Source organism: Castor canadensis, chromosome 11 (assembly GCF_047511655.1).
Source record: "Castor canadensis chromosome 11, mCasCan1.hap1v2, whole genome shotgun sequence".
Classification (NCBI taxonomy): Eukaryota; Metazoa; Chordata; class Mammalia; order Rodentia; family Castoridae; genus Castor; species Castor canadensis.
In genome coordinates, this window is record NC_133396.1 from 5,383,053 (window position 1) to 5,445,193 (window position 62,141).

The 62,141-nt window shown below is 49.0% G+C and overlaps 4 protein-coding genes, 2 long non-coding RNA genes and 2 other non-coding genes across 15 annotated transcripts; 4 read left to right on the forward strand and 4 right to left on the reverse strand.

Annotated features, from left to right (window-relative positions):
* Positions 1-5,461: 5,461 nt before the first annotated feature.
* Positions 5,462-6,179, forward strand: LOC141414033 (uncharacterized). The gene is made up of 2 exons (XR_012439137.1): positions 5,462-5,638; positions 5,890-6,179. It is a non-coding gene; the product is annotated as an uncharacterized lncRNA (long non-coding RNA).
* Positions 6,180-12,062: 5,883 nt separating this feature from the next.
* On the forward strand, positions 12,063-28,603 carry St6galnac2 (ST6 N-acetylgalactosaminide alpha-2,6-sialyltransferase 2). 4 transcript variants are annotated; one of them, XM_074045061.1, is made up of 9 exons: positions 12,063-12,557; positions 15,773-15,833; positions 20,163-20,255; positions 20,943-21,111; positions 21,531-21,669; positions 23,189-23,292; positions 25,507-25,590; positions 26,939-27,038; positions 27,843-28,603. In XM_074045061.1, the coding sequence occupies exons 1-9, from the start codon at positions 12,072-12,074 to the stop codon at positions 28,008-28,010; spliced, it is 1,404 nt and encodes a 467-aa protein (XP_073901162.1). In that variant the 5' UTR covers positions 12,063-12,071; the 3' UTR covers positions 28,011-28,603. The 4 variants fall into 4 exon arrangements, with proteins under 4 accessions (XP_073901162.1, XP_073901160.1, XP_073901164.1 ...); XM_074045062.1 differs by having other exon boundaries at positions 12,332-12,557; positions 20,081-20,255; XM_074045059.1 differs by lacking the exon at positions 15,773-15,833 and having other exon boundaries at positions 20,081-20,255.
* On the forward strand, positions 23,324-25,506 carry LOC109685594 (testis-specific serine/proline-rich protein). The gene has a single exon (XM_020162500.2). It carries the CDS (start codon positions 24,526-24,528, stop codon positions 25,504-25,506), a length of 981 nt encoding a protein of 326 aa, XP_020018089.2. The 5' UTR covers positions 23,324-24,525.
* Positions 28,604-29,199: 596 nt separating the features above from the next.
* LOC109685595 (uncharacterized) lies at positions 29,200-34,465 on the reverse strand. Of its 4 annotated transcripts, XR_012438424.1 has the most exons (7): positions 34,389-34,465; positions 33,724-33,854; positions 33,207-33,307; positions 31,578-31,707; positions 31,402-31,460; positions 30,734-30,920; positions 29,805-30,180 (listed from the first exon to the last, which is right to left on the reverse strand). It is a non-coding gene; the product is annotated as an uncharacterized lncRNA (long non-coding RNA). The 4 variants fall into 4 exon arrangements; XR_012438423.1 differs by having other exon boundaries at positions 29,200-30,180; positions 30,734-31,460; XR_002212328.2 differs by lacking the exon at positions 31,402-31,460.
* Positions 31,287-31,359, reverse strand: LOC141414416 (small nucleolar RNA R38). The gene has a single exon (XR_012439446.1). It is a non-coding gene; the product is annotated as a small nucleolar RNA R38 (small nucleolar RNA).
* On the reverse strand, positions 33,382-33,459 carry LOC141414415 (small nucleolar RNA R38). Its single transcript, XR_012439445.1, has one exon. It is a non-coding gene; the product is annotated as a small nucleolar RNA R38 (small nucleolar RNA).
* A 23-nt stretch (positions 34,466-34,488) lies between the features above and the next one.
* On the forward strand, positions 34,489-60,608 carry Cygb (cytoglobin). Of its 2 annotated transcripts, none has more exons than XM_074045064.1 (4): positions 34,489-34,595; positions 56,417-56,648; positions 56,989-57,152; positions 59,418-60,608. In XM_074045064.1, exons 1-4 carry the CDS (start codon positions 34,504-34,506, stop codon positions 59,449-59,451), a joined length of 522 nt encoding a protein of 173 aa, XP_073901165.1. In that variant the 5' UTR covers positions 34,489-34,503; the 3' UTR covers positions 59,452-60,608. The 2 variants fall into 2 exon arrangements, with proteins under 2 accessions (XP_073901165.1, XP_020018091.1); XM_020162502.2 differs by lacking the exon at positions 34,489-34,595 and adding an exon at positions 51,636-51,867.
* Positions 40,376-51,252, reverse strand: Prcd (photoreceptor disc component). Its single transcript, XM_020162501.2, has 5 exons — positions 48,788-51,252; positions 48,463-48,528; positions 46,449-46,529; positions 45,998-46,090; positions 40,376-41,126 (listed from the first exon to the last, which is right to left on the reverse strand). Exons 1-3 carry the CDS (start codon positions 48,859-48,861, stop codon positions 46,508-46,510), a joined length of 162 nt encoding a protein of 53 aa, XP_020018090.1. The 5' UTR covers positions 48,862-51,252; the 3' UTR covers positions 40,376-41,126; positions 45,998-46,090; positions 46,449-46,507.
* Positions 60,609-62,141: the final 1,533 nt, after the last annotated feature.

The following is a 62,141-nucleotide window of genomic DNA, read 5'->3' on the forward strand; positions in this document are numbered from 1 at the left end:
AAATAAGGTCTGGTGGAGTGGCTCAAGGTGTAGGCCTTGAGTTCAAGTCCCAGTATCAAAAAAAAAAAAAGAATTTCCATAAAATCAGTGTCTAAGAGTGATTAAAATTTGAAGTTTTCCTGACTCATAAGCTTTTGATTCTTAGAGTAAGATCTTAAAAAACAACCAGAAAGAAGAGGCCAAGATGCTGGATATAAGAGGTTGTGCAGGAAAGGAGTTGGAAATCTGTGTCAGGACCCCCTGGAGTCTCCTGATTAATGTGTGCAAATGTAGGGCAAGACTGCACACAGCCAAGCAAAGGAAAATCACCAGAAGAGGAATGACTGCTAGGATCTGGGGACACAAGGTCCCCAAATCATGGGCAGCAGATCTGGAGTACTAGACATGTTAAAGCAAGTCCATGAGGCAGAAGGAAATGACACCAGGTGGAAGCTTAGATCTACAAGAAGAAAATAGAATTCTGGAAATGAAAAGTGTGTGGGCAAATACACAGTATTTTTCTCACATTTCTCAATGTTTTCCAAAGATAATTGACTGTTTACAGCAAAATTAACACCAATGTATTTGGGATGTTTAACATGTAGAAGTAAAATGTGCAATAATATTAACACAAAGTCTGAGAAGGAGAGATGGAAGTGTACAATTTTTATATTGTATAAAAATGGGGGCTAGGCATGGTGGCTCATGCCTATAATTCTAGCTACTTGGGAGGCAGAGTTGGGGAGGATCATGATTTGAGGCCAGACTGTGCAAAAAGTTTATGAGATTCTGTCTCACCCAATAGCTGAGTGTGGTGGTATGCACCTGTCACCCCAGCTACATGGGAGGCATAAATAGGAGCATCACAGTCCAGACCAGCCATGGCAAAAATGTGAAGCTCTAGTCAAAAAATTACTAAAGCAAAAAGGGCTGGGGGTGGCTCAAATGGTAGACCACTAGCTTAGCATGCATAAGTCCCTGAGTTCAGACCTCAGTACAAGCCCCAGGACTGAAAAAAAAAAATTGGGCAAGTGATTAGTTACAGGAGTGGTCAGTTGACTGAAAGGTCAGCAGGGAGTGGAGTTTAGGTTACACAGGTGTGTGCAATTATCAGAATGCATTGAACTGCATGGTAAGACTTGTGTATTTCAGTGTCTATGAATTTTCCCTTCATTTTAAAATATGGAAGGCAGCTATACTCACCACTACACCACCAACACCACACTCCTCAAACTTAAAATATGGGATAGAAAAAAGCAATCAATGGAATTCACACTAACACAAGAAAAAGAGAATATTAATGTTTATCTCAATACAGAACAATGCCTTTGGCACAATTAAATACTCATCCGTGATTTTTAAAATTTTCAGCAAACTAGAACTAGAGGGGAGTTTCTTGAATCTGATTTAAAAAAAAAAAAGCTACCAAAACATTAAATTACTAGGCACAATGGCACATGCCTATAATCCCAGCACTCAGGAGGGAGAAGAAGATAGGGAGTTTGAGGCCAGCCTGGGCTACATAGCAAGAGCCCGTCTCAAAAAATTAACTTAATAAAGTCAGCAGCAAATATCATTCAGAATGACAGAATCTTAAAACCATTCCTCTAGAAATTGGAAAAAAGAAAAGATGCCAGCTACTACCACTACTACTCAACATTAAATTGTTTCCTAGCCACTGCAATAAGGCAGGAAAAAAGATATAAAATTAATAAAGATTGGAAAGTCTTTGTTGTCTTATTGAAATGGATGCACATATGGAAATCAAAATAACCTATAAACTATTATGACTTTTTTTAGCCAAGCATGGTGGTATACGCCTAGAGCCCTAGCTACTCAGGAGGCTGAGGCAGGAGGATTGCTTGAGTCTGGAGTTTGAAGCCAACCTGGGCCTCATAGCAAGATCTCATCTCAAAATACACATATTATAATTTTTCAAGGTTGGGGATCAAACCCAGGGCCTTGAGCATGCTAAACTATTACAATTAACAAGTAAGTGAATTTAGCAAGATGCTGAACACTAAGTCAATTAAACAAAATTGTGTTTCCATAGGCCAGAAACTAATAAATAAGAAAAAAATTTTAATATGGTATGTTGCTCACACTGGTCTGGAACTCATGGGATCGAGTGACCTTCCACCTCAGTTTTCCAAGTGGCTGGGACTATAGGCACTCATCATTACACCTATCTTAAGAAATGAAATTGTAGTCGTTCATGGTAGTACATACCTGTAATTCCAGCACTTGGAAGGCTGAGGCAGGAGGATGGCAAGTTCGAGGCCAGCCTGAGCTACACATCAAGACCTTGTCAAGAAGAAGGAGAAGGAAGAGGAGGAGGAGGAGGAGAAGAAGAAGAATTGGAAGAGGAAGAGAGAGGGGAAGAGAGAGGGAGAGGGGAAGAGAGAGGGAGAGGGGAAGAGAGAAAGAGGGGAAGAGAGGGGGAGAGAGGAAGAGAGGGGGAGAGGGGGAGGAGGAGAAAACTAAAATTTAAAAACATTGTTTACAATCATTTCAAAATGCACCAAACATCGAGTAGTAAATCTAAGGGAAAACGGGCACAACTCCATACTGATAACTATAAAACATTGAGAAATTAAAGAACCCAAATACATGGGAGCTATATCCATAGTGTCCAATATAGCTAAAAGCCTCCAGCACACAGGAGGCAGAGGCAGGTTTGCAAGTTCCAGGCCAGCCTGGACTATATAGTGAGACCCTGTCTCAAGACAGAAAAGATACCACATTTACCCAAATTAATCTATAGATTTAATATGACCACAACTGACCACAATCAAATCCCAACAGATTGTTTTTTAGAGATCAGCAAGCTGGTTCTAAAATACAGGTGGAAATACAAAAGGCCAAGAATAGCCAAGGCAATATTGAAGCCACACCACAAAAGTGACCCCTTCCACTGCCAGGTTCACAGACGTTTGTGTGGCTGCAGTAATTAAAGCACTGCAGTATTGGCACAAGGACAGACTGACCAAGGACAGACTGACAAAAGGAGCAGAATCCAGACAAGATGAAAAAAAGTGCAAATTGTCTCCAGCAGAACTACCCTAAAAGAATAACCGAATAGCCGGTTGCCAGTGGCTCACGCCTGTAATCCTAGCTACTCAGGAGGCAGAGATCAGGAGGATCGGGGTTCAAAGCCAGCCCAGGCAAATAGTCCTTGAGACCCTACCTCAAAAAAACCCATCATAAAAAAGGGCTGATGGAGTGGCTCAAGGTGTAGGCCCTGAGTTCAAATCCCAATATTGCAAAAAGAAAAAAAAGAGTTACTCTCAAAAACACCATAGATAAATCAAAATGGAATGCTAAAAAATAAAACAACCCACAGGAAGGCAGAAAAAAGGTGACAATAGGGTCAGTGGAGGGTGGGGAGCAAAAAACATCAAGCCAGGCAAACAGGGATGCAAAAGCTGGAGCATGGGTATAAGACCAACTTGCACACATGGGACTACAAGGAGGCAGATGATGCTTTTACAGACAGTATAAGGAGGGACTGTTACAAGAGCAGGGTCTAGGGTCATGACCTTGAAGGAGAGACAGCAGAACTGGGCTTCTTCTCCAACTAGACCTAAGAACAAAGTTCAGCCTTTCTGTCTTTCAAAACCAGTAATTCCCAGCCACTGTCCTCCTGCTATTTCCTCTTCCTGAGAGTCAACTATTTTTAAATCTTCCTCTGAGCCTTTAGATACTTACCAAAACTTCTAAATTACAGTCTGGCATTGGTAGTTCCCTCTGCTTTACGTTTTAGGCACAGCTACTGACATCTTACATGGAAGATGAGGACTTGGCTCCTTACCTTACCACTGCCCGGCCACACATGAGCATTTCCTGCCTCCAAACTTAATCATGTCATACTTTTGGTTAGTCTAGAATTCTTGGTTAGTTTAGAATTCGGTGTTCGCATTCTTACACTTAAGTAAATGCTATCCACAGTGGGGCCATGGAGGAGACTATAATTACTTTTCCTCTCTTGTACAATTTTGCCTCCTCTGACATGGACGCTTGTTCTATTTTGGGATTTGCTTTGTTTTCTATGGAGTCGTCAGTAAATCCATTCCAAATAGCTAAATAGCTCGTGCAAGCTGTGAATCACACCAAGGATTTTATCAGTTTCATTATTTTGAAGAAGAAATTCTGCTCTGGGTTTGTGACCTCCTGCAATCTTGACCTCCTTGACTGGCCCATGTTTCTACTGCCACCCTGGTGACACTGCTCTGTTGAATCTACATTCTCTAACTCACATCTTCTTCATACTTTACTATCTTATTTTGGTTGAGCAGGTTCTCTGGCAACCTCCTTTTGAAAAGAAGTATGAGAGAAGAAAAATTTTGAAGACAGTCAGTCTACAAAGACCCATTCCTCCATTGCATTGATAGTCTGGTGAGGTGCAGAATTCTAGGTTGGAAGGTTTTCCTTCTTAGTTCACATAGCATCGCACCATTATTTTTTATCCTTGACTTTGAGAAACCTAAAGCCATTCTTGAATTTTTCATATGACCTATGTTTCTCCTCTCTAGAATATGGTAGAATCTTGTCTGGGTATTGGAGACCCTCTCACTCTAGAAACTCATGTCTTTTGATTCTAGAAGATTTTATGGAATTATTTTCACTTATGATTTGTACCCTGTTTTTGTTTTTGTTTTGTTTCTCTCTCTCTCTCTCTCTCTCTCTCTCTCTCTCTCTCTGTCTCTCTCTCTGGTTCTTCTCTGTTATTTTGTTTTGTTTTTTTCAGTTCTGGGGTTTGAATTCAGGGTTTACACCTTGAGCCACTCCACCAGCCCTTTTTTGTGATGGATTTTTTCAAGATAGGGTCTCGTGAACTATTTGCCCAGGCTGGCTTTGAACCGTGATCCTCCTGATCTCTGCCTCCTGAGTAGCTAGGATTACAGGCTTGAGTCACCAGTGCCCAGCTAAAAAAAAATTCTTGTTTATGGATCTGATAAAATCTAGATCTCAGCTAGGTACCAGTGGCTCACACTTGTAATCCTAGCTATTTAGTATGCTGAGACTGGGAGGATCGAGGTTCTAAGCCAGTCCAGGCAAATAGTTTGCAAGACCCTATCTCGAAAAATTGTCCAGGCTGGCCTGTACAAAAAGTGAGACTTTATCTCCAAAATAACCAGAACAAAAAAGAGCTGAAGGCATAGCTCAAGCAGTAGAGTAACTGCCTAGCAAATGCAAAGCCCTGAGTTTAAACACCAGAACCACGAATAATAATAATAGCCATAATAACAACAAATCTAGATTTGTAATATTTTTAAGCCCAAGCCCTTTGGGCACTGCAGCTCTTTTCAATTTTTGCTTATGCACTATTCCTTCTTTGTAGATAATTAAGCTGAAGAAACCTGGGAATAAAGTTTGGAAAAATGTAATAAAGTTCTTTGCCTAGTTGGAAAAAAAAAAAAAAAAAGTGTGGTCTGGTGGGAGATGATTAGATCCTGGGGCACCACACAAGGCTGTGTTGCAAGGGTGGATCCACTCCACAGGCAAGGAGTTGATATGAAGCAAGCCAGGCCTCCTCTGGGCCCTTGCTTCCTGCCTAATGTGATCTTCACTCAAGCTCCCACCATTGTGGTGCTCTGTGCCAGGAGGCCCATGCCTGAGCCAAGTTCTGTCAGTACCATGTTCTTGAACCTCCAGAACTGTGAGCGATAAATCTCTTTACTTATGAGTTACCTGGCCTTGGGTTTTTTTTGTTATTGTTGGTTTTTGGTTTTTTTTTTTTTTTGGTAGCACTGGGGTTTGAACTCAGGGCCTTACACTTACTAGATAGGCACTTTACCACTTGATCCACTCCTCCAGCCCCTTGGGTATTTTTTAATAGCATAAAAGAATAAGACACCAGGGAGGTTCCTACTAATCCTTATTTAGTTCACCCTCTCATCTTATTTCCAGAGGTGGAAGATGTTAACAATTCTCAACTGTTCTGAAGGCTGTGCAGAATGAACTGGTTTGGCTCTTGACTTTTCTCACTGGTAATTGAGTATTCAGCTATCTCGGATGTTAAATCAGTTAAACCTCAGAGCCATGTTGAAGTTGTCTACCAGCCTGTCCTCCCTAACCTTCTTGGTTAGTGCCTTAAAAAAAAAAAATCTCTATATTACCCTTTTAGCTGGACTTCAGGAAAGAACATAACTAAATGCATGTATTTGATCTGCCCTCATTATATAGAAGTCTAAGAGGAATGCTTTGTCAGGTGTATTTATTTCATGATGTTCTTTTAAAAGTTGAACATAAGCCTTCTTGGTCAAAAAGTGTAATAGAATATTGTCATGTGGTTTCAGTGCCCATGCTTGTATTTATGGGTATTTAGCCACCTCCTACACTGACACGTGGTAAATAACTGCTAATGGAGTCAGCAGGGTTCTCTATAGACACAGATGCAAAACTGAGAAGCTACTGTCTGTGGTGGGGCTCACTGAAAGTTAAGCAGGAGAGAGACAGTCAGATCTGCATTTCGTGTAAAGCTCTCTGGGAGCTTAGCAAGTGATGGATCTGGAAGAACAAGATGGAAGGCAGGGGGTTGGGGGTAAAGCTCAAGTGGTAGAGTGCCTGCCTAGCAAGTGCAAGGCCCTGACTTCAACCCTAATACTGTGGAGGGAGGGAAGGAGAGAGGGAAAGAGGGAGGGGAAGGAAGAAGGAAGGAAGGAAGGAAGGAAGGAAGGAAGGAAGGAAGGAAGGAAGGAAGGAAGGAAGGAAGGAAGGAAAAAGAAAAAGAAAACAGGGAGGTAAGTTAGAAGAAGACTGTAATCCAACTGAACATGGACACCAGGAGTTGGGTACTTGAATTCCAAACTAATAAAAAAAAAATGACTGTGACCTGTTTTAATATAATCATCATAAATAGAAAAAGAATAAATCACTATGATTTATTTTGAAATAGTAATGATCACAATATATGAAATATTCCGGCAGCACAATTGAGATTAATGAGGAAATAGCTTTCAGTTTCATACTTTTAACATTTTTGTTTCCTATTGTAACCAAGTCCAATTGCAACTGTGCAAAATTTATCAGTTACACTGTGTGATACAAATAGGCAAATCAATTATCTATTGTCAAGATTAATTTCTCATTTATGCAAAAATACTGTGTGATACAAATAGGCAAATCAAGTATCTATTGTTAAAATTAATTTCTCATTTATGCAAAAATAATGTTTTTAAGTTGCATTTTCTCAAAGTTGGAAAAAAATCTTCCCATTAATAGGTCTATAGAAAAGATAGAAAAAAGGAACTTCTTCAGTCCTGAAAGGCATTAGGCTCTAATTGTGTGACTCACAAGTGTTCATCCATCTTCTGACTAATTCAGAATGTCCCGACTTGTTCAAAATGTAGTCATCAGATGTATTTTGTCTATGTAAGCTTGGTTTCAGCTCAGCTCACATTCAGTGCATAAATTTGCCTCTTTATAAATTCTTGACACACAACTGCAACAATTTTTATCATTTTCCTTTTTTTCATAAAATCATTAATCATCTAAAAATGACTTTGATTGAAATGACAAAACCAATTTCTGATACACAATGAGAACATTTAATAAGTTTTGATTAGGAACTTGATTGAAATTCAAGCCATTTCACATGCTGAGAAATAAATTGATTTAGTAAAGATGCATTTTTGCAAAGTTGCCTACACGTGAAGTTCTGATCTCTTTGCTTTGCGAAACCGTAATCCAATCTGTAGTCCAACTCTATGACATTCATAATACTTTTAACAATTTTAATTATGTAAAGATAACTTTATCATTCTAAAACTATCTGAGCTTATTTCAGATGTAGAAAAAAAGAACAAAAATTCATGTTTCATTATGGAAAATTTCAAACTTATAATAGTAGAAGGAATAGTGTAAAGAACTTCGCTACGCAGCTCAGTTATAGTTACTCAAAGCCAACTTTGCTTCATCTGTATTTTACACATCTACAAAAGACTTGATTATTGTATCATATTGCTTTATCTCTAAATATTTCACTAATATATTACTAATGGATAGGAACTCTTTAAAAGAATAACCCCAATGATCCTAGCTGGTGCAGATGACTCACACCTGTAATCCTAGCTACTCAGGAGCAGAGAAGAGGAGGGATGGGTTCAAGGCCAGCCTGGGCCAATAGTTCCAGAGACCCTATCTTGAAAATACCCAACACAAAAAAGGGCTGGTAGAGTGGCTCAAGTGGTAGAGCACCTGCTTAGGTGCCATGAAGGCCTGAATTCAAATCCCAATACCACCAAAAAAAAAACCCAAAAGGTTTGCAATGTGCCTTTGAAGAGGCGATTAGGAGCCCCTTCTTCTTCCTCTCTTTGAGTCCTGGCCACGATGTGAATAGCTTTGCGCCATCAAGTGCTTCTACCACGACGTGCTGCCTCCCTCAGCCCCCAAACCATGGAGCTAGCTGGCCATGGACCGAAACTTCCAAAACTGCAAGCCAAAAGAAGCCTTTCTTCTCATTGATAGTCTCAGGTATTTTGTTTCAGTCACAGAAGACTGATGGATACATCCAAATATCCAGTTCATATTGCAAATTTCCCTAAAAATTCAAATTTTAAGATAACAAATCAAGAGCAAAGAAAACATTAAATTAAAAACCATTGCAAGTGTGGGTTTGGAGACCTAAGGCAGATGAGTAAGTAGCCCATTCCCATGGAGAGCAATATCATTCCTGCATCCTGAGAGGGAGTTGTAAACTGCATTTCTGCATCCTAAAGAAAGATACAGGGTCTGCTAGACCTTGGGCTGATGAGCAAAATGCTCCCAAGATTGTTCCCCTCCCCCAATAAAGGTGCAAACCAAACCAGTTCACCTGAGAAAGCCCGTGAAACGCACAGCCAATGAGAAAACCCCCCAACCCAGAGTTAGAACGTCCATAAAATCCCCAGCCTTCACCTGAGCAGCGAGCTACTGGTTTCCAGGCTCCGCTGCACTGCTCTAGCTGTAGCCTTTCCTTTCTCTCTAATAAATCCCACCTCCTATACCGGCTTTGGCTCCTCACAGCTGCCCCACGAGCCAGTTTGCTGGCCTGTGAAGGCAAGGACCCTCGACCCCGGCCCACAACACTTCAAACTGACACGTAACGCAAGGGACCAATTTCAAGCCTAAGGAACTCTACAGATACACTCTCTGGTGAAACTGATGAGAAGACAGCCATTTAAAGCCTCAGGAAACCATCCTTAGGACAAGCAGCAAGTGAAGAAACACCTATTCAAGAAAGTCTACTGAAGTTGCAGAATCTATTTAAACCAAACACCAACTTTGAACTTGCCCCTCTCTCCACGCTCCCAGCTCATTGAGACAAAAACTCCATACCAGTTTGATCGGTGCAGCCAACAACAGCAGGCTCCTCTCCTCCCCCATCACAGGACTTTCTTCCTGAGAGGGCAGGACACTGCTGTTTCTCACAGTGCCCCAGCTACCTGTTGCTGAGGCCAAGGTAATTTTAGGGCATGGGTGGCCAGGAAGTAAGGCCTCTCCTTGGCGCCAGAATCCTGGGGCTCCTAAGGCAGTGACTCCATCCCACCAGAGGCAAACCAAGAAGACCAGAACTAAGGCTTCCTCTCCACCCACTGCTCCAACCCAAAAATAAGAATCTCGTTCAGAGAGGAGCAGCACGCCACTGTCCACACTCCAACCCCAGAATCCTAACTCAGAAAACTGGCCTGGAGAGAGAAGGGGCTATAAGCTGATAGGTCATAACCTCTTCCCAAAGATGACTTCTTTTTCAGAGGGTAAAGTTCAGTCTGAAGGCGCACTCAAAAACAGTGGGGGAGCACCTACCTAGCAAGTGTGAGGTCCTGAGTTCAAGCCCCTGTACCACAAAACAAACAAAAACAGTGGGGGTCACCATAACAAATAATTGGAACAAGTTTGGTAGATTCAGTGAAAACAGGAAAAAAGTACCAGCTCTTTCATATAATTAGGTGACCCTAGTGGTCCCCAGTAGCCCCCCTGTCCCACCCATCCCCTGCTGCAGTGAGCTGAAGGCTAAGGGGCAGTTCTTCTGAATAGGTGAGCAGGCCTAGTGCCTCAGCTTCAGGCTGCCATCTCCAATGCCAACCCAGCTGTCAGCTGCTCAAGGACACAGACAAGCAACCATGACAGAGGCCTTTCCACAGCTGAATCTGTGGACCCACTGACAATACTGTTCTAGAAACTAAGAGATAGGGCCAGTATCCATGCCACTCACCCTGGTGGGCAGACAGCCCCCTCAGGACCCCACCCAGGAGACAGGAACACATTTCCACAGGCCCAGCGTCCTGAGAGGTGGGAACAAAGGGCTCTTTGTCTTCTCTCTCCCACCTTCCTGCACAGCAGGAAGCTCCTTTGACCCATGTCCTGCCTCTGTCCTGAACCCACTCCCTGCCTTTCTCAATGTCTTGTCCCTGGATCGGGTGCTTAGAAACCAGTGCCACTGCTGAGCTCCCTCTGTGCTCTTGGGACCTCTCAGCCACCCCAGAGAGCAGCTTTTGAGGTGATCCTTAGGGGTGAAGTCACAAAAAGCAGGCCAACATCTGGCCCCAGTCCTGTGTCCAGCCCCCAGCCGGTGCCCCACCCCCACCCTTGTATTACCCAACAATTGCTCCCTGGTGTTGCCACTGGTCATGAGAACTGAGGGTGGGTTCTGAGACATGGGTGGGACTGGGATCTTGGGTGTCACCGGGTGGACATAAGCCTCCCATACCAATGAGCTCCCCATCCCATACCCTCAATCCTCCCCTTCCCAGTCCCATTCTAACCAAGCTGTCACCCCTCCCAGCCAGCCGCCCAACTCTAACTCTGGAGGCGTGACCCCTTCCCCTCCTGCCACCAATATCAGCCACGTATTCACAAGTGACAGCACAAAGGAGAGTGAGGGCAAAGCTGTATTAGAGGAAGACAATAGGGGCTGGAGGTGTGGCTCAAGTGGTAGAGCACCCGCCTGCCAAGTGAGAAGCCCTGAGTTCAAACCCCAGTACTGCCAAAAAGAGTAAGAAAATGACTCCAAGTAGCTTTTACAACAAAATTGTGTCCTTTCAACAAATGCCACTGAAGCAACTGGATATCCACAGACAAAATGAATGAGCCCCACCCTATACCTTACAGCATATACAAAAATTTAATTCAAAATGGCCCACAGACTTATATGTAAAATGTAATTCTGTAAAGCTTTTAGAGGGAAAAAAAAAAAAAACAGGAGAAAAATCTTTGGGACCTAGGACCAAAAGAGTCTTTAGACTTGACACTGAAAATACAAATCGATAAAAAAAAAAAAAACTTTTTAATGAGCTGGGCATGTGGCTCTTATCTGTAATCCCAGGCACTCAGGAGATAGAGATCAGGAGGACTGCAGCTCAAGGCCAGCCCAGACAAAAAGTGAGACCCCCATCTTAGCAATCAGGCAGGTATGGTGGAATACTTGTACTCTCAGCTATTAGGGAGGCAAAGTCATGGTCCAGGCCAGCCTGCAAAAAGGGCTGGAGATTGTGCTCTAGTGGTAGAGCTGTCAAGGCCCTGAGTTCAAACCCCTACATGACTGCCAAAAAAGGAAAGGAAGGGAGGAGAAAGAAAGAAAAGGAGAGAGGAGAGAGGAGAGAGAGAGAGAGAGAGAGAGAGAGAGAGAGAGAGAGAGAGAGAGAGAGAGAGAGAGAGAGAGAGAGAGAGAGAGAGAGAGAGAGAGAGAGAGAGAGAGAGAGAGAGAGAGAGAGAGAGAGAGAGAGAGAGAGAGAGAGAGAGAGAGAGAGAGAGAGAGAAGGAAGGAAAGAAAAGAAAAATTGATAAATTGGGCTCATCACATTAAAAGCTTTTACTCTGGAAAGATTTTACTAAGCTACACAGACAGGGAGCCAACACTGGCAAATCACGCATTTGACAGAAACTAGTCTGTAGAATAAAGAACTCTCAAAACTTAAATTTAGCAGGAAAACAGGCAAAAGGCACAAACGAACTGTCCATATGGAAATGAGCAGAGGAGACGTTGGACGTCCCGAGCAGTGAGAGAAGTGAACATTACAGCCACAACGGGGGGATCACTACCCCACGGCGACGCCACCAAAATACTGCTGAGGATGTGCAGAACATGGATCGCTCCTGTGTGGGTGGTGGGAATGAAAATGGCACAGCCCGCCCTTGACCGTGTGGGGAAAGCGCACTGCTCAACCCCAGGCCAGTGGCGGGCGTCCCGAGTGGTGACAATGGCTGGAGCAAAGTCCCCGGAGGGGCGCGCGCAGCTGCGGGCAGGGGGGCCGTGTTGCGGTCCCCGAGGGTGCGGAGATCTCCAGTGGCCTGGCCGGGACAGAGGTGGAGGGGTGGAGGGGTTGCAGGACGGGGAGGCGCTATGGCGGCACCGGGTGGGCAGGGCGGGGCAGGGCAGAGCAGGGCGGCCGCCTGCACGAGTCTTGACCGATCCACCCGGGCCTCTTTCCTCGGTTCCGGGCAGCGGACTGGGCGCCCACGGGCCGGGGCTGCATGGGGTTCCCGCGCGGCCGGCTCCTCTGGCTGCTGCTCCTGCTTGCAGCAGCCTGCTCCGGGATCCTCTTCGTCCTGCACATCTCGGCGGAGGAGCGGTCCCCGGGGTCCCGGTCCGGGGCCAGGTAGGGGCTGCGGGACGCGCGGGGCACAGGGAGGGCGCCCCGTCCACTCATCCCGCCCTCCGCGCGGACCCCAATGCGGTGACTCGCAGGGGGGTCCAGGCTCTTGGTCCCTAGCGTTACTCTCGAGCCTTCCGGGGATCCCACGACCTCTGCCCGGGCTTCTTGAGGGACCTGAGCGCTGCGCACCGGCGACATCCCCCCCACCGCCGCCCTCCCATCTTGGTTAATTCCCTCCGGGCATGGTTAGAAACACTCCATTGTCGAAATTTGGCTGGGTCTCCTGAGTCTAATTTAAAATAAAAATACATAAACAGTTCCTTTTGTCTAGGGAACTCAGAATTTTTCGCACAGGGAACTCACATTTTTGGGGCACAGGGCCGCAAGTCCCCAGGTTTCCAGTTTTATCAGAATCCTCAGGCAGGATGTGGTGAAGCTGGCCAGTTAGTTGCCTTTCCCGCGCGCTCTGGTCGCGGCCCTACCACACCCGGCTCCCTTTTCTCTGGGCCTGTTTGCTCAACAGTTTTGTGTGTGTGTGTTTTTATTTATTTTTTTTTTAAATAAGCACGGCCTGCATTTATTTACTTTTTAAAATAAGCACGGCCCGGGCGCGACTAGGCGAAGAGGAGGACTCTTTCTGGGTCTATCCGAGATCCCCCTCCCTGCGCCTGCTTGTCCTGGACACCTTCCTTTTGTGTCCTACCAGGAAAAACCTGAGAGTCTGCCTGTGGCAGGTGACGCTTTTGCAGTTACTGCAGAAGCCTCAAAACACTTTAGTTTTACTTCTGGCAGGTGGGTCACACCGAACCCCGAGTCTGGGGCCGGGAGAGCAACCACAGTCCCATATAAAAGCCTCTGCGCCCAGCCGTTCCCTTCCTAGAGCTTTTGCACCTGCGCATTCCTCAGCTACCCTTGCTCCAGGCACAGAGAGATAACAACAAAATTATTAACTACTGTCAGGAGATAAGGTCAAAGGTCACGCCCAAGTTGCAAACTAATAGGAAACATGATCGCAAGTGACTGAGTCCAGTCCTCTTAGAATGAAGGGAGCCCTCTAACCCCCAAACTACTAACATCCTTTAAAAGCACCTAATCCCCCTTAAATCTATGAAGCTTATTGTACCTCCTTTAGATCTCAGCAAAGCTTTTTTCCTTTCTCTTTTAAATTTAAGATCTTTCTTCTTTTCAAAATCATGTAGGACCCAAGAACCTGTCCGTTTCCTTGTTGTTCCTTGGAGATGTTTGTGTTGTAACTTAAATCCCAAGGGCAGGTCAGGACTCAGCCTCCCTGGAGGTAAATATTTAGTCCAGGAGAGAAGCAAGGATGAGAGGTGGATGGCCAGGATAGGAGGGTGGGGCCTTCTTGTACAGGGAGCCGGGGGACCGTCCAGGAGGAAGAGTGGCTGGGTCAGGGTCTGTGGAGCCCAAGGAGGGGGGCTTTTATTAGGAATCCAGTTGGGCTTCATGGAAGAATCTGGTTCACCAGGATTCTCATGTCTGTCTTCCAGACATGAGGATTTCTAAATTTGTTTTCTAAAAATATTTTCATAGAGGAAGAAGTATCAACTTGGGGCTCCCGGTATCATCCAAGGTCAACATTATTTTGTGAAAGAAAGGACTCTGTTAGTTAGAATCTGATCTCAGTTGAATGTATGTAATTTTATGAAAAATGCATTCCGTCATGCTTATTTCTCCTCAGACTTCCAAAAGGGACATGGGTAGGTAGCCGCCTTCTGGACCCCCTGTCCAGGCACCCCAGGCAGGTAGCTGGAAGCACTTGGACTCCTGAGAAGGAGGGATGCTGAGGAGAAGCATCAGGCTGAAGGTGCAGGGTGGGGGTTCAGGGCAGCAAACTGAATTAGACAGGAGTCCCATTTATAGTCACCCCAGCTACTCCCCTCCCCCTGCAGTCTGGTCTCAAGTCTGCCCTGTTTAGCAGTTCTTCCAGCTGGTTGTCAAGGCAGGTGCACATTGCAATCACCTGGTTGGGGGTGGGGTAGAGAGGTGGGATTGGAAAAAATCAGAATTTCCCAGGGGGTGGAGGTGGGGGGTGTTTTTGGGGTGGCGGTGTGGGGTGGAGGTGGGGGGGATGGTGTTTGTGGGGTGGAGGTGGGGGTGGTGCTTCTCAAGCTCCCAGGGTTCTCATGGGCTGCCTAGGCAGAGCAAACCCTCTTAGCTCCTCAGGGGTCATCTTGGCTCATAAGGAGGAGTTGTAGGATTATGTGGGTAACAGGTGGCCAGTTGAGGGGGCAAAGGGAGAAGGGATCATCCCTGCTCTTTCTGGGCTGTCACTCCACGGTCTTCAGGAAACCTGGAAAAGGGAGGCAAGTCACAGGCCTGAGTGGCGCCTACAAGAGACCTTTGTTACCTTCAAAGTGCCAGTCCCAAATCCTCCCCACCTGCTCCCTTGTGGCTACTGGGGTAATGGCAAGGGAGGAGCAGCCTGATCACCGTTTTGAATGGGCTAGGGCCTCTATTCTTTCCTTCATGTTGTCCCTCTACCCTGCTGCAGGGGCCACCTCGTACCTGGAAAGTCCCCTAAGCTCCCTTCAGAAGGGACACTAATAGGCTGGCACATGGCCCTTTGCCTTCCTCCTGTAGGTAACAGTAGCTACATTTAGAGGGCACTTTTCATATGCTATCACCTAGACAGCCTGTAGGGCCCTCCCAGCAATCAGATGGGCCCAATTACACCCATCATCCCTGTTGTGCCCGTGCAGACTGAGAATGTTCAGCCAGCGAGTGGTAGACACAGGATGCAAACCCCGGAGTCAGGACTCTGAGCCATGCCCTTCAACAGGACACTGCTGGAGCAGTGGCCATGCTCCATCTGAGGGGCAGGGGATTCCATCGTTTCAGACCTAATGCCTGCCTCTGGGGCTTTGGTAGGGGAACTGCCCCAAACAATCACAATTCCAGATGCTGGCAATCTTTCCTATTTTGTATTTTCATATTTTAAGCACCATGACTCTTTTCCTAAAAACTTCACATTTCTGCCACTCGCTGAAGAATTTCCTTAATTTCTGGGTTTGAACACAACTATGCTCAAACAATATTTTGTGTGCCTCAAGAGGGAGATGTAGCAAGAATAACAGCATGGACACCTTTCAGATCCTGACACTTTGTTAGCCCCAGAGCTAAGGAAATGAGTTCAGAAGCTTCCAAGGGGTCAGTTGGACAGAGCCAGCCCCTGCTTTACTTCTGCTTTCTCCCTACAGGGGCATTCTGTCACCCACAGCCTTCTTTCAGTTGAAGACATTGAATTCTCAGACCAGAAAGGTACAGTGGTTAGCCACCCCGTGGCAGTTTTGAGCATTCTCATGTCAGTGGAGGAGGAGGGGAAGCACAAACCTGAGCATCCATCCACTAAGAGCATCTCAGACCCAACCACTGGAGTTTCCTGTAACCAAACAGCAGAGAAGAAAGAAAGAAAGAACTTCTGGGGTGTAGCCAGTTGAAAAGTTCTTGGGGATCTTAAAAATTGTATCTGAAAAAGTCAGGTGGTTTTTCACTCTACTCCTGGAAATATCTACTTACTATGAATCACATTTAAACTGCTGACCGTGGAGGAGACTCCAAGCTCTAGGAAGATGCTCCATGTTTACCCGAAGATCTGAAAACTTTCAGGTCCCTGGTCTATAACCCTAAGTAATAGCCACTGTCAAATACAGGTGCCGATGTGCCACACAGCACCCTACCTGTGTTCTCCCACCTCAGCCTCATAGCATCCCTAGGTAGCAGCTCTTCTAGATGAGCAAACTGAAACACAGAGCAGTTAGGTGCCTTGCTCAGGCTCACTCGGGTGGTAAAAGGTGGCCCTGGGATATGAGCCCTGATCTAACCACAGAGCCTAGCTGTGCACCACAGTGGGATCCAGCCTCCCTGCCCCCTCACCCACCCTGCTCTGGGACTGCAGTTGAACTGGGTGACCTGTGTCTTTATGGATTAATACAGGCTTAAGAGTTGTTTTCAGTTCCAAAGAGACTGAACTGGGATATGTTGGCTGCGGTCTCAGAGACTCAAGGAAAAAAAATTTCTCAGAATACAAGAGCTTAATGACAACCACAGGGTCCAATGATGGCAGGTGGGGGTGGGTATCCAACATTACAGACAGAACCTGATGGACACTTGACCAGCTGGCTGAAGGGAAACCTCACAAATCTTTCGAGTGCTCAGACCAGGTCATCTTTGAGCTTCCCAAAGTCTTTTCTGCCTGAAGTTACTTGATGCTAATTGACATATATATCTCTACGTGGTTTGAAGCAAAGGTCCGAGGTGGCTTTTGAACACCAAATAGATGCTCCAGAAAAACTCAGTCCTAATGTACTAGGTACCATGAGACGAGAGGCAGATAGACCTAGGATTTCACAGAGAACAACTTCTTAGGGGACTTACTGATGAAGTGTGGTCCTGAGCAGCATCAACCCCAGTTGAATCCCCGCAATTTGGACCAGAAAGAGGAGTTTACTTATGGGGTAGGACAAAAATGACTTCGTCCTGGCCAGAATGTACCTGGTTTTTGTTTGTTTTAGTAGGACTGGGCTCAGAGCTTCATGCTTGCAAAGCAGACACTCTACCTCTTGACCCACACCTGCAATTCATTTTGCTCTGCTTATTTTGGAGGTGTGATCTTGCAAACCATTTGTCTGGGCTGGCCCTCAAACCATAATCCACTTGATCTCAGCCTCCTGAGTAGCTAGGATTACAGGCATGAGCCATCAGCAGTTGGCTTGTACCTGGTTTATCTAAGATAATATACAAGGACTGGAGGCATGGCTCAAGTGGCAAAGCACAAAGCCCTAAGTTCAAACCCCAGTACCACCAAAAAAAAAAAAAATATATATATATATATATATATATAGTTTTAAGATAATATCCAAGAGTCAAGTGCATCCCTGGAGCCAGGGTCCAGCTGTAAAGCTGCACAGATGACCTAATGGTTTTGTCTAGTATAGTTTGCTGGGAAGCTATGCAGGAAAAACAAGCTAGGGTTACTCAAGAGTAAGCCCAATGGTTATGACTCATGATGGCTGCAGTCATGTCAAGCTGAATCCACACTAAAAGGCAAAAATAGAAAACAATGAGGAAAAGCATAAAGAAAAAGCAAGGGTAGGAAAACAAAGTCAGATAAGGATATGAAAAGTGTGCCACAAGGTGGAAGAGACGAGCCATGTATCTAGCTCTGAGCTTTCTGGTGGCCGGAGCTAAGAAGTAAACCGTACCACCATGTCCATGAAATAAAAGCAAGCCAGCCTTTCTGAATTTCCAGACCTAACATGGTTTTTTGTTTGTTTGTTTTCCTGAAGACTCATAAAGAGGGCGCTGAAAGCCAAGCACCTGTGGCTCACACCAATAATCCGAGCTACTGGGGAGGATGTCATTGGGAGGATCATAGTTCAAGGCCACCATTGGCAAATAGTTTGAGGGACCCCCAATCTCCAAAATAATCAGAGCAAAATGAACTGGAGGTGTAGCTCAAGCAGAGTGCCTGCTTTGCAATCACAAAGCCCTGAGTTCAAACCCCAGTCCCACCAAAAATAAATAAATAAGCAAAGAGGGCCTCGAAAAACATCCACTGGACAAAATTAAATAGTGAAGTTGTTGGTGACAAAACTAGGGAAATGAAGGAAATCACACCGAATTGAAACGACCCATGTAGGAACATGCAGAGAGCATACCTGTGTACACCTGAGATACCCATCAGGATCACACGTGGTGTGGGCTCATCCACCCTTGCCTGGCATTGCAACGCCCCTTCTGATTTCAAACAACTCTCCTCCCACCATTTCACAATAGTTCACAAGCTGCTGCCCTTCAGATACATGCTTCCACAAGCAAACCTCAAGTCTTGTTTAAGAAAAGTGCCTTAACCATGGAACAGGCTTCTGTCTTTCTCAGGTCTCTCTCTTTGGTTTTATGCATCACCCACCACATTTTTTAGTGTTGTACCATCCCCCCATGAGCCCCGTGGTCTTGGCTGCACAGTTCTGTATATGGTGGTGAATTACAGATATTCGTATTGTAGCAGAAATGACTGTACAGCAGTTTCCCGTCCTCCTTGGATCAAACCAACAGCTTAACAAAGGGCCTTGTTCAGAAGCAACAGTAGCTGCCCTCAGGCCAAGGCTGTGTGAGATTCTACATTGTGAGGAAGCACTAGGTTAGGCTGGGGCCTGTTGAGAACCTTGCTCTCCCTCTAGGCCCCTGAGTGCAGAGGTGCTATCAGTGTTTCCTGTCACTGAGGGAACCAATGACCACAGGTGGGGTGGCTTAAAACAACAGAAATTGATTCTCCAATTGTTCTGGAGTCCAGGTGTCTAAGATCAAAGTGTCAGCTGAGCCACACTCACCCTGAGGTCTCTAAGGAAGCCTCCCTTGCCCTGACCCAACTTCTGGTGGCTCCAGGTTGTTCCTTGGCTTGTAGTTGCATCACTCCAGTCCCTGCCTCCATCATCACATGGCCTCCTTCTCAGGAGAGAAATCACTGGATTTAGGGCCAACCTAAACCCATATAACTTCATCTTGAGTACATCTGCAAAGACCCTATTCCCAGATGAAGTTCACTGTGGTAGTTTTTCCATTGGCGTGACAAATATCTGAGAAAACAACTTAAAAGGAGGGAAGATTTCTTTTCACTCATAATTTCAGAGGGGTCAGACCATGGTCACATGACTCCATTTTTTCTGGGCCTGAGATGAGGGAGAGCATCATAGCAGAGAGAATGTGGGGGAGCAGAGGGTGGGGGTGGAGATTGAGAGAGAGAGAGAGAGAGACTGAGGAGAGCACCCAGGACAAGATATACCCCCAAGAACCTGTCCCCATTGACTTACTTCCTCCTGTTAGGCCTTACCTCCAGAAGTTTCCACCACCTTCCAATAATGCCATCAAATTCTGAGTCCATCTATGGATTAGCTCATTGACAAAGGCAGAGCGCTCATCGTCCAATCACCTCTCAATGATTAAATCACTGGCTGGGGACCAAGATTTTAACACATAAGTCTTTGTATCCAAACCACAACAGTCACACTCTAAAGTCCTCCCTAGATCAACATGGGTAAGGGAGGACGACACTCAGTGGGTTGAATATAAACATCAACAGAAAGAAAGATGCTTATGGAGCTTTCCCAGAAGCCATTTCACACTGCTGGGAATTATACAGGGAGTACTGCCAGAGCTGAGGTTTGTTTGGATCCAGGCTGCTGGATTCTAAAACCCAGGCCCAACTCCACCACTGAAGGGGCATTACCCACTTGTTGGAAAGTGCTCAAAGTTTGCCCAAGCGTGGGGTGGAAGAGTATGAGGCCAGAATCATCAGAGCATGGAGATGTAGTATCTAGGAAAGGGAGGGTTGGCTGGCCAAATCGAGAAAGCTCTGCTGGACTGCAGGACATCTCAGTCAGCAGATCCAGGTGCGGCCCCAACCTGGAGGGGGAAAGGAAGCTCTTCCCTCCCAACTCCTGTGGGGTTCCCTTGCCATCCTCTAAGCTCCTGCCTAACAGGGCTCAGCCCGCTCTTCTCACCCACAGAACCAGTCCTGCCAACACCCACTTCATCTGGCCATTCGGCAGCACCGCCACTTCCGGAACCTGTTTGATCTCTCCACTCCAGTGCTGCTGTGGGGAGGCCTCCTCACCCCAGAGCTCTGGGACAGCCTGAGCCGACACAAAGGTCCCTACAGCTGGCAGGGGCTCTCCCACCAAGGTAACCTGCCATCTGCTGCCTCTCATCTGCCTTCTGCCTCAGAGACCCTTCTTCCAGCTTTTGACCCCAGGGTGGGCCAGGCCTGGCTCTCATTATGTTGGTGCAATGGAACCTCTTGTGGCACTCTCACTCCCCTGCTGTGTGACTCTTGCCTCACTTCCTCCTTCATCCGAACACCCAGGGCTGGAGGAGTGGGAGAGGGTGCCCCTGCCTCGTGGTTCTCACCATCTAGGAACCTCCCTGGACCCTAGACACTTTCCAGTGTCCACCAGTGCCTGAGGACAGAGGCCAAGCAGTCTCTACAGCACTGCTCATGGTTTCTGCTGTGGAAGCCATACACTTCAGGCCCACCCCACACCTCAGATTGTTCTCTTCTGAAATGGACACAGTCTTGAGAAGACTTGTTATTCCACTTCTTAAGGCCAATGAAGGTCCAGCAAGCTCCCTTGCCCGCTTTGGGAAGCACGATTTCTGCTTCCTCCCTCTAGTCACCATCTTGGAATCTCCCCTCCCTTGCATGCTGACTCCTCAGTTTCTCTCCACCCACTGATCCCCATTCTCTGCTGACCGTGTTTTTTGGGATGGACTGGGGCAGACCTCTGGTGAGGTGGGGCACCAGGCCACTCGGTCTGGGGAAGGCTACCAGAGACATCCCTTCTCATGACTCCCCCTTGTCCTCACCCACAGACATCGTCTCCACCTTGAGGCTTCTGAACAGTTCGGAGAGCGCGAGGCTATTTGCAGCCCCCAGGAAGTCACCCCCAACCTGCATTCGGTGTGCTGTGGTGGGTAATGGAGGCATTCTGAATGGTTCCCGTCAGGGTCAGAAAATTGATACCCATGACTACGTGTTCAGGTATGGGGCCAGGGGCCAGGGAGCAATGGGACACAAGAGCTTGGAGGAGATTCCAGTTTAGCCCACTATGGGGGAACATCTTCCCTGAGGCCAGGGCTAAGGTGGTACTGGCTGGAGGTGGCTCAACAGTTGTGATGGGCAGATGGGCATGGACAAAGGCTCAGCCAACCCTGAAGACAGAGTGCAGGTGCCTGATTCAGGGGAACCCAAGAGGAAAAGGCTACCAAGGCCAGATTCACCCATTCAGAGGGTGTCCCTCAAGGGTTACAGGAGTGGGGGTAAGGGCTGGTCTCTGGACACGTGGGCAGAGAGACTGGTGCAAACAGGCAAATGAGGCTCTGCCTTGCCTGTGGTGAGGGAAGTAAACCAGACGACATGGCATAACTGCAAAGACACTGATGGGCCTCTGCTCTGGCTAGGCTCAATGGAGCAGTGATCAAAGGCTTTGAGCAGGATGTGGGCACCAAGACTTCCTTCTATGGTTTTACTGTGAACACGATGAAGAACTCCCTCATCTCTTACCAGCACCTGGGCTTCACCTCAGTGCCACAAGGACAGGTGAGGCCTCTGATAGGCACGCCATTGTGGTTGATGGCGGGCACGCAGATCCCTGTCCAGTGAATGGAGAGGTCATGCCAGAATCTTGGCTGCCCAAGGTAGAACCATTGAAGCTGAAAGCAGATCTAGACAGGGATTCTCTGTCTGCCCAGGTGGCTTGGACCTGCTCTGGAGCATGGAAGGGTAAGGACCAATATTAACTGAATCCCGATAATATAGCAGTCGTTTGACAGACACTATGTGAACTGCTCTTTACTGGGAAGAAGATTAAGGCTTAGGTCCCTTTCATTCAGCAAGTCAGCTGTAGGCAAGAATTCAAAGCCACACTTCTCACCCTAGAGCTCACGTTCTCTGGAGAGATCAGCCCATCATGGCTGTGCACAAGGGAGAGGTGTTTATTACTTCCCATCCCAGTATAGTACTGGGCGTGGACACAGTTATCGCAGCATCCCTGAGTGGGATCATCACATGATCTCCAGATGGCAAAGACATTTAGAGGTTCAGGCACATGTCCAAGGTCCCCCAGCTAGAATTATCAAGATCTAGGTCCCTTGGACCACAAGGTTTCCATTTCCCACACACTGCCAACCAAAAGAGTGAGATGTGACCTCTTAAATTCAAAGACACAAGGAACACGCCTCAGGCCACAGCTACTGAGTGTGTGCGGGAGCCAGCATTGGAGCCTGTCTGCTCCGGGTTCTTTGAGCCACCATGTTTCCTGCCTCAAGTGCTCTGGGTGCTACATGCTGAGTGAGGGCGATCCCAGGAAAGGTGTTCCAGGCTGGATGGGCCTGGGTCAGGTTTCTAGAAGCTTCTTTTTCTGACCAGTGCATTCGATAGTGTCCTAGCCATAGTGTCTCTGCACTGAGTTCCCTTAATACAACCTCTCTTAGCTCATGATAAAACAAAACTTTGCAGCTTTATTTCTAGTGTGGCCAAAGTACCTGCCTGAGTTATCTCTTGCTGTATAACAAATGACCTCAAAACTTTAAGCAACAAAGATTTACCACTTCGATGGGTCAGGAATTTGGGAGTGGATTAGCAGAGTGGGTCTGGTTCAGGGTCTCTCAGGAAGAGGGGTGTTATCATCTGAAGACTGGAGTGGGGCCAGAGTCGTGAAGGAACCCTCCCAGGTCCTTGCCACCTGGGCCGTTCTGTAGGCCACTTGTCACATGACAGCCAACTATACTCAGATGGAGTGATCTAAGAGACAGAAAGGAAGCCGCAGTACCTTTTATGACCTGGTCTCCAAAGTCATATGTCATCGATTTCTCCTTTTTTCTTAGGAAATTTTTATTTCATTAGAAAGTTTTTGTGTTAGTCACAAAGTCCAGCCCACACTCAAGAGAATGGCAATTAGGCTTCACCTGTTGTAGGGAGGGGTAACAAAGAATTTGTGAACATGTATTGAAACCATCACAGTACCTCAGTGGGACTGTGGCACTTGGTGGTAAGATTGGGTGGTGTGCTGTTCACTCTAAGTAGGAGCTGAATGTGGTCTTATCTGACACTCTGACAGGACCTGCGCTACATCTTCATCCCCTCTAGCATTCGTGAATATCTGATGCTGAGATCAGCCATTCTTGGTGTGCCTGTCCCCAAGGGCCCTGATAAAGGGGACAGGTGAGCAGTCAAAGGATGATGGTGTAAGGCTGTGGCACAAGATGGGTAACAAAGTGGTTGTCTCCCCTTGCTCTCATGGCCCATGGTGGGATAGAGAAGCAGGGCAAGGGACAATGAGAAAATCCCTAAAAACTCAATAATACTCAGCCATTCAACATTAATTAAGTCCTGGGGAATTGTGCTATTTTTGTCTACCCCACCCTGGCAAAGCCCAGGCGATGCTATTGGTCCCTTACTGGCTCAAGGGGCAGTTTTTCTTTCTCCTCCTTTCTCCTTCCCTCTTCTTCCTCCTTTTTCTCTCCTCCTTTTTTCTTAATTTGGCAGTTCTAGGGGTTGAACTCAGGGCCTCCAGCTTGCTAAGCAGGATCTCTGCCACTCGAGCCACTCCACCAGACTTTTCCACATTATTTTGAGATAGGCTGTCACTTTGTGTCAGGGCCAGCTGAACCGTGATCATCCTACATATGCTTCTCCACATAGCTGCTAATGACATTGGTTGAAATGGGATCGCCTGAACTTTTTGCCCAGGCTAGCTTTGAACCGCAATCCTCCTGATCTCTGCCTCCCAAGTACAGCTAGGATTACAGATGTTAGCCATCACGCACCCCCTTAAGGGGCAGTTCTTCTGAATAGGTGAGCAGGCCTAGTGCCTCAGCTTCAGGCTGCCATCTCCAGTGCCAACCCAGCTGTCAGCTGCTCAAGGACACAGACAAGCAACCATGACAGAGGCCTTTCCACAGCTGAATCTGTGGACCCACTGACAATACTGTTCTAGAAACTAAGAGATAGGGCCAGTATCCATGCCACTCACCCTGGTGGGCAGACAGCCCCCTCAGGACCCCACCCAGGAGACAGGAACACATTTCCACAGGCCCAGCATCCTGAGAGGTGGGAACAAAGGGCTCTTTGTCTTCTCTCTCCCACCTTCCTGCACAGCAGGAAGCTCCTTTGACCCATGTCCTGCCTCTGTCCTGAACCCACTCCCTGCCTTTCTCAATGTCTTGTCCCTGGATCGGGTGCTTAGAAACCAGTGCCACTGCTGAGCTCCCTCTGTGCTCTTGGGACCTCTCAGCCACCCCAGAGAGCAGCTTCTGAGGTGATCCTTAGGGTGAAGGATCACCTCAAAAAAAAGCAGGCCAACATCTGGCCCCAGTCCTGTGTCCAGCCCCCAGCCAGTGCCCCACCCCCACCCTTGTATTACCCAACAATTGCTCCCTGGTGTTGCCACTGGTCATGAGAACTGAGGGTGGGTTCTGTGACACGGGTGGGACTGGGCTCTTGGGGGGACCGCCTCAGAGTCACCGGGTGGACATAAGCCTCCCAACACCAATGAGCTCCCCCTCCCATACCCCTAATCCGTCCCCTACCCAATCCCCTTCCCAGTCCCGTTCTAACCATGCTGTCACCCCTCCCAGCCATCCGCCCAACTCTAACTCTGGAGGCGTAACCCCTTCCCCTTACCCTTCCCCCAACCGGGGGTCTTCCTCCTGCCCAACCTCTCACCCTCCCACCCCAACTGCCTCTCAGCCTTCTTCCCGGGCTTCGTCCCAATCCCCCAGTCCTCACATCCAACATGTGTCCCGAGGAGCTTCCCAAGCCTCCACTCCACCTGCCTCCAAATCTCCTTCCCAGTCTGGTTTAAAAACTCTCTCTCGGAACCCTTCTCTAACGCCTGCAGGGTCTGTGTCCAGGTCCCCCTCCCACAGCCCTGCCACCTCGGCCTCCTACATTGGGCCCATTCGGGGCATTCCATCCTACATTACCCCCTATGTTCCCCACTTCATGAAGGAGCCCCCCTTTTTCCAGCCTCCTACAGCACCACTTCCCCTGAACCGGTGCTTTCCCTGTCCCTTCCCCTGCAAAGCCCAGGAGCGGCCACCACCACCGCAGCCACCTGATTCACTCTACTTTCCCCTCCTTCCACCGCCCCCCCACGTTCCCCAAGGTAACTGCGCCTACCCCACGCCTCCCGCCCTGTTCACACCCCCATCCTCTCTCAGCTACTCTCCACCCACCAATGTCCTGGTAGGCGGGAAGCCTCATGTGGTGCCCACCGTCCTACCGGCCACCTTCTACACCCCCTTCTCCCGCTACTATGCCCAGCCCCGGCCCTACCGCCATCACCGTCGCCCCAGTGCCTTCCCTCTCCCCTCTCTCTCCCACTTGCAATACGATGGTTCTGGGCGTTCTGTCCACTTCTATCGTGGGTCCTAGGCCTGATACTTATTTTGGACCAGAAGCCTCTGCCAGTAAATTCAAGCTACTGCATCCAGACTTCATCGGCTACCTGACAGAGAGGTATGGGGACTGGGATGGGATGGGGTTGCGGGGGGTGGGGGGGTGGGGGAGTTGGGAAGACCAGCAACCCTTCCTTTCCCTTTGCACACCTATTCCACATCCAGCTCCCTTCACTGTAACCACCTCCCTTGTACAGAGTGCCAGGCACCTGACATAGTGCTAAGCACTTTCTATTTTTTCATTTACTCTTTTATTTGCTGTCTTGATAGAGGTGGTTGATAGTAGTCAGAGTCAACAGGAAATGGACAGGAAACTCAGGATAACCCAAGGAGGTTGATTTTCTAGGGATAGTCACAAAGGCATAGGTTGGGTATGGGGGAGTCAGAAGGCAAGCGGGTTGTAGGTATGAGAAGCACGGTGTCCACTTTTAGGCCCAAACCAAGCCGACCCAAGGCCACCCATGAGAGGAAACTGGGACCAAACAGCCTTATCTCACTTCACTCCTTCCTCCCTCTCTCCTTCCTTCCTGCCAATGGCTTTTAATACTGGAGGTGGGATGGGGGTGATATTTGGTCTCCTGGTGGAGACATTTTTAGTTGTCACAACGGCAGGGAGCATTAGTAGGTAGAAGCCTGTAGCGAATTTGACAGTCCCCGCAACAAAGAACCATCTGGTTCCAATGTCAATTGTGCCACGGTTGAGAAACCCCACTGTAGACTACAGAGGGCAAACATCCCTGGACAGGGAGCAAGTGAGAAGGTTGGCAAGTAGATCTAGGGAAGCTCTAGCCCTTCTGCAGAGAAAGAAACAGGCTCAGCAAGCTTAAGTGACCTGCCTGGTCAAGCTTAGACAGGAATCCAGGTCTGAGGCCAGGGCCTTTGGGCACCACCATACAGGAAAATCCAGACTCAGGACCTGAGCTCCCTGCTCATAGTTCCTGCTTAGTCAAGATGTGGGGGAGAGGGACTGGAGGAGTGGCTTAAGTAGGTAGGCCACCTGACTAGCAAGTGTGAGGCCCCGAGTTCAAACCCCAGTGCTGCCAAAAAAAAAAAAAAAAGATGTGAGGTAGAGAGAAAAAAGATGTGGGGTAGTGGGGTAGAGAAAAACTTAGGTCTCAGGCTAAATAAATAGGCCATCTGTGACTGAAAGGGTGTTGCAGAGTGAGAGAAAATGAGAAGGATCTCACCTGGGGTTCCTCTTTCTCACACCCTCCCTCCCCCTTGCCACACATAGGTATTTATTTCAACCAAATCATACTTAGGAGTTCACTTGGCATTTTCCCCAAATAGGGAACTGGTTGGGGTAGAAGAGCCTGTAGGTACGGTTTTCCAACCTCTTTGAATGAGTAGCTGTAGTGTTTGACACCTGTGTCTTTCTTGGGTTTTAACACTTTTTTTTTAACTTTCAGGTTTTTGAAATCAAAACTGATTAACACAAATTTTGGAAATGTCTATATGCCTAGTACTGGGGCCCTCATGCTACTGACAGCTTTGCATACCTGTGACCAGGTAGGTCTTCTCTTTCAGGAGTCCGTGGCAGCAGAGCAGGGGTATGGATAGAACTCAGGATGACCTCATATTCCTTCCTGAGACCTGCCGCTCACAGAGGTGGGACTCTCAGCCTCTATATCTCAGGCAAAGGACTCCCCAGCAGCAGGAGTGCCCTGTCTACCCACTTGCCCACTTACCTACTATCTGGGATCCTATAAAGGATGGAGCCTGGGCCAGTCTCACCTTTTTCTTTTTTCCTTTTGGTGGTACTGGGACTTGAACTCAGGGTCTTGTACTTGCTAGGGAGGTGCTCTACCACTTGAGCCACGCCTCCAGCCCTGACAGCCTTGCCTTCCACATCCCCCATCCCAGTGCTTCCCTCCTTCACTGTTTATGTGGTATTTAAGGTGCGAATTATCAAACTGCTCTTCTGAAAGTAAAATCTTAACAGAGCAGGGTAGGGACAGCCTTTTATAGGGCTGGAGTCAGGTAATAATGGACTATCACCTCCATCCCAGAATTTGAAGAGTCCAAGTTCCAAACCCAGTAGGGACTCACTACATCAGCAGGGACACATTTAGTAACTTCTCCATTTCCCTGTCTGCTTAATGGGGATAAGCATTATCTGAGGTCACAGGGCCAGCTTGAAGAAAATGTGCAAAAAGAGCAGTGTCCATGTAAGCTCGTGCGTTTACCCGTATCTTCACACAGGCACCTGCCTGAGGGTATGACACACCTTTCTGATTTCATGTCACTTCACACAAGACTGTCTACACATCATGGAAGCTCAATGAATACTAATCAGTGACTGTCCTTGTCCAGGTCAGTGCCTATGGATTCATCACAAGCAACTACAGGAAATATTCTGACCACTACTTCGAACGGGAAATGAAACCACTGATATTCTATGTGAACCATGACCTGCGCCTAGAAGCTGCCCTGTGGAGGAAGCTGCACAAGGCTGGCATCCTTTGGCTGTACCAGCGTTAACCCGAAAGCATCAAGATCTTTGCTTCTTGCAAAGCTATGGCCCTGATCCCAAGTGGCCAAAAGCCTTTTTCTTAACTTTTCAACCTCTGAAAGGGGCTTTACTCCCCTTGACCCTTTCCTCCTTCCCAGCGGAGGGTATTGAGACAGACCACAGTCATTACCAAAACCTGTTCAATGCAGAATGCCCTATCTTGTCTTTGGCTCATTCAAGAAAACCCTCTGGGTCTGAGGCAGACATCCCACCTTGGCCAAGAGAGAGCGGACTGCTTCATTGGTTTTGTTTTGAAGTAAAGAGAACACTCCCAAAATGAGACGGTGACCCTCTCAAGAGGCAAGCTCACCTCAGAGATAAACAGTTCAAAGACAGCAGTTGGTACTGAATGATTTCAGGACTGTCAGTGGTCCTAAACAGGGCTTTGCTGACCACAACATCAAGCAGCCATGGGGGCAAGTTCATGATCCCCAACCAAACCCTCCCACTGACATGTCAAGCCCCACACAAATGCCAAAGCAATTCAACCTCTGAGGATGCTTCTTGAGAAGCTTTCTGAGAACATGATTCTTCTGCCCCATAATAAAGTGGAAGAACAAAAGGTAGTGTAATTTGAGATGATTGCATAGATGACCACTTTGTTGTCTTGTGTTGAAGTAGAGAAAGCATATAAAATGTAGGGTGTTTAGCAGGGATTATAAGACTCCAACAAGGGCTAGTGTGGGTGGGGTTCCATAGCCAGCTCTGTACCAAAAATAAAAATAAAAATTCAAGAACAATGGGAGGTACAGGTGCGTGGTGAACGTGAATTGCACCAAAGCCTGCCTGCCACTGCAACAAGTTCTGTTAGAGATGCATCCCTGCCTTGTCACAATGGCATTTTACTGAGTAATGAACTTTCATCCTCACATCACAGCCTCAGTGAACTTGAACTTGTGTTGCTAATAGACCTTTTAAGTCTCAACCAAGTTATCACACAACCCTTAACCAAGCCCTGGTATTCAAAAGCTTGATGACAAGTGGCTTTGGAGGGTGTGATATGCTACATTGCAAGGCATAGGGAGGTATCTTCCCAGGGACAGCTAGTGAGACTTGCCAAGACAGCATCCATCCACACTGGCTAATTCACCAAGACCCAGGAATCAGGTCTCCTAAGAGGGTAGGGGGATAACACTTTAGAAATCCAGAGATAGCTGATCAATAGGCCATTTGGGTTTTAATTACTAAAGCAGCTACTTGGGGAAAGCACAGCATCCTGCAGCCTGGAGGGCAGGAGTGAGACTAGCAGGAACAGTGTTATTTGTTATTGGCATCAGGACCAAACCTCCCAGCTGGCTTTACCTTGGCTACATCAAACAGTCCCTCAGTCTCCAGCAGAGCAGTATGTTCCTATGACAAAATACTTGCTTTGGAAAGAATGTAGTCAAGTGTGAAATGCGTAAGGCATTCATTCCTCTGGTCTTCAAAGTCTATTTCAATACCTTACAGTGATGGACCGATGGTCACTTACAGTGATGCAGGAACTCAATAGCCTTGGTAACCTGGCATTGCCCTGACTCATTTTGATCCACCATTCTCTATTTTCCCTCATTCCCACCAAAACTGGAGTACCTCTATCAATGCTTCATTAGATTTGAAATGTTAAAAGCAATGCTGTGGGCAGCAGGCAAGTTAAGAAATCAGAAAACATCAAGTTCCAAAGATTAAGTAATATTCTGTGAAATTTGTAAGAATGTCTCCCAAGTTACAGAACAAATTTCTTACTGTAGGTTTCAATCTCAAATCCACAATGCTAGTATGGCAACTTTTTCAAAAAAGACTTTACTTGTGCTTCAAAATGTAAACCCAACACAGTAATTTCTTAGGAAATGCTTCTGTAGGCACCTCTCAAACAGATTATGCACTTTAATTACTTCATCTCAACTTACAACCACCCCAGTCCCACCTACACATGAGGTTACACACCGCCTCAACTAGAGTTCTGGAGATTTAGTCACCCCAATTTCACTAACTAACTGCCAAAGGTTTTCTGAGATATCTTAGTCTCTCCAATTTCTTGGCTACTTTTGAAGCTGAAAATTAAAGAACTCTTCAATGATTCTCTTTGGGAGAGATTATTATGGAGGCCATTAGCAGCAGAAGCAGGGCTGTACTGTTCCTGTATGGCTGAGAGGTAACCTATAAAAGCAAAGGAGAATAGGAATTAACAAAGATGACCTAGGAACAAAAAGGCAACCAGTGCAGAACTCATTGGGACCATTTTACTGGGCACATGTGTTTTGGGGAGCACAACTGAGCACTATCAAACTTTTCAATGCAGGCTGGTGAGGTTCCAAGATGACTCACTTTAAGATGGTATCTAAGGGAGAAGTTTCTAAGTGGCCAGAAAAGAACACTCAGAACACTCACGAAGCAGCAGGAATATTTATATTCAATTCCCTGTGGTCGAGAACCTTAACGTTTACTTGAATTCTGTAGGGCAGTCACGTACATTCAGAAGCACAAAGTACGCCCTTCCCATTTGCTAACCTGCCCTTTTACTTTGCTTTATTTGCAGACTGTAAGCTGTTGGGGCCAGTTTTCGGGCTCATTAAATCTCACCCTAAATGCAGCTTCCTTGGTAACCAAACAATACTGTGACTTTAAATATAGAGCCTATACACAAATCTGTTTCCACAGAAAAGAGCCACTTCAAGCCTGGCATTTAAGTGAGAACAAAGACCCTCCTTACCCACGCCATACACCACTTCTTTTTTCGTGCTCATATGCCAGCCTCTGCTGCCCAAGGAGCAGCTCCGTGGCCAGCCATGCCATTTTGGGTGAGGGTGGGGGGCTGGCCATGGTTACAAAGTGTCTGGAAACCAAACAGCTCTGCCAGGGCCAATCACGGCTCTCTTCCTCTCTTAAATGTCAGGGCACTGTGGAGAGGCAAGTTGGAGTCACTAAACATTCTCAAGGACACAAGCTGGCACACATTCTACATTCCCACCTCAGTTTCAAAGAGCATATTCATTTCCTAGAAATATGTGACAAGCACCCTTTTCATTCCACAATGAAGTAGAAAATGAGCCTCGGTTATTTGCCCATTTCTGCCAATTCATAGGGCCTGTGTGCCAAAGCCATCAAAAAGGGCCAGAGCATTCACAGGGCAAGCATAGCTTTGTTTTGAGTTTCAGAGGGATGATGCACGAGACTGGATCTCAGTGCACACAACATCCTGTGGAGCCTGCTCAGCTCCAGCCCTTATAAAGTCTGAACTTCTTTTGCCACATGGAGCCACACCCCTCAGCCTCAGAACAGACTATTTTCCCTCAGTGAAGATTTTCAGACAGGGATAACTAACCATCATAGGCTTGTGGGCGGGCTTAGGGATACAGAAAATGGGAACATAAAGCTTACAAACAACAGGAGAGGAGCCTGAGGCAAAGCAGTGCAGCTCTGTCTCACACAGCAGACATCTAGGCAGAACAAACTATGTTAAAGTGTCCCTGCCACTTAGCACAGCCCTCAGTCCACGGCAGGGGAGCAGCATGAACTGACACTCCCTAAGCCTGTTTGGAAGGCCTTCTGCTTACATGCATGAGATACTCCACTTTGGATCCAGGGTCAAGTCCAGGTCCAGGGTGACTGGCTGCCACAGTGTGGCTTCTGAAGGATCTTTATACAGTCTCAGAAACTGAGACTGCACCTGGTGAAGAAAGAGAACTGGGGGGGAAAAAAAAAAAGGATTTACATATACACAGGGTAATTTTCAAGTATCTCTTTAAAACATGCCTAAATTTTGTAGAAGGCAAGCTTGAGAAGCCGACTTTCAGATATCCACATTCCACACAGGAAGGCCCTTCTTTGCCTTCAGACAGGGATAACTTTACATCATCATGGACTCGGCTCCCATAGATCTGCCAGCCCACAGCACCACCAGCCACAGACCAGGCAAACTATTTTTCTCTTATCAAAACATAACTTTACTTCCCTCATGAAACTATCAACCTTGGCTATTTTATTAGACTAGGCTTTACCTCCACAGAAAACTGCTTATATTTACTGTCTAGTGTCCTATATCTAAGTGTCCCAGACCTGGCATAAGATCAGCTCCTGCCTTGCTAAAGCAGTGTCACTAGCACTCCAGTGGATGAGTCAAGAGGATTCCAGGTTTGAGGCCAGTCTGTGCTACAGCAAGTCTAACGGTGGCCTGGGCCACATGGTGGCCCAAAAAACCAAAAGCCAAGGTCACTCTCAGCACAGAGCATCTGATAGCTGAGTCTTTCTAGCATGTTAGTAAAACGCCTGACATAGTGCAGGCCACTCATCATTGCAGCTGGTTTTCTGAAGGCCAGTCACATAAACAGCACCTGCTACAATGACACTGTTACAGCCATCTGCACGAACAAAACTACCCAGTAGAGCAAGCATGTGGCTTTCAGAGTTTTAAGACGGAGGGTTAGTGATCTGCCCCAAGAGCTACTTAAAAATAGCCAGCACTATAATCTTGGTGTAATAAAGCCTCAAGCTAAAAGCAGATCAGATTATCAAACTGTTCCTACACAGTTGCTCTTAAACTGCCCACGTGGTTCCTGGGCCCACTCCTGAACCATTCTCATCCGTGGCTGGAGGTGGGACTCAGGAATGTGTACATTTTAACACTTTGTAGGTAGTTCTGAAATATAACCAGGTTTGAAAACCACTTACCGTGTTGTACAAATGAAGAAACAAGGCTCTGGTGCCCTAACCTGATATCAGGCTTAGACTAGAGTCCAGATGTCAGTTAATTAACATGGAGTTTGCACAGGTTTCTCAGCCTCAGTTCTGACACTGTAGGTGGGTATGTTCTTCCCACAGGGACTGTCCTGTACCTTGAAGGAGATTTAGCAGCACCCACTAGATGTCAGGAGTACCCTCTAGTCCACTTGAGAACCAGTTAGATCTAATCTAATTCAGTAACTGGTTATATAGCTTTGGACAAAACTCCCTAAACCTCAGTTTCACTTTTTCTGCAGCAGAGTGGGAGGGGGGAGACAACTCACATAGTGTTATTAAGACAAATAGTGTTTGTGAGGGTGCTTGACAAAGAGTCAAGCAGAAAGAATTCCACACTACTTCCCCTACATGGATAATCACAGTCCTGGAAGATCCCACAACCTCATATCTAACAGATCAATACTTCAAGAGACCATGCAATTCTATGAAAGAGATAAAAGCCTTACCATTTATAGAAGTTTCACCACTAAGTCCTTTAAGCTCAACATCCTAAGATGATGGATTTTCACATGACTTTTTCTAAAAGTCCATAGCCAATATCTTCAATCTAAAAGAAATAATGCAACTCATATTAACAGAAACAATCTTAAGGCACTTACTCTCAAAAAAATATGTATTAAGCTGAGCCTCAGTAAATCAGAACTCCTCACCAAAGATGTCTTTTCAGACAGGGATAACCTTAAATCATCCTCAGCTCAACCAGTAGCAAAATCCTAAACCAAAGCCAACCTGATCTTATTTTCCAATCTCTTTCATCCCTGTACACAGTGGCATCCATGATGGTTTTGAACAATGACACCTAGAGGCTCCAATTATGCTGGCAGACTCTCCTGAGTGTTACCATTCAAACAATTAGAAATCTTGATTCCAGGTAGCTTTCTTCCTCTAAAGGGATTTAGCTGTCAACATGCATTCAATGCACCACGCTGAACCGGCGAATGTGTGTGACAGGCGTTACACTACCTTTGCTTTCTCATTTCTGATGACCATCCACGTCCTGCTTCTGTTCATTTTTACCAAAAGTCCATCCATAACTTTTATGATGGAACCCGCAGCTCTGTTCCTCATCATCTCGACAGACACCAAAGAAAGGCCTTCAAGAAATGAAAAAGGTCCGTTGTTAAAATTACGAATTTCCAGTCTACAATCCCACTCATTACTCTCTGTAGTCCTTAAGTAAAAAGGACTGGTTGAGTTGTCTTCGACACTCCCAAGTGTAAGCTCCGTATTTACACTTTAACACTCTTGATGCTGAATTAAGAGCTGCCACTGTCAGGCAGTTTGCCCGTAGGCGGGCAAGGGAGACCCCCCCCGACCCCGGCCCGCAGGGCGTGCACGCTGCCCAAGCTCAGCACATGGGTGGTTGACCCTCTCTGCAAGGAAAGGCTCTTCGACTCCCCAAACAGGCTTCAGCTCTCTTCCTTCACATAAAATTTCTGGCCACATGGAAAGCATTTTCTCATACAGTATCTCAAACCTCCCAACTATTCTGGGGGTGGGGGAAACCCGACTTGTCATCACTTCACCTCTGAGAAAGAGGAGACCAAGCGTATTAGTGCCAGGTGGAGGAAATCCTAACTTCCCCACCTCCACAACCTTACCGTCTCCAAAAGGCTGAAGATACCCACCGCGTACAACACGAACGAGAGCCACCATGATTTCCAGACACGAGGCGGACCTCAAAAGGAACGCGAGATCGCGCCTGCGCGCAATCTTTCCGAAAGTCTCGCCTGAGATATCGCGATGGTAAGAAAAAGGGATGATGGGAAGCGTAGTTCAAAACGACCGTCACCGAAAGACAGCCGCCTCAACCTCAGCGTGACTGCGGAGCCGAGGTGAGATTGTGGCTGCCACCAGGGGCAGCAGAGGGTTTGGGGTGGGAAGCTTGCTGTGTGTAGGGAACCGCGCGCAGTCGGAAAATCGAGGTGATGGTCGCTTCATCCAAAAAGTCGCCGAGCTTAGCGCACAGACTATTGCCAGCCAAGACCGGGAGGCGCAGAAAGTTCGAAGCGGCAGTGACCGATGAGAAAACTAAGGCCAGGCCGAATTTCATTTTTAATTGCTCTGCAGATTTTAGTTTGGGCGGAGAAGGGTTGGTTGGGATGACTCGTTGGGTTAGTAAAGGGGAGGGAGATGCCGAGAGAATCCTTCGTACTTTTAAGACAGGAGAGGCCGGGCGCGGGCGGCAGGGGGCACCAGAGTCCCCAGGAACCCCGCGCCGCCCAGGGGTCCCCTTCCCAAGTAGGGGCGCAGGGGGTAGTAGCAAATTAAATTGCAAATACAGCAGAGAATAATGTAACCCCCGCTGATCTTCTGAGTGTCATTTGTTAGGCACCGCCCTGGCTTCGTTTTTGGGTTTGGTTTGTACTTTTGTTTTTTGTATATTGTACAATGCGGGGGTCGAGTTTTGTTGTTGTTTGGTGGTATTGGGATTTGAACCCAAGTCTTCGCGCTTGCAATGCAAAGCAAGTGCTCTACCTTTTGAGCCACACCTCCGGTCCATTTGGCTCTGGTAATTTTGGAGATGGCGGGTGGGGGGCGGTCTTGTGAAGTATTTGACAGGGTTGGACTTGAACCTGGATTCTCCCCATCTCAGCCTCACAGGTAGCTAGGAGTACAGATGTGAGCCAGCGGCAACGGGCTTCTGAAGGTCAAAGGACCAGAGTCAGGACCAGAATTTTTACCTATTTTGGAAATGAGTTTAAATTGTCAAGACCACAAAGCCTTGTCTGCATTACCCTCACCCCATTGTCATGTAGCTGGATTATTTCATTCCGTATACAGCAATATGTTGCTGGGATTTATTTTCAAATGATCACTTGGTTTATGTTTACCTTCCTTTATTTGACTGTAAGCTCTTCAAGGGCAGGAGAAGTCTCTTAATTTTTTTTTTTTTCTTTTTACTTCCTTCACAATGCCCAGTTTGATGTTTGGCTGCCTGTGCTCACAATAGGTACTAAGCAAATAATCATTAATCTGTTCAGCAGGAATTTTTGTCCTTGGGTTTCTCTATCTTTCCCTTGAAGACAATTTATTTTAATACTAAAAGGAAGAATGTGTCCTCTCTCTGCAAACTAAGTTCCTTTCATTTGAGACTTGAGAGGGAATTCTGAGGAATTTGTCAAAAAGTTGCTTGTGCAAGATAATAAAGGTAGTTAGTACTTCATACATTTATTAGGTGCTGTTCACCACATCAAATACCTTATGTATATTAACTCGTTCAATCCCTAGAGCTGCCCTGTGAAATACCTGTGAAATACTATCAGGACTATCCCATTTTACAGACTGGGAAACAGAAGCATTGAGAGATGAAGTAAATTGCCCAAATTCAACTAGGAATTAGCAGAGTCAGGGTCTGATCTCAGCCTGTGGACACTGTTTTTACTGCAGACTTATTCTGTACCATGAACGAATGGCTCTCATATATAAGAACTTTCTTTGGATGGCAGAGGGGAAGGGAAGAGGAGTTTTGACGTTAGCAAGGATAGTTATGGACAAATCAGAAATGTTAAAATGAAAAGCCAGGCACCTGCTCCACTGTTTGTAGCAACTTGGTGGCAGGAAGAATGAAGATGAGAGAGTCTACGAGAGCTGATTTCTAGAAGACAGACTCTGGGCTCTAGCCAGGCTGTCTTGGGCTCCAAACTAGTTGCCACCCAATGTGTGGTAAGAATCCTTCTTTACTGCTCCTTATTCTGCCATAGGTCACTGTGTAGCTTTCACACCTGCCGAGCACACAGTAGTGCTTAGTGGAACAGCAGCAGGTCACAACCAGTGGAGGTGCCACGGGCAGTTAGGAAGGGGGCAAGAGGCTGCAGCAAAATACAAGAGGCCCTGTGCCAGAGCACATGTGAGGTACAACTGTGGAGGCAGTCCATAAATAACTGGAGAAACTTCAAAGACTGCATTAGAATTCCTGAATGAGCAGCCAAGGACAGAGCTGGTGAGAATGAAGTGTTAAAGTTACTGTGATATTGTTTGCACTCACTGCTGTAAGATCTAGTACGTTCAAGTTTTAAGTATAGTGGAATTATACAGCCATTCTACAAGACTAGAACAGAACTGTATTTATTAACATGGGAAGAGTCATAATATAGTGATAAGTGACAATAGATAAGGAGCAGAACATAGCACAAGTCCCCAGTGTTGTTCAGGGACCCAGGCTGTGAAAACAAAGAGAAAATGTCTAGTCAGCTGGGCTGTTGTATTTGGGCACTCACTGACAGGATTTAAGACGGGGTACCTGAAGCCCACAATAATAGATAATGATCTTTGTGATGTTGACATTAATTTCCTAATAGTGAAAGGAATCTTTAACTTCATTAATAAGAACACGAGGGAGGGGAGGCAGTATCGCCAGCAGCTGACTGCTTACACGTGGAGCAGTTGTACTAGTGATTTCACAGGAAGTACATCTGTATGCTGGAAGCTCTTCTTCCTCCATCTTGTCTACAGTGCAATCCTGGCCATGTTTGGGGAAGTTTTCTTGCTTTTAAAAACAACAGCCTCTCTTTTGGTTTTGGGACATTATGAAGATGTGACACTTGGGACTACTGCTGCCATCTGGCATCTGTGAGGCTTTCTTCAAAGCAAGAGCTAAAGGCCTGTAAAGGCAGATTGGGAAGAAGAAAGAACAGGAGTCCTTGATGTTGCAGAAATAGCCAGTCCCAGAGCCCCTGGCCTTCAGACCTTTTGTTTTCAATCAGAGACACATTTTTATGTTTAATATTTCTGAATATGGGATGTGTCTTATGAGCAATGGTGTCTTAGTTTCGGTGATATACAGAATGTGAGATTTAAAAGAGAATCTCACCAGGCGTGATGGTGCACACCTGTAATCCCAGCACTCAGAAGGCAGAGGCAGGAGGAACATGAGTTCAGGCTACGCAGAAAGCCCTGTCTCAGAAACACTAAGGGCATGGGATGTGGCTCAGTGGTAGAGCACTTGCCTCGCATGCACAAGGTCCTGAGTTTGATCCTCACCATTGCAAAAAATAAATAAATATAAAATCCTATTAAGTCATTTTTAAATTTTTATTATTGTATTATTATTGTACTAGGGGTACATTATGACATTTACAAAGGTTCTTGCCATACATCACAGTTGAATCCGCCCCCTTCATCATTCTCCTTTAATCCCCCTCCCCACTTCAGTCATTTTAAGTTGGGTATTCTATTAGAGTCACAATCATCCTAAAATATTGATATTTTTCATATCTTTCTTTATATATTCATAATTCCCTGGAAGAATAGATTATGACATAATACAGAAAATGATTCGATGTATACAGCTACCTTTCTGAAATAATAACAATTTATGGATGTGAAGTGTTCCTCTGTGCCAGGCCCTGCTCTAGGGACTTCTCACATTTCACATCCTCACAACAGTCCTGTCATTATCTCCCCATTTTGCAGCTGAGGAAGCCAAAGTACAGAAAGGTTAAAGGAATTTGTAAGGGAAGCACTGAGATCGAGCCAGCCAATCCAGCCAAACACTGATGGTCTCCACCACTGCTATAGTTTAGATGTTCAATATCCCCCAAAGGCCTGGGTATTTAATGTTTGGTCCCAAGGTGGCACTATTAGGAGGCAATAGAATCTTTAGGAGGTGGGGCTTGGTGGGAGATTGTCAGGTCACTGGGGACATGCCTTTAAAAGAAATTTTGGAACTCCAGCCTCTTCCTCCTATCTCTTTGCTTCCTGGCTTATGAGGTGAGCAGTTTGCTCCACCTTGCACTCCCATCAGGATGTGCTGCCTTGTGACCCAAATAAAGATTAGACCTCCAGAACCATGAACCAAAATGAAACTTTTTCTCTTTATAACTCCATTGTGTTGGGTATTGGTTATACAATACACAACTGCCATGCTGGGTTTCCTAAAAGACTATGCTATAACAATGGAACATTTTTGCCTAACTCCAGTGATTTCAGTTCATCTACCTAGAAAGACCGTTATGAAAACATAAGAGGATTTTTTTTTCCCATGGACCATAAAACATTGCCACAAATCACATTCAGCAAAGTCTCAGTTCACTGAATGTACTCTTAACTTTCTGGAGGAAGAGAAATAAATCAACTATACCCTATTTATTGAAAATAAACAACCTTGGAGTTGTGGATTATTTTTTTGTGCTTCCAGGTAGTGTTCAGGAAGAAAAGCAGTACATTTTACTTGCCTGATCTTCAGAGTTGTTGCCTCTGGTAAAAATGTTACTTGAAAAAGGATTTTTAAAAAATAGACTAATTTGGGTTGGTGGAGTGGCTCAAGTGGTAGAGTGCCTGCCTAGCAATTATGAGACCTTGAGTTCAAACCCCAGTACCCCCCCCCCAAAAAAAAGGACGACTTTGAAGAATATGTAATATTTTCTGGAACTCATCTGCTATTTCCTGGACATGTTTCTCCATTCGCAGAAACTCCTGCCTTCTCATGCTGTTGCATAACCTTTGTTTGTGGTGATGTTTATTCCTTTTGCCTTGAAATTCCCTTCCCATCATGCTCTTCTCTGCATGGCAGATTCCAACTCATACTTAAATACCTTAGATCCACCTTTGGCAACGATGCTGCAGCAATCCCTGAGCTGTTTCCTCATGACACCTTTCTTGTGGCAGGCGGTTTAGCACGTGCTCTGCAATCAGGCCAACCTGGAGGAAAGCCCCAGCTCTGCTGACTCTAGCTGAGAAACTTTGGACAAGCTACTTCTCTATCTCTAAGTCTCATGTTCTCATATGTAAAACAAAGGGGCCAATGACCATGCAGCCCTCACAGGACTGTTTTAAGACTGTATCCAAGGTACTTGGCACAGTGCCTGGCGCAGAGTAAGCACTCACCAAATGGGAGTTCTTATTTGACATGCTTCCTCTAGTACTCTCATCACACTGCTTTATGGTTACTTGTTTCCATTTCTGGTGATTCTGCTAGATTGTGAGCAAGACAAGGACCAAACCTTCATTCTTGTTTTGCTTTTAACTCTGTACGTCATCTTTATTGAGGTATAAATGTACATACAATAAAATGCATCCATTCAAAATGTATGGGAGAGTCCAGTAAGCCTACATGCCCATAGAACCATCATACCAATCCAGACTTAGAACATTTCTGTCACCCCAAAGAGCACCTTCATACCCTTTTTTATGTTTGAACAGTCCATCCCCAAATCTAGCCCTGGCCCCAGTCAGCCACAGATCTGCATTCTGTCACTATCAATTAGTTTGGCCTGTCCTAGAATTTCAAAATATAATCAAACAAGAGGTACTTTTTTTTATGTCTGGTTTCTCAATTTATCCATGTTGTTGCTTGCACCCATGGTTCATTTCCTTTTTATTGCTGAGTATTATTCCGTTACGTTAATGTGCCTCAGTTTATCTCTTTGCAGGTTGGTGGATATTTGGGTTATTTCCGGTTTGGAACAAAAGGCTGTGAACATTTTAGTAAAATCTTCTTGTGGACAAAAGTTTCCATTCTCTCCAACTAGTTTGCAAGAAGCTGTCATACTGATTGCACAAGTGATTATACTATAGGGTCACAGCTGATCCACATCTGGCCTCTTTCACGGCCAGACTTTACCTTTAACCATCCTATTGGGGTGTCGTGGTATCTCCTTGAGCTTTTGGTTTGTATTTCCCTGATGCTTTATGACATTGAGAATCTTTCTCTGTATTTTGCTATAGTGGCTATTATAACCTTCCCCCACCAATTTTAAAATTGTGTTGCCTTATTATTGAATTGTAAACGTTCTTTGTATATTCTGGATGCAAGTATGTTCTCAGATATTTGCTTGGCAAATATTACCTCCCAGTCTTCTGAAGAGCAGATATTTAATTTTGGTAAACCCAATTTATTTTTCTTTTATTGTTAGTGCTTTCTGCATCCTCTTGAAAGGACTTTCTCTGTTGAATTGCCTTCATTGTTTCTGTTTGGGATTCCACTGCTCTATGTGAATACCATTATGAAGGTCAGAGTGTCTCCTCACCTCCTTGGGTTTTCCCTCCCTGAGCCATCGGCAGGGAACTGTCTCTGGGCAGAGGCTGAAACAGTCATGAGGTCACTGTCCTGTGTGCTGCCTGTTGTCAAGTGTCTGTTTCTTATATTTTTCAGTTTTCTGGTTATTTGTGGCAGAAGATCTTAATCCATTTTTGTATCCTGGCACACAGATACTCCATAAATGTTTGTCACGTGGGCAAGTCTTTGTCAGCACCTCCGGACAGTCCATTTTAGTCTGTCTTGATGGGGGAAATCTGTGGGGCCCCTGGAGATCATCTGGTCCATCCACTTCATTTTACTAGCCCATTCGTTTCCTGAGGAGGTCATTAGTCCTTCACATCTCTAGCACTAGCTCGTGTAGGTTCAACATGTTTGGATGGGGAAGCTGAGGTCCAAAGAACAAAAGACCACATGAGCAGGAAGGGCTGAACGGGCAGAATTAAGCTTCCTACACCAGGATCTTTCTATGGTACTAGGCAGAAGGGAGAGACTGCCCCTTTCATTAATCTGTCACCCCCAGCACCTGACACAGTGTTCGTACATTCGTGTACATCAACAATAAAACAAATATACTCATTTCTTTTGTTGTTTGGTTGGTTGGTTTGGTTTTTGAGACAGGGTCTCTATGTAGTCCAGGGAGGTCTGCCTCAGACTCCTCAGTGCTGAGATTACAAGCATGGATCACCACGACTGACTCATTAATTTCTTTTAATGATTCGTTCACGTGGTTTCTACCCCTGCATATGAGTGTGTGTGTGTGTGTGTTCGTTCACACAGAGGCAGGACTGGACTGGCCTCTCCCACCCAGGCTCATGCACTCCAAATCTGTCAGTAAATCTTTTTATATTGTTTAGCCACCCTCTAGTCTTAATCCCCACTAGGGGGCACATGTACCCCACAGAGAGGGTTTGTGGTCCTTAAGCACAAAGACTCATTTCTAGTTTGTGGATCACTCATTGAAGCCACATCCTTGGGCTCCATGCCCTGCCCCCTGCCTCCCCACCTCCCCGCAAACACAAACAAATGAAAACAGCTTTCCGTCTCAAGTTTCTTCCTCTCCAGCTGGGCTGCTGGCTGCCATCCTCTCCTCTCCCCAGAGTCCTGCCCCTGTTTGAAGGAGGCAACAGAGTGGCAGTGGCAGTGACTGTGAGTGATGGCCTTGCTGTCTGTCATCACTGCCACTGGCCATCACTGCTTCCCTGAGGGGCACTGATGGATCCTAACTTTCCTCGCTCCCCTCAACTGTCAGGCTAGAACTGGGCTTTCAGGGCAGAGTCTGGTCTGCCCTTGACTGTTAGTTAATCCATGAAATGGAACAGTGGGAATAACCCTGGCAGTGCTAGCCTGCCTGCTAAGACATGGCCAGGTCCACCTCTCTAGTCCTTGTGCCCTTGTACAAAGTCACACACCAGATTTCCTCACAGGCTCTGATTCTACACTCAGGTCCTCACTGCCCTAAGCTTTGGCATCAGATTTCCCAGATGCAGGTCCTGGCTTTGCTGCGAGCTGTGAGTGACCTTGAGCAAGTTCTGTGAACTTCACTTTCCTTATTGGGGAAGTGAGGATAACAACAGTTCCTGCCTCATAAATAAGACAGTGCTTATAAATAAGGCACTAGCATAGCATATAACAAGTATTTGATACGTTAGTCATTATTAATAGTCTTATTAATGATATTATCATTGTGTGAATGCAAACCTCAGAATAGCCACTTTGCCATTCTCCTTGTTCTGTGGTTCATAAGGAAGCATTACTTTCCCCCAGCTCAAGAGTTTTGGCTTCTTCCTATCAGTGAGGGCCCTGAAAAGGGGCACTGGACACCTGTGAAACCAGGGGGACACACTGCCGTTGCCTGCCTCAAATTGGGCACCAGCCTTACCTATCTAGTCTTAGATGTATGCCCTTCTCAGGACTGTTCTGTACACACATAGACACACACCATATTTGGGATAGGTGGATACTCTTCCCAAAGCCACATCTGCACCCCAGGGTGATGCAGGGCAGCAGCAGCTACTGTGGCTACTTCCTTGCTCCTTCCTGCCACCTCATTATTTCTCTGGTCATGTTCCAGTCTCCAGGAGAGACTGGCAGCAATCCTGAGTGTCAGTCACAGAAGTAACAGACAGTAGCACCTCCCTGTTCTAGCTGCTGCCCTTTGCTACCCTGCAGCTCAGAGCAGCCTTTTCCCTGTCACTCAGGCTCTCACCTGCCGAGAGATCAGCATTCAGATGAGAAAGGAAAAGCATCAGGGTAACCAGCGCCTGTCTTCAAAGCTGAAATTCATTGGGGAAGCAGGGCCAGTTGCGGGGAGGTGTCCAGGCCAAGACCCTCACGGAGGTTCAGATAGACTTGTGAGCACACTGGGAGGCTCTGATGGCCTCTCTCGTACAGGTTGCTCTCTGGTTGGTGCTCTTCCCCAACCCAGCAGTCCCATCCTTTCCCCTCCTCTAATTTGTTTCACATTTTGCCATTGCCCAGCTATGGTGTACATGAAGAGACAGGGCAGGACGGGCCATGGGATGGGGAGGGAAGGAATCTGAATTGTTCTGATCCTGACATCGTGCAGTAATTCTCAGCTCCCACAAAGCTGTATTAGCTCACTAGGTGTGCTAAGCACTTTACATACATTATCTAACCCTCACAACAACTCTGAGGAAACAACTACTGGCTCCATCTTACAGAGGAGGAAACTGAGGCACAGAGACATGCTATAATCTACCCAAGGTCACAGAGGCAGTGTGGTGGAATCAAGGTTAAATTAGGTGCTCTGACTTGGACTCTTTGTTCCCTCTCTACCAGGTCCCCAAACATCCCTGCTCCATTTCCAAGCAGTGTCTCTTTCTAAGTAAATAGGAAGGGAAAGGACTCGGCCCCTGTGGGGACTGTGCCCCCTTACAAGGTCCACCCCTGTCCCAGGCTTCACATCCACTCCTGTGATGGGAACTAGCCGGCTGAGGAAGGGCACCTGGGTCCTGGGAGCCTCCTGTGAAGTTCCAGGCTGAAGGAGGCAACTTTCTGCAGCAAGAGCTGCAAATGTGCAGATTGCGCAGAGAGCCCAGGGGTGGGAGAGGCCCTGGGAATAAGAGCTAAGTGTGGGTTGGGTGTGTGGGGAAGGTGTAAACACAATCTGCTCCCACCAAAGCCAGGCTGCTCCCGGGGGCAGAGAGCCCCTCCCTCCCATCCCACATGGCACCCCAGCTGCCAGGGCTCAAGCAACCCTTAAGCCCAGGAAGCCACATCCCCATTGCTAGCAGCCCCTTCCTCTTTCCTGTTCACCCATCACTTGGAATGGATCCTGGGAGGATCTGCCATCTCCTGCACAGGGCTGCAAAGAAGTGCTGCCTTGAGTAAGTGTGTCTGGGCCCGGAGCCAACCCCGGTGCCACTCCATGACCTTGGCCTGACAATTCCTCAGACCACTGGAAGGAGGCAGGCAAGTTGGAAATGGCAGAGAGCCGATGCAAGGATGAGATGACAGGAACATGACAAATAGATTAAAGAATGAGTGCAAAGATGGGATCGGGGAACACAGGCAGGGTCCTGGGAACAGTGCCCTCTGGCTCTCAGCCTGACAGTTCTGTCACCAGGGAGGCTCATGCATCCCAGGAGAAAGACAAGCTGACAGGAGCTGAGACAGGTGGCCGTGGGTTCATGGCCAGGGTCAGGTGGGTGCTCTGGCAGGCTCCTTCCCCTGGTGTGACCTTCCCCTGCCTCCTCTCTGTCCTACTTTGAGAGGCTCCCACGGCATGACACATCCCAGCCAGGCTCCCTGCAGTACCAGCAGCCCCTCCCCAGCAGGCTGCAGTCTCCTCCCCTGCCTCAGAGTGGGTTCTCTCAGCTGCTGCAGCTCTCGCTCTTCCTCCCTCTCTTCACATGTGGAGCTGCAACTGGGTGCTCCTGTCTAGAGAACTGCCTGGCTAGCCATCACTGCTGGGCCGGTGTGGGGGGCTGGATGAAGAGGAGAGACGCATGTGTGGGGGTGTTGGGGGGGTTTGAAGATTAATGGCTGTGAGACAGTTGGGAGCAGCTGCCTGCAGGGTCTGTGCCTGGATCTGGAAGCAGAAGCGGAAATCTTTTATCTCTGCTCAGGATCAGGCAGGACTGTAAAGAGAGAAATGGCAGAGCAGCTGGGGGCAAAGGAGGCCACCACGTTACTGAGCAGTCAACACACTGACAAAAACAAGTGTTATGCTTTTCCCTTCCCACACACTACTGCCCATTTGGAACACACTCGAACACACAAACACAGAGCACATTCAGAGGACAAGCTGATGGTTGCTCCCATCCAGCTCCAGGCAGACGAGTCACAGAGCTTTCTTTTTTGTTGTTTTGTTTTGTTTTGTCTTTTGGGTTTTGGGATTTTGTTGCTGTTGTTTTGTTTGTTTGTTTGTTTGTTTTCAGTGGTACTGGGGTTTGAACTACCTTGTTAGACAGGCACTCTTACCGCTTAAACCACTCCGCCAACCCTGTTTTGTGTTGGGTATTTTTTGAGATAGGGTCTCGAGAACTATTTGCCCAGAGCTGGCTTTGAACCACCATCCTCCTGATCTCTGCCTCCTGAGTAGCTAAGATTACAGGCATGAGCCACCGGCACCCTGCTTGGCCTTTCTTATTGATAATTTCAGCAGAGCCACCAATGACAAGGTAAACTCTGAAGACTGAGGAGAGGCACATGCCACAAAGTAAGTGCCACCATACCAAACTGGCACCAACATGGCCCTAGATCACATCTTGTTTAACAAAATAGCTCCTGAGCTAATAGAGACAGGTGGCCAGCCCAACAGAAGCCACCTTTCCCAACCCACTGTAAGCTGGGTTGTGTTCTATAGCCCCAAGATGAGCCTTGGATCCCCCACTTCAAATCACTTAGCCTCTCTGTGTGCTTTCTCATTTACAAAGTGTGGATAGTAGTGTTATCAGTCTCAGTGAGTTCTGGTGAGGACTGAATTCCAGAATGAATGGAAGCCCTTCCCACATAACCTGTGCTATCAGCTGTACCTTGATCCTGGAGTGTCTTCAATCCCTGCCTGCTCCTGCCTCTTGCCTGGGCTACTGGGCTGCCCTGGTGTTAATCCATAGACACTGGAAAGTCTCTCTCTCTGTGCCTTCTCTGGCTCCACAGTCCCTCAGAGGAATGCAGAGGGAACTCTGAGGGAAGGAGTCCAAGAGCACTCTGTTCTTCCTACCAGCCCCAGCTAGGCCTTGCTCAGAAGGCCCACAGCCATGGCCGTCCAGGGGCTGACGAGAAGGTACCTACCTTCTCCACTGCTGCTTCTCCCATTCTCCCTCTTGCTGCTGCTTCTGCCCCCATAACATCCTCCTTAGGCTAGGGGATGAAGTAGGACTTGAGCTGAAACAGAAAGCCAAAACAGATCAGCACTTTCTCCCATGTCCAAAAGCCAGGCACCACCTTAGAGGTCTCCAGATTGCCTTCAGACCCCAGTATGATCGCCACCTCATCCCCAAGCCTGAAAAATGTGGTCAGGACCACACCTGTTCTCTTCAAATCAACTCTTGTCCTGTGACTTGGAACAAAGCAGGCTCAAGGTAGCTGAATGAACAAGTCCAGCCTCATGCTCGGCCTCCAACAGTGACCACGAAAGCGGAAGACTGCCTTCTGTGCCCTCACATGGCTGGGCCTTACATGTTTCTTCTTCCTTGTCCCCAGCCCTTCCCTCTGCCCTCCAGGGCTCCTGGCCCTGCCCTACCTGGTTGGGCCAGTAGATCCCAGTCCCTGGAGCTGAGCCCTATCTGAGGAGGTGAGGCCTTACTTCAGAGGTTCCTTCTCCCTGGACAAAGGAAAGCACTGGAGTCAGAAGATGGAAGGGGATGAACTTCCCATATTTCTGGTTCTGGTCTTCCTCCTACCCCCATACCTAGACAATCACCCCGGTATTGAGGGTCAGGAGCACCTAAAGAACAACTTCAACTCATGACTGTGGAACTGGAAAGCAGAAATTTCATGCCTCTACCATCCCAGCCAGCCTTCTCTGGCAGCTCCATCAGCAGTTGGTTCCTCTGTCAGACCAATTTTTCCAGGTAACTGGATCCCAAGGAGTTAATAGGCAACTGTTTCCTTTTGGCTAAGCCACACCAGGCTGGACCTGGCCAGATGGTTCCCAAATTTGGCCTTTCTTCTCCTGCCAGGAGGGCTAAGCCTATTTATGTAGAAGAGGCAGGCTGCCTGTAAGTTGGATAGACCCACATTCAAATCTCCTGTTCCCAGGTTTCTTTAGCCATTAACAAGCAATAACACACACCTCGCCAAGCCTCAGGTTATTGAGACTTCTAAGAGAATTACCATCTGAGAAACCTCTGGGGAAGAGGAAAGCACCCACAAGGCATAAAAGAAGAGAAGAAGGCACAGGTGCTCTGTGCCTTCCATAAAACCTCATGGCCACACTGTTAATAATCCCAAACTACAAGAAATAAAATGATTACATAATTTGGCCAAAGTCTCTTAGTAAGAGGAGAACCAGGGCTTAAATTCTGGCTACTCAACAACTCCATGTCCAAACAATAGTGAGGACCAGCTGGCATGTGAGTGCTTCCTCCAGTAGAGACCCAGTGATGGTCATTTTATATATGTCAGTCCATTTAATTAGCAGTATTAATCAGGCACTACAAACATCTCAGCTACAGTTGAGTCAGGAAAGGGGTCACAAAAATGTCTCTATTTCCCATACATGCCAAAGGCTTCTTCCTATTGGGCCTTCTGACAACCCAAACCCGGGAGAATCCCAGGACTGAGACAATGGGAGACATAGAGATAGAATCAAGTTCTCTCTGTGGCCAGTTTCCGCATATCTAAGGGACACATTGCAGACACAGAAAGTCACGGGCAAGCATACTAACTGTTCCAGCCCCTTAAGTACGCCCCAGAGCCCTAAGATGCACAGGACCTTATGTGTTCCTGGTTTCCTTAGAACTGAGAGAGTGGCTCAAGTGATAGACTGCCTGCCTCATAAGCATGGGCCCTGAGTTCAGCCCCAGACAGGCCTCTCACATAGCAGGCTCCATATGCACGTAAAGCACGTCTTAGAAATACATTAATAGGTACTGGTTGACTTTTTTCAGTGTTTTGTTGGGCATGAGCGCCTCTGTGGTCAAAGGACACTGCAAAGCCAATGCTCACAACTTCTCCCCAGAGGCCACATGGCTTCAGCAGAGGGAAGAGTTAACTTTCTGGCCCCAGGAGACAGCGACCCGCCCGCAGGGCTGCCCAGCCAATGGCACTCAATGCTGATGATGTCATGCTCCTCCTGAGCCTTCTATTGGCTCTATCGGCTCTATTGACTTCTACTGGGGACTGGACAGCGAATCCTGCTGGAGGTTCAGGCCAGGGAGCTGCTGAGGCAGGCAGGGGCCAGAGGGGCAGAGGGGGAGGGAAGGACAAGGACAGGCAAGGGAAGCAACACAGAGCTGCCTCTGCCTTCTTCCTCTCTCCACTCCTCTGTGCCTTATGGCAGAAGGTCTTCCTGCGACCACCCCACATCCACTCTCAGAGAAGCAAGGCAGCAGGGCTTTAGGCCAGAGGAAAGGGCTAGGGGCTCCCACTCCCACTCCCACCTGGTGAAAACGGACATCCAGTCTGCCTACCATACATGGAACAGGGTAACTAGGGGAAGGGCACACACACACACACACACACAGCCTGCTATACACAGTAACAGCTTCCTTCATAGTACCCTCCCTCTCCTGCCCGACTCTCTTCTACTTCACCTGGCCGAGGACTGGTCTGTGTCCGAGCTGCTGCCCATAACTGCCCCATCCACTCTGCAGGGCTCTCTGTAAGAGGAAAGAGCAGGTGGGATGAGCTGTGGGCAGTACCCAGCCCCTCCCCACGTCCTAGCCACAAGGGACTGTGGAGCTGGAGGCTGCAAGCTGGCATCTCCTGCCCTAAAAGTGACCCCTCAGGGCTTTCTTCAAATCCCCTCCCAGACTGGCTAGGCTGGGGGTTCAGGCAGCCCTATTCATCTTCACCTCAGCTGAATCCCAGCCTGGTATTCTCCCCACTCCCCAACCCATAGCCTAGTCAGTTTCTCACGGTTGGACCCGGTTGGCAAATCGGCGGCGCCAAAGCATGACCAAGGTGCTCAGCAGGAAGAGGGTGGTGCACATGGCTCAGCTGCCCCATCCCCTCCAGGCCCAGTCTGCAGGCCACAGGTGAGGGGCCAGAATGGGCCCAGCCAGCTCCTCATAAACCACTGCCAACCTTCCTGGGGCTCCTACAAGGATGGATTAGGAGGCTCAAGCTGATTAGTGGGGTCAGCATCCCTGACCTTGTGAAGACTGATTAATCTCCTTGGCCCCAAGATCTCCCCTCCAGTGGTGGGGTAAGTGAAGCTCCTTCGAGGCACCTATCTATTGAACAGAGAGTTAACAGTACCTGGGCCTTGTCCTGAAGGCACTGGTTAGTCTAGACTGCCATCAAGTTGAGCGAATGACAACCATACAGTGACTTGTGTGCAGAGCACTCAAGGAATAATAAGCAGCAGAGAAGCTTCAAAGAGGAGCCTGGGGCTTCTGAACCTGTAGGTACTTAAGGAAGGACAGACCCTCAGCAGACTGCCAGGGCTGCTGACATGAAAGCATGCAGCATCTTCCAGCAACTGAAACTGAGAGGCAGTGGAGCAAAGATGTTACATCAGGAAAAGGGAAGAAAGTTGTTGATGAAGCCACAAAAACCAGAGAGTGAAAGGTGGCTCAGTTCCACACTCTGAACAACCCTTTCCAGACTTTTCTTCAGTAAAAGACAGAATTTAAGTATGCACTCACAAAATAGATATGAATTATAAAATATAGCTTATATAACTATATTGTATAATTTAGATATAAATTATAAACTTAAAAATCATATACTAAACTACTGCACAAACACATTCCTACATGATAACACATAAATTTTGTGAAAGATGAGATGAAAATCAATAGAAAGAAGATTTCTCAGCCGGGTTTGTGGCTCACGCCTGTAATTCTAACTACTCCGGAGGCAGAGATCAGGAGGATCTCGGTTCGAAGCCAGCCTGGGCAAATAGTTCTTGAGACCCTATCTCGAAAAACTCCATCACAAAAAAAGGACTGGTGGAGTGAGTGACTCAAGGTGTAGGCCCTGAGTTCAAGCTCCAGTACTGCAAAAAAAAGGAAAAAAAAGATTTCTCCTGCTTTCTCTTTGCATTCCCGTGGACCTCTGGGGCACCTGGTGCTTTGGGAAACTGTCAAGGGTGTTTGGTGTGTGCAGAACAGGGGCCACTGACGGCGGGCTAGAATGTGGTCTGAGAGTGATGTAAGAACCTGAACCCCCACTCTCCTCCACCCCCTCCAAAACCAGCAGAAGGCATTCCCTTTTCCTTCCTTAATTGAGGTAGGAGTCAGTGGTCCCAGTCCTCCTGCCTAGGGGTCCATCAAGCACTGGAACCCTGAGCTCTAGGGAGAGCCCCAGGTGAGCCTGGGCCTGGGCCTGTACAAGTTCTCACTGCTTCCCTTGGTTCTCAACCTTGAAATTGGGTTTTAAACAGACAGGAACCAAAGTTGAAGAGGAGAGCTACCCCCTGGCAATGCTTGGACAGTGGGACTCCAGCTGTGAGCAAACTCTCAAGGGAGGTTTATGGAAAACCAGAGACATTCCACATGTACTGTGACATCTGTATCAAGCACTGAAGGTCATTTATGGACTCCAGCTTCCACCGGGGGTCACAGGGCCTCAGGCTTGCTAGACAGGTGTTCTTACCACCTGAGCCACTCCACCAGGCATCAGTAGTCAGAGGTGAGACCTGGCCATCCCCAAGACTGAGCAGTTCCTTCAGGTTGGGGACTCCGGGTCTCTCAAGGGGCACGGTCCCCACCGCTGGCCCAATAAAAACCTCCCTAAACAGCTGGCGGAGGAACGATGTGTCTTCCTGTCTCCAGATTGGGGCCTTGATAGCGACCGAAATGTCTCCATTGTCCTGTGCCTGTCTTAAAACTTCTGGGCCCCCAGGCCCACTCTGCCATACCCCATTCAGACTTTACTCTGTCACCACCAGGGCCGAAATTCAGGGCAGCGCCTGGTTCTGGCCTGCCTGACATTAACTGGACACCCAGAATTTCTTTCTGCTGCCTGCAAGCACGGAGGGAGAGCGGGTGTTCGTCAGCAAGAAAGGGGGATAGGGGTGGCCCCGACCTCTGGCGCTTGAGGCTGGAGGTGTGCTGAAGTTCCGACAGCCGGAGTGGCAGGTGGGCAGGGAGACGACCCCAAGTCCTGAACCTTCCAGAGTCTGGAGGGCCGGAGCTGTGGGAGTAGCGCTTGGGTCCAGAGGCTGAGGAGGGCTGGAGCGAACGGAGCCCAGCTCGGCCAGCGGTGGGTCTCGCGTTCGCCTCCTCGGGCGGCTGGCGGACGCCAAACGCCTTGGGAGTGCTTGACTTTGAGTCAGTTCCCCGCCGCGTCCCACACCGTGCGCAGCGGAGCCGGGACCCGGAGCCCGAGTCCCGCACCCGCCGGGGCGCACTCCTGTGTGGCCCGCGCCGCCCAGTGCCGCGTGACCGCCGGATCCTCCTGTAGACCCCTCGGCACATCGGCCACACCTACCTACCCCTCGCCCCGCCCGGCGGGACCGCCACGGCCTTGCGGGTGGGTGGGCGGGCAGGCGCCAGCCGCGTCGCCCCCACCCCGCCCAGCCTTCACCTTGCCAGCATTGGCTCACCGACACAGGACCAGGGGTTTGGAGCGGATTGATTTTCTTTAACATTTTTCCAGCAGACCACATCCCCGCCCCCCGCTCGCGGTCCCCCGCCCCCCGCAATATACCCTACACACACACACACACACACACACACACACACGCACACCCAGCGCACAGACACTCGCTCCCTCCCTCCGGCGCTCTACCCCTCGCCCGCCCGCGGCGCACGCAGTCGGCCCCGGCTCCCCGCGCCCCGCGCCCCGCGCCCCGCGCCCCGCGCCCCGCCGCCGCTGAGCGAAGCCGGGCTGGGCTTGCAGCTGCTCATGGAGAAAGTGCCGGGCGAGATGGAGATTGAGCGCAGGGAGCGGAGCGAGGAGCTGTCCGAGGCGGAGAGGAAGGCGGTGCAGGCTACGTGGGCCCGGCTGTATGCCAACTGCGAGGACGTGGGGGTGGCCATCCTGGTGAGGTAGGTGTCGCCCCAGGCCGGCCGGGCCCAGGGCAGGGAGAGCGGCAGCGGCTCCCGGCAGAGGCGGGCTCGGCCCGGGTCCGGGCTCCATCGCCTCCTCCCCAGCTGCGATTGGGGCCGGATAGGGGCGGCGGGGGCGCGGGCAGCGTGGGGCGCCTTGGGGTGGTAGAAGCCTGGCTGAACCTTTCCTGGCTTGGGGCGTGGGGCTCACCAGGGAACTAGGAACCAGACATAGGAAGGCACCTCGACTCCCTCCCCTCACTGGCCTCAGAACTCCTCGCTCAACCGGTCTTCCTCCCCAGCGACCCCAGCCACCAAGCTGCATTCACACACATTTTCACCAGTCCCTCAAAGGGGGTAGTAGGGACTCCCCATTTTAGAGACAGGGAAAACTGAGGCTCAGTCAAGACCCGGTTCAAAGAGGAGCAGACCCCCCCAGCCCCCCCCCCACACCCACACCAGTCCAGCTAGCCAGTTGAAAGAGCAGAGCAAAGATCCGAAGAGTAAAGGTCAGGAGCAGACGTTGAGGTCCAGCTCTCCGGGCTTCCTGCCCCAAGGGGGAGGGCCAGCAGGGAGCACCAGGTGAGGCACAGGTGAGTAGAGATGCAAATAGTCCCCTGGGCTACAGTTCCTGCTGGATGTGGTGAGGGAGCCGAGAAGCTTCAAGGAAACAGAGAAGGGCCTGGACCCACCCCCCACCTCCCCGGGCTAGGAGGAAATGCTGCATCTGTGGCTCAGGGGTCACTCTTCACTCTAGCACCATTGCCTCGGGGACCTCACCCAGGTGATACAGTAGTCCCACACCTGTGGGACTACTGTGCCTACATGCCACTCCTATAGAGTTGATGTCTTCAAGTCCCAAAGGCTGGAAACTGACTGTAACTACAAATCAAATCTAGACTGTTCCCACGTGTGTAGGACCCATAGCTAGGCGGAGAGGCCCAGGCCACACAGACCTCATCCCTGTCCTCGGCAGAGGGCAGCTGTCAAATCTGGGGCAGAGCAGGGCAGCCTTGCAATGTGAGGATGGGGTGAAACCTTGCTGTGGAAAGACATCTTTCGTGCATATCTGTCTCCCAATCCTGGCCGGGTCTCTGGCTCCCTTTCTCCCCTTGTCTCTCTCTCCCTTCTTCCTCCCCCAAGCCTGGGACATACCCAGCTCCATGCTGATGTGCCCTCGTTCCAACTCAGAAATAGATTTGGGAGGCAAAGAGTGAGAAGCACTTGGGAGGAATTCCAGGAGGCTTCCTCAGGGAGCCACTGCCTTCTCAGAGCTCCCAGGTCCAGCCACCCCTCCAGGGTGGCCGGAAGCTAAGAGGAGATTGCAGTCCTGAAGTCTCAGACACTCAGAAGTGTCTGAGCACCCACACAAGCACACAGTGGGGAGCTGAGCTGCAGAGGTGTCAGACTGCATCCCAGAGGGCTACTCTCAGCCATGTGCCAACACACATGCCACACACAGCCCTCTGGGCCTGGGTGCACACATGGGTCGCTAAGAGAAAATGAGGCAGGGCCCACAGAATCTTGGAGATTTTCTGCACAGACCGTTGCCATTTACTAGTAAGTAAGGTGGAGGGGAAGTCAGAGAAAGGGATGGAGCCCCAAGGGCAGGGCTGTTTCTGGATCTCTTAGCTCTCTCATACTTTTCTTTATCTCTCCATCCCCCTTCTGGTTACCCATTCTTGACACTGAGGGTACTGGACTCATCTGGGAGAGGTATTTACTAATATACTCAGAGGTCAGCCCAAGGACCCACAATTAATCTAAGAAGACCTGAGTGACCATCACACATCTGGTCATGCTTCCCTGATCCTATCCCTGTGTTGCCTGGAGCCCACCCCAACAACCTGGGCCACCACCATCTCAGCCACTTCCTGGGAGCTCCAAATGACACCTACCATCCCCTCCTTGTCTTCCTCCTGTTGTCTGCTCTGACACTGACTAAAGGAAAGAGGTGGAAAAGGAATAGGGACAAGACCCATTAGCGTCTCATGGCCTCCCAGGGCCCCTCTTCCTGATCTTGTGCTCATGAAAATGATCACACCTCAGCCTGCATGTTTACCTGAGACTGGCCCTCTGACCACCACCTTCTTCAACTCCCTCCACCGCCCTTTTCAGCCTGCTGGGCACCTCATACCCCACCATGAGAAGTTAGCAGGCCAGATGGTGGTTGAGGAGAAGGAGCTGCCATAGGGTAGGGTCTGAAGCAGACCTCACACTTCCACTCCCTGCCAGGAAGGAGACTGAGAGGGACTCCCACCCTCCCTCCTGGTTGTAACGCTGACACCTTCCCCCTCATACTCAGACAAGCCTATTTCAGGCTCTTGGAAGCCCAGATGCCTCTGAGAGCTGAGAAACTTCCCCAAGGCTGGCTGCTGAGGCTTCTCCCTGGCAGCGTTGGCCAGTCTGGGAGGGTCGGAAGGAAGTGGGGCTGGAGAGGAAAGCCAGATGACAGAGCAGAGCAGAGCCCCCCACCCCCAACACACATACACTGTTTTGGCCCAGAAGCAGGGCTCTAGGCCAGGACTCCCCAGGACTGTCATTCCTTAGGATCACAACACGGTGCTGGGTGTTGAGGCAGGAGACTCACCCTTGTCTCAGACCCATCCCCCTGCACAGCAGTCTTTCCAGGAACTCTGGGGGAGCTATCCAAACCTGGCTCCCTCCTGGTGCAGCCACCTTGGGTATCAGTCCCTAGTCCATAGAGGGGCTCAAAGCAGTGCCAAGCTCAGGAGTTCGTACAGCAGATGTCCCTGTAATGTCCTTAGGAGTAAAGTGGACCTAAGAATACTGCTTAGTTATGGCAAATAAATGCAATCAGAGAGGCAGAGTTGCCTTGCAAATTCTAACACACCAGGCCAAAACAAAAACATGTTATTGCAGTTATAAAACCCCAAGGTCTGAGATGCTTATTTAAGTCCAATGTGGGATACTCACATTTGTCAGTCATTATAATGCTTCTCCAGAAGAAGCCAGTGCGTTTCCAGACCCATTGCCTCCTCTGACTTCACCCACCCATCTATTAAGGAACCTGACAGAGGACTCCCCTGGTACTTCTGCACACAGGAAGGCCATCGAATGGTTTGCTTAAAGTCACAGCCAGCCTCTGGGAGGGGCCTCTGGGTCTGCACATAGGCTGTGCCCTGGTCACTAGCAGAAACTCCCCTGGCCAGATGCATGCTTTGCACCTGTCTTGCTCTCACATCCAAGACTCATGGCCTGGCCAAAGGGCTGGCTCTAAGGCTGCTAGCTCTTTCCCGTCACGAAGGGGGACAACAGAGGGGTGAGAACACCTGAAGAGACAGGGCCAAGACACTCCATTAAGTCATGGAAGTTCTTCTGTGACACCTAGACCTCAGGGGAGAGGAGCTACAAATGTCCTCGTCCCTCTGCACACCTCAGGACCATGGGTCAAAGGGTGAGTCCCAGCCTCTGCTTGTGGGTTTGGGATCTAGTCCAACAGACTGAAAGGGTGACAGAGAAAGCCACCTGGACAGTACCAATGGCCTCAAGAAAACAACAGTGGCCCCAGTCAGCCTGGGTGGCCAGGGAGGGGCAGATCTGCCATGGCAAATGAGTCAGGGAGGCATTCCATTGAGGGGAAAAGAAGGCTGGCCAGTGGTAAGGGCAGGCTGTTGGGCTGCGCCAGAGATGACTCGAGGATAGGGGACGATGTGGACATGGTATTGGAGAAATAGGACAGAAGAAGAAGCCTGGAGTCTCCAGCTTAGGAGTTTTGACCAATAAATAGGGAACCAATGAATGTTTTTGAGCATGAGAGTGACCTAATAAGCAGTATTTAGGGGCAATTAGACAATTTCAGATCAACAGGAGAGGGGAAGGGCTAGAGCTAGGAAGGCCAAAGGTCTGCTGCAAAGGTGACAGGCTTCATGGAGGAGGTGAGACTTACAGACATGAAGTAATTATAGAACCACACCAAGCAGGTAAAATCAATTGCCGTTTTAATTAAGTCAGCCAGTCAATATTTACTGCAGGGTAGCAAGGGGGGAGGAGTCTGAGCTAGGAGGAAGAGGACTAAGCCTCATTTTTTCTTATCACTGGCTGAGTGACCTTAAGGAGATCAACCTCTGCCTTACTTTGTTCAGAATGAGAACTCTAACTTTTATTATAAGAAAGACTGCATTTAAGCTGGTGCACATCTGTAATCCCAACTACTCAGAAGTCTGAGGCAGGAGGATCACTGAGCCCAAGGAGTTCCCGGCCAGCCTGGGGCAATACAGCAAGACCCCATCTCTAAGAAAATCAAAAGTTGAATAAATGAGCCGTGGTTCTAAAACCCAAGCTCTTACCCGCTTAGCTGTGAGGGCCTCCAAGGCTGGGAGAGGAAGTCACCAGCCTGAGCAAGTCCAGAGGGTGGGCCTGGCAGAGAGAGGGTCAGAAGTGAAGGACAACTACATATGGTAGTGAAAACAATTACTGGGGTGAGGGGTGGCTCCTGCTTCTCCAGTGCCCCGTGCCCCCATCCTGCCCTTTCAGGGGGGCCCGGAGTGGCTGTGTGCTTCAGCGCCCACCCCATGCCTCCTGCTAGGTTTTTTGTGAACTTCCCCTCGGCCAAGCAGTACTTCAGCCAGTTCAAACACATGGAGGACCCCCTGGAAATGGAACGGAGCCCCCAGCTGCGGAAGCATGCCTGCCGGGTCATGGGGGCTCTCAACACTGTTGTGGAGAACCTGCACGACCCCGACAAGGTGTCCTCTGTGCTGGCCCTCGTGGGCAAAGCCCATGCCCTCAAGCACAAAGTGGAACCTGTGTACTTCAAGGTACGTGGCTGGACAGTGCTGCTGCCCCCACAACAGGAGTCCCCGGGCCCCCTGTGCCACAGGCCCCCCAGCCCATGGGCTCTGGGAGGGCTCCCTGGATAGGAGAAGTGACCCCTGGGCTGCCAGCATCGTCCCCCAGAGTGGTGGTGATGACAGGGAGGGTAGCACTCCACAGCAGGTTGGAGGGCTGTGTCCAGGGCAGCTCTTGTCTTAGAAGTGTCTGGCTCCCATAGCCACCAGACAGTTGGGTTGTGAGAATGACAGCAGGGGGTCCTGGGGGTTGCTGGAGGCAGGGCAGGGCAAGCAAGTGTTCACTCCTCCTTCCTCCCTTTGCCTCCAGATCCTCTCTGGGGTCATTCTGGAGGTGATTGCCGAGGAGTTTGCCAATGACTTCCCACCTGAGACGCAGAGAGCCTGGGCCAAGCTGCGTAGCCTCATCTACAGCCACGTGACCGCTGCCTACAAGGAAGTGGGCTGGGTACAGCAGGTCCCCAACACCACCACGTGAGGAGGGGGTGAGGGTGGGCTGGGCAACCTCCCTGCCATGTCCTCTCCTGTCCCCTAGGCCTGCTATCTCTCCTGGGACCCAGGGCCAACCACGCCAACTAGGAGACAGGAACACTTAAGGCCAGCAAGAGGCTGCCACATTTAAGAGCAGGCACAAGACTGCTCCCCTCTGACTTCAGGCCCTCTGGTCCCAGCCCCAGCTCATAACTGCACAGAGCTGTAAGCTACTGAGTAAATTCTCTCCCCCAGCAGTGCTTCCCCTTCCCTAGAGCAAGGGATGCTTGCCCAGGCTATCTCTGTCCACTTCCTCCCTGGGTACCAGTCCCATGGGCTTGTTTTTCATCCAGTGCTGACCAATGTTCCCGTCCGCCCTCTGCCTCAACAGGGCTGGAGCCAGGAGGATCACGAGGATGTGTACATATGCACACATGCCAGGCCCACGCGGGACCTACATGGGTGTCACTCACATACACACTACCGGGGTGAGGGGTGGTGTTTACTTCCATCCTGACCCAGGAGGCCAGCTCCCAGTTCTGGACTCCAGGAGGATGGCCAGCCTCGGTGACTCTGCTGACTGGGTGCCTGAGGGGAGGGCTAGCCCTCAGACATGATGGCTGGGAACACTCCAGCCCCCACCGAGCCCCCAAGGGGCAGCTGTCTCTGGGAGCTGGATGGAAGGGCGGAGGCAGTGCTGGAGTAGGAAGGAGAACTGAGGAGCAGAGGCGGGAATGGGAACCAGAGGTCAGCCAGCGGCTGGGGGACACGCGTTGTAGGGCAACATTCCCAGCAGATTCCCGTGGAAAAGGCAGCATCTCCTCCCGGGCTCGTTGAGGCCCGCCCACCCCCCCCTCCCCGTGCCTGCTGGCACAGTGCTGTGAAGGACGGACGTCCCCAACGGCACTGGGGAGACCAGGCCTGCTTGCCCTTCCTGCAACTGACCAACTGGCTGAGCTACTTCCCCCTTCCTCCCTTCCCCAGGAGAGCAAAGTTCCCAGGAATAGCTGGCTGCAGCCAGGCCAACTCCAGATGTGCACAGCTGGGCCCTGGCCTGCCCCAGACTCTGGAGTGGATGGGAAGCAAGCAGGAGATTTTTACCTGCCAGAGGAGGGCACTGGGAGAGCGGAGTTACACCTGCAGCTGTCACCCACTTGGAGGGGTCAGGAAAGAGCTGGTGGGGGGGAAGGTGGGGGAGGGATACCCTCCCTCCCACCCCCTCCCCAGGCAGGCTCCACTGCCACTGCTGAGATGAGTTTGTTTACAGCCAGGAGACAAGACTTCCTGCTTTTCGAGAAAAGGGCTTTTTTTACAGGAGCCTAGAGGGACTGCAGGGATTGCTGGATGAGCCCCAATGAATGAGAAACACATGGCCAGCGCCCCCCCCTTCTCCTGCCCCAGCTGGACCCCAGGGACTTCCGATCTCGCCAAACCCCAAACGTCAGGAAACCACCACAGCGTCATCTGCCCCTTTCCACTCCTTGTGGACAGAATAGAGATAGGGATGGGCCAAGGCCCAGCTGCCTCCATCTGGGTTCTCCCAGTCTTGGGATTGTCCCCTTGTCCCTTTACAGCTCACTCCCATCCCTAGTCTCCTGGGTCATGGGTGTAGGACTCCCAAAAGGCAAGTCCTTCAGACCAAGCCTACTGCCAGGGTCCATCTGGGCTCACAGAGCGGAATGGAGTTAGAGCCGACTTCTCTTATCAGGGATGCAGTGTGAGCCAGACGCCACTGTTTATTGAACCGTCTCTGCTTCAGGGTGTGTGCGCCTCTATGTGGGTGGAGGGGCGGTGGGATAGGGGGCCAGGCGGTCAGCAAGTTCAAAGGGGCTCATGCACAGAGCTCCACATGGGTGGCCAAGGGAGGGTGAGACCAGCCAAACAGGTTGCACTGCGTTGCAGAAGGAATAGGAAAAGAGCTCACATGTGTACAGTGTTTTGCAGTTTGTGGAACACTTTTTTTTTTACACAGTTTATGTTGCTCGATGCTCACACAGGCAAGCAAGGCAGATATGATCCACATTTTAGAGGAAACAATCTGATATGCTCATAAGCCACCAGACTTGCCTAAGGTCACATAGTTCTGGAAAAGAAAGGGGAACTAGAATTGGGGTCTAACAGTGGCTTTCAACTGCACCATACTGGGTCTCACCCAGCAGACAGTGCCTGCCTCACCAGCCCCAGATCCCTCTCCCTGCACCCCAGGTGTCTTGGTCTCCTTTTTGGACCTTTGTAACTTGTTTCCACCATCTCCTGTCTCGTCCACAGCCCACCCACCACGCTGCCCTCTTCAGGGCCATAGGATCCTGCCCAGCTCCCCCCTCCCTGGCAGCACCTTGAGCAGAAGGCCGAGTTCTGAAGACCCTCCTTGACCCTCCATTTCTGGGTGCCAAGGAAGCTGGAGGAACCCCGACTCGTCTTCCCAGAAGGAGGCCTCAGCCACGGCCACAGTCCTCTGAGCTGCCAGGAGGCAGCACTGGCTGCCCGGATGCTGACCCAGTGCAGTGGGGCGGGCAGGGACCCCTCCACCTGGCAGAGGGACCCTCTCTTCTTAGCTTTTCTACTCACTGTTAGAGAGGGACCTAGCTGAGCGGCTGGCGGGAAGCAGGGACAAATGTGAGTCACTCCAGGAAGGACCCAGCCCCGTTTTGCTCTGCCGCCCCACATACAGGCCTCCTCACCATCTACGGTATCATGCACATGTCTACCATATATACAGATATATTCTATATACAATCTCTATATAAATATATATATGCATATATATATACGTACATACCTATCGTGTACTTGCGGACCTGGAAGCCTTGGGCCTGCCTCCCTCTGTGTGGGGCAGGAAGGGCCCCTGGTCCCACTTCTGGGCAGACAGTAGTGTGATTTGGCACAGGAGGAAGTCCCATGGCAGTACAGAGGATTGGCAAGATGAATAAGGTTGGGGTGACCTAGCCTACAGGCAAAGTCCAGCCCACTCTGACCAGCTCCCAACGTTCCTGCTTTCCACCTCTAGGCTCCCCCACCCTCCCCAGAAGAGGATTTGGCTCACTAATTTGCTCTACAATGGGCAAGGAAAAGGGCAGATGGAGGGGTACAGAAAATCCCGACAGGATGACCACTAGGGGAGGGGCCTCATCTGCACTGTCACCATTGGAACCAGGAGGCCTCAGGATTGTAAAGTCTCTGGCTCTCCCCTTGGTTCTGAGTTGAGGGCTTCTCCCTCTCTGCCCTCCTCCAGGCTGCCAGTCGGTCCTCCCCACCCATCAGCCTCTCTGGGGACCCCCGTGTGTGCCCCTTGGTCACGTGTATCATCCTGAAGGATGTGTTGCTACAGTGGCTACTGTGCCTGTGTCCCCTCCTGTCCCATCCTCGTGCAGCCATCCCGTAACTGCTTGTCCTCCTTTTGTAGTTTTAATGTTTGTAACCAGACCCAGCTGTGTCATTAAACATGCCATTCTTCCTGCATTTGTCTTTCTTGTCACCTGCTTTCGCCTCTATCCCCCTCCTCAGTTTTAGTTCAGACATTCTACTTGCAAGTCCCCCGTTCCCCCTACCAACAGCACCCTTTCACCTGTGTCTTAGCCTTGGCTGATCAGGACCCCTCTAAATTGGGATTGAGGGCTGGGGATGTAACTCAGTGATAGTACATTTGCCTAACATGCACAGGCCCTGGGTTTGATTCCAAGCACTGCAGAGGGAAAAAAAACAAAAAACAAAGTAAATTGGGACTGAAGATTGCTTCTGGGGCCCCTCACTTGTTAAACAGGAACCCGGGGCTGGAAACTAGAAGCTGGGGATTTGTGAGAGCCAGAGGTGTAGGGGATGTCTGTGCTTATTAAAAAGTCAGGAGGCTTTTAAAATTTTGTTCTGGAAATTTCCTCCTGGCAAGGATAGGATAAGAAGGAGGAATCAAGGGAGAGATAGCCACGCAGAAGGGCCTTGTTTAAGCATTCTAGCAATGGAGTCAAGGATTAGGATTGAGCCTCCTTGACCTTATGAACCAGAACACTGGACATTCCACCAGGAGAAACTGAGAGCAGGGTCCTGCTGCTCCAGTGATGTGTGGTGGATCAGGGCTGGGTGTTCGAGAAACAAAGCCTGCTGAGAACAGCTTGAAAACCTCCATACCTTCTCTGAGCTCTCAGCAACCAGACCCTCTTCCAATCCCTGCCAGGTCTGGTCTGCCCTGTCCCCACTCCATGGAGTCAGCAGCATCAAATCCCCAGGAAGGACCAGGAGGTCACCACCCCGCAGGGAGGGAGGGGGTGCTGCAGGAGAAGCAGGAAACAGCCTCTGCCCCTTGGGAGGGGTTGGAGCTGCCTGGAAGGACTCAGCTGCCACTCAGGAAAAATCTTGTCTCCCAGACCATAAACTTCAACACAGGCCGCACTTTCATCTCCTGGGCCTGGCACGGCGGATTACTCGATAGAAGTCCAAAAACTAAACAAATACACTCTTAGAAAGCGAGACAAGTACACGGGCCAAGAGTGAACTGTGAACTGAAAAGGGTGCAGGGTGCTGGGAGGGCTCCAGGCTCAGACTCCATCTCAGTGCTGTGTGACACGCAACCTTTCTGAACTCTGGTCACCTCTAATTTAAAATAGGAGCCGTCATAAAGCCTGGCCTGCAAGGCAGGGACCAGAAGGAGAAGGACTTTTCCACAGTACTTGACGTGGGCTGGAGGTTCAGGCCATTGGGAAACTGAGAATGGAAAGGAGGGAGGATGGACTGAGCCCGAGACAGGAATTCTGAAAGAGTTGGGACCAGAAGGGAGGTGGAGGAACCAGGGTGCCTACATCAGGAGGCCAAAGGCAAGGAAAACCAGGTAGAAGCAGCCTGAAGACTCCAGGCTTCATTCATGGCCCCTGGAGGCTCACACCGGGCCAGAGCAAGTTGGTGGCCAGACCATCAAGAGAGGGGAAGGGATATCTGAGGTCGTTCGTGGGGGATAGTGCCCGGGAAAAATGACCTCCCATTTCATTCCAGTTGACTTAGGAA

Bases quoted from the DNA above. Each gene is read 5' to 3' on its own strand.
- St6galnac2 (XM_074045059.1), top strand. From the start codon at position 12,072: ATGAAAATGGCACAGCCCGCCCTTGACCGTGTGGGGAAAGCGCACTGC. The intron at 23,293-25,506 runs GTGAGCAGTCAA...CGTGGGTCCTAG, and splicing joins GGCCCTGATAAAGGGGACAG to GCCTGATACTTATTTTGGAC. The intron at 27,039-27,842 runs GTAGGTCTTCTC...GTCCTTGTCCAG, and splicing joins CTTTGCATACCTGTGACCAG to GTCAGTGCCTATGGATTCAT.
- LOC109685594 (XM_020162500.2), top strand. From the start codon at position 24,526: ATGAGAACTGAGGGTGGGTTCTGTGACACGGGTGGGACTGGGCTCTTG.
- Prcd (XM_020162501.2), bottom strand. From the start codon at position 48,861: ATGTGCACCACCCTCTTCCTGCTGAGCACCTTGGTCATGCTTTGGCGC. The intron at 48,529-48,787 runs GTGAGAAACTGA...TTCCTCTTACAG, and splicing joins TTTGCCAACCGGGTCCAACC to AGAGCCCTGCAGAGTGGATG. The intron at 46,530-48,462 runs GTGAAGTAGAAG...TCCTTTGTCCAG, and splicing joins ACAGACCAGTCCTCGGCCAG to GGAGAAGGAACCTCTGAAGT.
- Cygb (XM_020162502.2), top strand. From the start codon at position 51,725: ATGGAGAAAGTGCCGGGCGAGATGGAGATTGAGCGCAGGGAGCGGAGC. The intron at 51,868-56,416 runs GTAGGTGTCGCC...GCCTCCTGCTAG, and splicing joins GGGGTGGCCATCCTGGTGAG to GTTTTTTGTGAACTTCCCCT. The intron at 57,153-59,417 runs GTGAGGAGGGGG...TCTCGTCCACAG, and splicing joins CAGGTCCCCAACACCACCAC to CCCACCCACCACGCTGCCCT.